We start from the raw sequence: 72,089 nt of genomic DNA on the forward strand, positions 1-72,089 counted from the left end.
TTCCTATAATGCTTGTCTTTTATAAACTTCGTTTTTGCTTATAAAAGGTACATCCCAGTTATGAAACTTTTCTTCTAATTTTATTACTTGTAATTCTGAAGATGAACTTGAGACTTCAGTATCATTATTCCTTATTATTATTGAATTATTCTTTTCTTTGTTCAATTCAGCTAAAGATCTTAGAATTCCAACCATTATCTGTTTAAAGACTTGTGCTTAGCTTACAAATGGTTTTATTGCCTTCAAAGAGGACTTATCACCAGGTATACTCACTGGGCTGACCAACGTATAGACGGCTCTCACCGCTACACTTATCTTTAATAAATTATGGAATGGAGTTCTATAAGGTCTTTAGTTGTTTAACAAAGTTCAGAATAATAATAATAATAAACGTATAAGGATACGAATATATTAAATAATTAAACTATAACAATGTTTAGAGATTGTAATAAAGTCTAATATAATAACGTAAAAATTCAATCATCCGTAATTGATTATAAAGGATCTCCTCGTCTCTGATAATATAGTTCGTTTAATATGGATAACAGTAAGGACAGAGTTTAGTAGATCTTCTCATGATATTATGTTTATATGATGGTCTCATGAGAACATACCAAAACCAGGCTTTCACCTGATTCTGATACCAACTATTATGAGTACCATAAAAAATATTAAAATTAAAAATAAATAGAGTACTAAAAAGTACTGTCAATATAATAATAAAATCTAATATATCAATAATGAACTAAATATTAATACTCACTTGATGATGGAGTAATATGAACTTATATTATAATTCAAAGGCTTGAACCAAAATACAAAGGATGAAACTTTTAAATACAAGGATTACGATGAAAGCTTAAAAGTGTTTGTGTTTCAGAGTATGAAAGGATGTGTGTAGAATTGCGAATGATCAACAACCCGTTCCCCCCTCCTCTTTTATAGTAGGCTAAGCCCTTTATTATTTTACATTTTAACCTATATATATATATATATAGTCACTAAATAATAATAATAATATTCAATAAAATTATTAGAGATTGTTCTACAAAAAATTTAAAGTTAAAACTATTTGATATTTTTGTATTTAATATAATAAAAAAAGTCCTATTTTAAAATCATGTTTGTATTAAAACAAAAGGGTTAACTACCAAAAATTACCCCAAATTATTCAAACGCTGACAAAAATGCACTTGAATTTACTATCGATAAAAATACTTTTAAATAATTAAAAAACACAACAACAATAGCCAACAGTAAATATATATTTTCAAAAATTCCCTTGAAGATTGGCTTTAATGTGATTTTTTACAAGCATAATTCAAAAAATGAGATATTATTATTCTTAAAATTTAATAATTTTTTTCCAAGTATATATTTTTTGTGATTTTTTAAAAGTATTATTAGTTGTTAATAAAAAATTACAAAAAAAATATATACTCAACGAAAAATTACCAAATTTTAAGGATAATAATATCTCTTTTTTTAATCATTCTTGCAAAAAATTGTATCAAAATTCAATCTCTAATGTATTTTTTGAGAAATATATATTTAATGTTAGATAATCTTGCAAAAAAAAACTAATATTAAAAATGTATTTCTCAAAAAATACATTAGAAATTGAATTTTGATGCAATTTTTTGCAAACATAATTAAAAACATGAGATATTATTATTCTTAAAATTTAGTGATTTTTTATTAAGAATATATTATTTTGTGTATTGTTAAAAGTACTATTGGTTGTTAACAAAAAATATTATTATTATTATTATTATTATTATTATTATTATTATTATTATTATTATTATTATTATTATTATTATTATTATTATTATTATTATTATTATTATTATTATTATTATTATTATTATTATTATTATTATTATTTAGTGACTATATATATTATAAATACATATATAAAAATATAATAAATAAATTTATTATTAATTTATTCAAAAAATACACAAAATTATGGTACAATATTATTACTCAATTAATAATAATAATAATTATTTTATTTTATTTATTTTTTAGACGGAGGACTGTTATGTATAACAGAGAAAAATATTGGGAATTGATCTATGTATTAATTTTTTTTTGGAACTAAAATGTCTGTTTTTAAAATCTTTGGAGACTGATTTGGGTAATTACTCTGCCGAAAAATGAACTGTGGACTGATTTGTCTGCAGGAGTAAAATCTTGGGGATTGATTTGTGTATTAATTTTTCTTAGAGACTAAAATGTCCGCTTTTAAAATATTTGGGAACTGATTTGAGTAATTACTCTTCTTCTTCCATATCTCATACCCGGAGCAAGTGGACATCGCCACTGCCTACTATCCGGGACCACAATCACATTTATTTACAGACCAGTATTCCCGTTAAACTTTTCAACTTACATCACCCCTTTATAATCTTTCTTCACTCGCAAGTTATTATCCTCTCAATGTTCAAATCCCTATCTATAATTGAATTTAAGTTTAGGACACTGGGGAGTAAAAATAGAGGTTTAGAAGTTCAAAATTAGGTTTTAAAATATAAAATTCACTTTACTGAAAACAGGAGTCCCGCGCACGCGTGAGTGCGTTTTTTCCCTTGCTTGCGTACACACGCAACCTCACGCATACGCAAGGTAGCCAACCCGAACCGAACGCCTGTGTCACGTGGGAGGCTTGCGTACGCAAGTTATGCAGAGTTGGTAAAATCCTTCAATGATGCAAAATTTTAGCTTTACACACTAAACTTCTAACGCGCATAACGTTTTTGTTAGAAATCGTTTTTCATCCGTTCTTTAAACGGCATAAACTTCACGGACCCAATTTTTATATAAAATAAGTTTGAGGAAAATTGAGGGTTCGGATGCCAAGTTATGGCTCACCAAAATTCTACCAAAAATCAACTTTTCACAAAATTGTCAAAGATTTCTAAACCTCAATTTTCACAACAATTTCATTTCAACCTTTTTTAAAACTTACAAAACCATATCAAACCAAGTCCAAACACTCCTTAACACACCAATTTTACTCTATATGGACCCAATTTCACAAATATCACCACTTCCACACAATAATTCATTTTCAACAACAACATAATCCAACCATTCAAGTTCAATATACATCATCATCATTATCATGATCATATACATAATCAATTATCTCTATCAAACACAACACCAACACCACAACCAATATAGCACAACAATAACCTCAAACTCATTAATCCTTATGCATATCAATCCATCACAATCATCAATAACACAATAATTCAATGCTTATCCTACGGTCAACTAACCTAAGTTTTCACGATACATTATATTTTAGTTACGAGAAACCAAAATCATACCTTGACCGATTCACCATTAATCCTGGGACGTCACAATTGACCACCGTTTCACAAAACCCAAGGATCCAAATATCTCCAATGAAAATTTAGCTTCCAAGGTTCACTTCTAAGCATCCAATTTCACCAATTAAATCTTCAATTTAACATAATTTCAATCTAATACATACAATTCCATTTATAACCACAAATCAATACCTAAATTTCACAAAATCAAAGTATTCACAAGGGATATGAGTTTCTCACCTTACCTACAGATGCCATGGGCAAAACCCAGTGATTATCTATCGTTAGAGCACCCCTAAGTGATATATGTTTTGACAATTGACACATATACATTTTGATCAAACAATTACGGTGATAAGCCTCAAACAAAATATATAGGAGCAGAATAACTTTTACTATTAGATGACCATATATTTCTAATATAATTTCATCATATTAAGAAGATTTCATGGCATGACATTAATTATAACTAAATGATAATGAATTAATCTTACAAGCATAGAATATGGCTCTATTGGATCAAATTGCTCTGATACCAAAACGTAATACCCTAATATTTCTAAACTAGATTTAAGCCTCATTTAAATTATATTGGTCGTTAATATTGAAACTTTACAATATTTTTGAAAAAATAAAATCTTTATATAAAATAATTATATATATAAAAAAAATAGTGGATAGCAAATTTTTATTAGAACCATTACTAGTTAAAAAATATAAGTGGATCTAGAGATACTAATATGAAAAATAGGCGTGCTAAACTATAAAAGTAAAAACAATGACAAACTTTATTCACATCAAATCATAAAAAACATCAAAGTTACAATTGTAGTCACTTAATAAAGATAAAATAAGACACACAGAAAATTCTAATTCTCTTAATTTGCATCACTATTACTAAAACAACTGCCTATTCTCCCTGCTTAATATGAATTTGTGTAAGTGCTTAACGTTCTGTATCTACGCCCCTAATATCTCGCTCCTAATCATGCACTGGTCTTTTCATCTCAATTGAGCAGTGTATCATTTCGTGCCATATTGTTCCTGAAGATGGTGGAGAAAAGGGTGAAAAACAAAAATTTTTCAGTAGTTTATCTATATGGTGTCATTGTTTCCATCCCTAGCCACTCTGAGTTTATAAAATAAAAATAATGATGATGCAAGATTATTCAATTATTATTATTTTTAAAAGTCTTTGTTAGTTGGAGTGGTGTGACTTTTAGATGCTTCTCATTTGCTTATGTTATGATACATGTGACTCATGACTGAATGCCTATAACGTTAAATTATAGATAATACAAACACATGGACCTTGACTTGGTTTCTCTTGACATTTTCCTAACTTCTCTTACATGAAAAGAAAATAATCCCTTGCTGACCAAAAAACTCTTATGCAATGCATGAAATAGACTTTAACTTTTCTTAAGCATTCTTTTAACATTACTTTGACTTTGGAAGGTACTGAGCTCAAACTGGTATAAAAAGGTGGGAGTCCCTTTCACTTATCAAAGGTTCTTATCCCAAAAGTTTGGTGACCATCTTCCCTTACCGAAAGATCATCTCGATCGATCACCTTCTCTTACCAAAGAATCATTTCAATCCTTGGGGGTCACCTTCCCTTACCAAAGGATCATTTCCTCAGTTCTTTAATGTACATAAGATGGTTATTATAATGCTTAATGTGTATGAAATAAAGAAACACTATATCATGATATATAATGCTAACATTTATATTAAAAAATATTTAAAATATGACATATAAAAAAGTAGTATAAAACCTTACCTCCAGTAAAGTTTGTAAAAATCCTATATATGTTCCAATTCAAATAGGCACGATTCCATGGCTAGACTTTGTGTATGTTTTAATGTAGGTATGAATCTTTGACTAAGGGATAGAAAGAAAATCTCCATATTCTGTAGTTTGCATAGTTCAGAGAGGATATCTTCTTGAACAATATATGAGTGAAATTTGTGAATAGTTTAGCAAAGGATTTAGTGTGAAAGTAAGAAAGTGAGAAGAGATAATAATTTTTCTAATAATGAAGCGGAGAAAGTGTACGAATGACATTTATAGAAATAATAGAAGATAGAGAAAATAGGTTACCTAGAAAGTTTTATATAAAATAAAAGGGAATAGAATGAGAAATGAATGACTCAAATAGCTCTTAGGTATGTACAGATTGTGTTAGGAGAATGTAACTCGCATTTAGGTAAAATCTTTAATCTGAATTGTCACTTTGCAAGCCTTATAAAGTTTTCTACATTTGGAATTTTGAAATAGCTATTAGATTTAAATTTATATAGAATTGAGTTAGTTTTAAAACAAACTTTGAACAAAGTCAATCGAATAATCACTGCTTGAGATATTCATGAAATAATGTTAATATATCAGGATGGATGGTTAGAGCGCAATTATCTACTATGAACTTGTAACGGATTTATCTACCTAATTTAATTTGAATTTGATTTTGCACTAAACTTAAAGAATAAAACTAGTTTTCTTATCTTTTCATGTAACTAAAGATCATTTAGATCCAATAAATATAGAATTACTTATGACTATATCTTATGTAAAACCTGGTTAATTAATGGCTAATTAACCCATAAATGAGAATTTATTCTAGAGAGCTAAAAATGTGATTTTTATGTCTTAATATGATAGAGGAGATTGAGACGAGAATTTTGATAACAATTTTGTAGAAATCGGACCAAGATTGGACTGAACGGGCCAAACCGGGCCAACCAGACCCATATTGGGCCCTTGGCCCAACCTAACTAAACCAAAACCCTAATTTTCAGCACTCTCTCTCCTCACAATACACAAACACACGCTGAAAATGATTATGGGGAGGGGAAGAACACTCTCTCAAGTTCTTTCTCTCATTTGATCTTCAAACCACCATAATTTTTTATTTAGAGCTCCGATTGCCACACCGTTTGCAGCCATACGTTAACTATAAAGAGCTCTACGAAACCCACTACCCTATTCTTGAGGTAAGCCACGAAATCATTTCAGTTCTTTATTCCTAAATTTCGAGTTTCATGGAGAAATGTGTTGAGATTTTGGGCTCTTTGATGTTATAGGACCCAACTCTCTTGAAGGAGAAGATTAATCTTGTGTCCTTGAACCTTGGGTGTGGTAAAATTCTCAATCCTAGTGTAATTTATTATTTTATGATGCTTGGGAATTGAGATGTTGTGTTTTGGTATGATAATTGTGGCTTAGGTAGTGTGTATGTAAATATTGAAGCTTGATTGAGATTTTAGAAAGCTTGAGAAAGGGCTTGGTGTGCAAAAATCTATTCTTAGAGGTGTTGAAACCTTGAGAGCTTGTGGACAAATGGTTTAGAAGTGCTCCGGTTGAGCGTGGGAAATCGGCTAAGGTATGTTCTCGATTTCTGATGAGCGGATAATTTGTACGCTTTTTGGCATTGTTTTTAGTATGTTTTTAGTAGTTTTAGTTGAGTTTTTAGTATATTTTTATTAGTTTTTAGTTAAAATTCACTTTTTTGGACTTTACTATGAGTTTGTGTGTTTTTCTGTGATTTCAGGTATTTTCTGGCTGAAATTGAGGGACCTGAGCAAAAATCTGATTCAGAGACTGAAAAGGACTGCAGATGCTGTTGGATTCTGACCTCCCTGCACTCGAAGTGGATTTTCTGGAGCTACAGAAGTCCAATTGGCGCGCTCTCAATGGCGTTGGAAAGTAGACATCCTGGGCTTTCCAGCAATATATGATAGTCCATACTTTGCCCAAGATTTGATGGCCCAAACCGGCATTCAAAGTCACCTTCAGAATTCCCAGCGTTAAACGCCGGAACTGGCACCAAAATGGGAGTTAAACGCCCAAACTGGCACAAAAGCTGGCGTTTAACTCCAAGAAGAGTCTCTACACGAAAAGGCTTCAATGCTCAGCCCAAGCACACACCAAGTGGGCCCGGAAGTGGATTTTTATGTCATTTACTCATCTCTGTACACCCTAGGCTACTAGTTCTCTATATATAGGACCTTTTACTATTGTATTTTAATCTTCTGATCTTTGGAACCTTTTTCTTTAGATCTTTTGATCACTGGGAGGCTGGCCATTCGGCCATGCCTAGACCTTGTTCTTATGTATTTTCAACGGTGGAGTTTCTACACACCATAGATTAAGGTGTGGAGCTCTGCTGTACCTCGAGTATTAATGCAATTACTATTGTTCTTCTATTCAATTCCGCTTGTTCTTTGTCCAAGATATCACTTGTTCTTCAACTTGATGAATGTGATGATCCGTGACACTCATCATCATTCTCACCTATGAACGTGTGACTGACAACCACCTCCGTTCTACCTTAGATTGGGTGAATATCTCTTGGATTCCTGATACACGATGCATGGTTGATCGCCTGACAACCGAGTGCTCGCCTGACAAACGAGCCAGCCATTCCGTGAGATCAGAGTCTTCGTGGTATAGGCAAGAACTGATGGCGGCATTCAAGAGAATCCGGAAGGTCTAACCTTGTCTGTGGTATTCTGAGTAGGATTCAATGATTGAATGACTGTGACGTGCTTCAAACTCCTAGCAGGCGGGGCGTTAGTGACAGACGCAAAAGAATCAATGGATTCTATTCCGACCTGACCGAGAACCGACAGATGGATAGCCGTGCCGTGACAGGGTGCGTTGAACATTTCCACTGAGAGGATGGGAGGTAGCCACTGACAACGGTGAAACCCTTGCATAAGCTTGCCATGGAAAGGAGTAAGAAGGATTGGATGAAGACAGTAGGAAAGCAGAGAGACGGAAGGGAAAGCATCTTCATACGCTTATCTGAAGCTCTCACCAATGATATACATAAGTATCTCTATCTTTATCTTCATGTTTTATTCATCATCTATACCCATTTGAGTCTGCCTGACTAAGATTTACAAGGTGACCATAGCTTGCTTCATACCAACAATCTCCGTGGGATCGACCCTTACTCGCATAAGGTTTATTACTTGGACGACCCAGTGCACTTGCTGGTTAGTTGTGCAAAGTTGTGTTTATGCCATGGTAGTGAGCACCAAGTTCTTGGGGCCATTACTAGGGATTAATTGAGTTGTGGAAAGTAATGATCACAATTTCGCACACCAAGTTTTTGGCGCCGTTGCCGGGGATTGTTTTGTGTATGGACAACTGACGGTTCATCTTGTTGCTTAGATTAGGTATTTTTCTTCAGAGTTCTTAAGAATGAATTCTAGTGTTTCAAGGTGATGTTCTTATCATCACCAAAGCTGATTGATCCTCATCAATTTAGCTCTTGAATGCAATGTCCTGCTGAAGCTTGGCTAGCCATGTCTAATTCCTTTAGACTAAAGCTTTAGACTAACATTGCATGATTCCTGGAATTCTCATTAAGAATTTTGATACCTTTATTTTCCTTTTCACTTAATTTTCGAAAAATCCAAAAAAAATTACAAAATCATAAAATCCAAAAATATTTCTTGTTTGAGTCTAGAGTCTCATCTTAAGTTTAGTGTCAATTGCATGTTTCTGTTCTTATTGCATTCATGCATGTGTCTTCATTGATCTTCAAGTTGTTCTTGATGATTTCATTGCTCTGATCTTTAAATTCTATTGACTTGAGTGTTTTGTGTTTCTCATATGCATTCTCATGTTGTTAGTGTCAGTAGTATACAAACTGCTAAGTTTGGTGTCTTGCATGCATTGTTATTTGATTTTAAGTGCATTCCTTATTATTAAAAATCCAAAAATATTTTTTAATTTGTGTCTTTTCAAGTCAATAATACAGAGAATTGAAGATTCAGAACACACTGCAGAGGAATTATACAGAAAAAGCTGGGCGTTCAAAATGCCCAGTGAAGAAGGACAGACTGGCGTTTAAACGCCAGCCAGGGTGCCTGATTGGGCGTTTAACGCCCAAAAAGGTAGTGCATTGGGTGTTAAACGCCAGAATGGATACCATTCTGGGCGTTTAACGCCAGGATGGCACAAGGGGGAGGATTTTGTTTTCAAATCAAATTTTTTTTTTCAAGTTTTCAAAGTTTTTCAAAATCAAATCTTTTTCAAATCATATCTTTTCAATCAAATCTTTTTCAAAATCAATTTCTTTCCTTTTTCAAAGATACTTACTAACAATTAATGATTTGATTGAACATCTCAAGTTTGTTGCCTTTTCTGTTGAGAAAGGTTTAATGTTTGAATCATATCTTTTCTTGTTAGGCAAGTCATTAATTTTTAAAATCAAATCTTTTTAAATTGTTTTCAAATCATATCTTTTCAATCATATCCTTTTAAAACCATAACTTTTCAATCAAATCTTTTTAATCACATCTTTTTCAAAACAGTTTTTAATCATATCTTTTTTATTTCTAAATTCAAAATCTTTTTCAAAAATCATTTGATCTCTTTCTCACTCTTGATTTTTGAAAATCAAATTAAAGTTTTTCAAAATGTTTTTAAAATCTTTTTAATTAATTTTCGAAAATTTCTTCCCCTCTTCTCACATCCTTCTATTTATGGAGTACCACTCTTCTTCAATGCACAATTCGAACTCTATCTTATTAAGTTCGAATTCTCTACTTCTTCCTTCTAATTTTCTGTTCTTCTGACACCTCAAGGAATCTCTATACTGTGACATAGAGGATTTCATATTTTCTTGTTCTCTTCTCCTTCATATGAGCAGGAACAAAGACAAAGGCATTCTTGTTGAAGCTGACCCTGAACCTGAAAGGACCTTGAAGCGAAAGCTAAGAGAAGCTAAGGCACAACTCTCTGTAGAGGACCTAACAGAAATCTTCAAAGAAGAAGAACCCATGGCAGCCGAAAACAACAACAATGCCAACAATGCAAGGAAGGTGCTGGGTGACTTTACTGCACCTACTCCCGACTTCTATGGGAGAAGCATCTCTATCCCTGCCATTGGAGCAAACAACTTTGAGCTTAAGCCTCAATTAGTTTCTCTAATGCAACAGAATTGCAAGTTCCATGGACTTCCATTGGAAGATCCTCATCAGTTCTTAGCTGAATTCTTGTAAATCTGTGACACTGTCAAGACTAATGGGGTTGACCCTGAGGTCTACAGACTTATGCTGTTCCCTTTTGCTGTAAGAGACAGAGCTAGGACATGGTTGGACTCACAACCTAAAGAAAGCCTGGACTCATGGGAAAAGCTAGTCAATGCCTTCTTGGCAAAGTTCTTTCCACCTCAAAAATTGAGTAAGCTTAGAGTGGAAGTCCAAACCTTCAGACAGAAGGATGGAGAATCCCTCTATAAAGCTTGGGAAAGATACAAACAATTGATCAGAAAGTGTCCATCTGATATGCTTTCTGAATGGAGCATCATAGGTATTTTCTATGATGGTCTCTCTGAACTATCCAAGATGTCTTTGGATAGCTCTGCTGGAGGATCTCTTCATCTGAAGAAGACGCCTACAGAAGCTCAAGAGCTAATTGAAATGGTTGCAAATAACCAATTCATGTACACTTCTGAAAGGAATCCTGTGAACAATGGGACAAGTCAGAAGAAAGGAGTTCTTGAGATTGATACTCTGAATGCCATTTTGGCTCAGAACAAGATATTGACTCAACAAGTCAATTTGATTTCTCAAAGTCTGTCTGGAATACAAAATGCACCAAGCAGTACTAAGGATGCTTCATCTGAAGAAGAAGCTTATGATCTTGAGAACCCTTCAATGGAAGAGGTGAATTACCTAGGAGAACCCTATGGAAACACCTATAATTCTTCATGGAGAAATCACCCAAATTTCTCATGGAAGAATCAAGAGAGACCTCAACAAGGTTTCAACAATAATGATGGAAGAAACAGGTTTAACAATGGCAAACCTTTTCCATCATCTTCTCAGCAACAGACAGAGAATTCTAAGCAAAACCCCTCTGACTTAGCAACCATGGTCTCTGATCTAATCAAAACCACTCAAAGTTTCATGACTGAAACAAGATCCTCCATTAGGAATTTGGAGGCACAAGTGGGACAGCTGAGCAAGAAAGTTACTGAACTCCCTCCAAGTACTCTTCCAAGCAATACAGAAGAAAACCCAAAAGGAGAGTGCAAAGCCATCAATATGGCCGAATTTGGAGAGAAAGGAGAGGAAGTGAACGCCACTGAGGAAGACCTCAATGGGCGTGCATTGACCTCCACTGAGTTCCCCAATGAGGAACCATGGGAATCTGAGGCTCAAAATGAGACCATAGAGATTCCATTGGACTTACTTCTGCCTTTCATGAGCTCTGATGAGTATTCTTCCCCTGAAGAGGATGAGTATGTCACTGAAGAGCAAGTTGCTAAATACCTTGGAGCAATCATGAAGCTAAATGACAAGTTATTTGGAAATGAGACTTGGGAGGATGAACCCCCTTTGCTCACCAAAGAACTGGATGACTTGTCTAGGCAGAAATTACCTCAAAAGAGACAAGATCCTGGGAAGTTTTCCATACCTTGTACCATAGGCACCATGACCTTCAAGAAGGCTCTGTGTGACTTAGGGTCAAGTGTAAGCCTCATGCCTCTCTCTGTAATGGAGAAGCTAGGGATCTTTGAGGTGCAAGCTGCAAAAATCTCATTAGAGATGGCAGACAACTCAAGAAAACAAGCTCATGGACTTGTAGAGGATGTTTTGGTAAAGATTGAAGACCATTACATCCCTACTGATTTCATAGTCCTAGAGACTGGAAAGTGCATGGATGAATCTATCATTCTTGGCAGACCCTTCCTAGCCACAGCAAAGGCTGTGATTGATGTTGATGGAGGTGAACTGATCATTCAAGTGAATGAAGAATCCTTTGTGTTTAAGGCTCAAGGATATCCCTCTGTCACCATGGAGAGGAAGCATGAAGAGCTTCTCTCAAAACAGAGTCAAGCAGAGCCCCCACAGTCAAACTCTAAGTTTGGTGTTGGGAGGCCACAACCAAACTCTAAGTTTGGTGTTGAACCCCCACATTCAAACTCTAAGTTTGGTGTTGGGAGGTTCCAACATTGCTCTGAGTATCTGTGAGGCTCCATGAGAGCCCTCTGTCAAGCTATTGACATTAAAGAAGCGCTTGTTGGGATGCAACCCAATGTTATATTTTATCTATTTTCTTTTGTTATTTTATGTTTTTTTTTGTAGGTTGATGATCATAAGAAGTCACAAAATCAATTGAAAAAGCAAAAACAGAATGAAAAATAGGAAGAAAAATAGCACACCCTGGAGGAAGAACCTACTGGCGTTTAAACGCCAGTAAGGCTAGCAGGTGGGCGTTTAACGCCCAGTCTGGCACCATTCTGGGCGTTTAACGCCAGAAAGGGGCACCAGACTGGCGTTAAACGCTAGGAAAGGGCAAGAACCTGGCGTTAAACGCCAGAAATGGGTACCAGCCCGGCGTTTAACGCCAGAATTGGCTCAAAACGTGATTTTGCATGCCATTTGGTGCAGGGATGACTTTTCCTTGACACCTCAGGATCTGTGGACCCCACAGGATCCCCACCAACCCCACCACTCTCTCTCTTCTTCACCCATTCACCAATCACCTCAACACCTCTTCCCCAAAAACCCTTCACCTATCAAATCCCATCTTTCTCTTCACCACTCACATCCATCCTTCATAAAACCTCACCTACCTCACCATTCAAATTCAAACCACTTTCCCTCCCAAACCCACCCATACATGACCGAACCATGAACCCCCCCTCTCCTATATAAACCCTTCTTCACCCCTTCATTTTCACACAACCTAAACACCACTTCTCCCCCTCTTTGGCCGAACACAAAGCCACTCTCTTCTTCCTCATTTCTTCTTCTTCTACTCTCTTCTTTCTTCTTTTGCTTGAGGACGAGCAAACCTTTTAAGTTTGGTGTGGTAAAAGCATTGCTTTTTGTTTTTCCATAACCATTTATGGCATCTAAGGCCGGAGAAACCTCTAGAAAGAGGAAAGGGAAGGCAAAAGCTTCCACCTCCGAGTCATGGGAGATGGAGAGATTCATCTCAAGGGTGCATCAAGACCACTTCTATGAAGTTGTGGCCTTGAAGAAGGTGATCCCTGAGGTCCCTTTTTCACTCAAAAAGAGTGAATATCCAGAGATCCAACATGAGATCCGAAGAAGAGGTTGGGAAGTTCTTACCAACCCCATTCAACAAGTCGGAATCTTAATGGTTCAAGAGTTCTATGCCAATGCATGGATCACCAAGAGCCATGATCAAAGTGTGAACCCGGATCCAAAGAATTGGCTTACTATGGTTCGGGGGAAATACTTGGATTTTAGTCCGGAAAATGTGAGGTTGGCATTCAACTTGCCCATGATGCAAGGAGATGAACATCCTTACACAAGAAGGGTCAACTTTGATCAAAGGTTGGACCAAGCCCTCATTGACATTTGTGAAGAGGGCGCCCAATGGAAGAGAGATTCAAGAGGGAAGCCGGTTTAATTGAGAAGGCATGACCTCAAGCCCGTGGCTAGAGGATGGTTGGAGTTTATCCAACGCTCAATCATTCCCACTAGCAACCGGTCTGAAGTTACTCTAGACCGGGCCATCATGATTCATAGCATCATGATTGGAGAAGAAGTGGAAGTTCATGAGGTTATAGCCCAAGAACTCTATAAGGTGGCGGACAAGTCCTCCACCTTGGCAAGGTTAGCCTTTCCTCATCTCATTTGTCACCTCTGTTATTCAGTAGGAGTTGACATAGAAGGAGACATCCTCATTGATGAGGACAAGCCCATCACTAAGAAAATGATGGAGCAAACAAGAGACCCCTCTCATCATGAGATCCCTGAGATGCCTCAAGGGATGCACTTTCCTCCACAAGACTATTGGGAGCAAATTAACACCTCCCTAGGAGAATTGAGTTCCAACATGGGACAACTAAGGGTGGAGCACCAAGAACATTCCATCCTCCTCCATGAAATTAGAGAAGATCAAAAATCATGAGAGAGGAGCAACAAAGACAAGGAAGAGACATTGAGGAGCTCAAGCACTCCATAAGACCTTCAAGAGGAAGAACAAACCGCCATCACTGAGGTGGACCCGTTCTTTGATCTCCTTGTTCTTTATTTTCCTGTTTTTCGAAAAATTATGCTTGATGTTTGTCCATGTTTGTGTCTTATGATCATTAGTGTCTTAGTGTCTATGCCTTAAAGTTATGAATGTCCTATGAATCCATCACCTTTCTTAAATTAACAATGTTCTTAATTGAAAAGGAGAAGAATTGCATGAATTTTGAATTTTATAACAGATTAATTATTTTGATGTGGTGGCAACACTTTTGTCTTCTGAATGTATGCTTAAACAGTGCATATGTCTTTTGAATTTGTGGTTCATGAATGTTGGCTCTTGAAAGAATAATGAAAAAGGAGACATGTTATTGAGGATCTGAAAAATCATAAAAATGATTCTTGAAGCAAGAAAAAGCAGTGAATACAAAAAAAAAGAGAAGGAGAAAAACGAAAAAAAAACGAAAACGAAAAAAAAAAGGGAGAAAGAGAAAAAGAAAGAAAAAGAAAGAAATAAAGTTGTGATCCAAGGTAAAAAGAGTGTGCTTAAGAACCCTGGACACCTCTAATTGGGGACTCTAGCAAAGCTGAGTCACAATCTGAAAAGGTTCACCCAACTATGTGTCTGTGGCATGTATGTATCCGGTGGTAATACTGGAAGACAGAGTGCTTTGGGCCACGGCCAAGACTCATAAAGTAGCTGTGTTCAAGAATAATCATACTTAACTAGGAGAATCAATAACACTATCTGGATTCTGAGTTCCTAAAGAAGCCAATCATTCTGAATTTCAAAGGATAAAGTGAGATGCCAAAACTATTCAGAGGCAAAAAGCTAAAAGCCCCGCTCATCTAATTAATACTGATCTTCATAGATGTTTTTGGAGTTCATTGCATATTCTCTTCTTTTTATCTTATTTGATTTTCAGTTGCTTGAGGACAAGCAACAATTTAAGTTTGGTGTTGTGATGAGCGGATAATTTGTACGCTTTTTGGCATTGTTTTTAGTATGTTTTTAGTAGTTTTAGTTGAGTTTTTAGTATATTTTTATTAGTTTTTAGTTAAAATTCACTTTTCTGGACTTTACTATGAGTTTGTGTGTTTTTCTGTGATTTCAGGTATTTTCTGGCTAAAATTGAGGGACCTGAGCAAAAATCTGATTCAGAGACTGAAAAGGACTGCAGATGCTGTTGGATTCTGACCTCCCTGCACTCGAAGTGGATTTTCTGGAGCTACAGAAGTCCAATTGGCGCGCTCTCAATGGCGTTGGAAATTAGACATCCTGGGCTTTCCAGAAATATATGATAGTTCATACTTTGCCCAAGATTTGATGGCCCAAACCGGCGTTCAAAGTCACCTTCAGAATTCCCAGCGTTAAACGCCGGAACTGGCACCAAAATGGGAGTTAAACGCCCAAACTGGCACAAAAGCTGGCGTTTAACTCCAAGAAGAGTCTCTACACGAAAAGGCTTCAATGCTCAGCCCAAGCACACACCAAGTGGGCCCGGAAGTGGATTTTTATGTCATTTACTCATCTCTGTACACCCTAGGCTACTAGTTCTCTATATATAGGACCTTTTACTATTGTATTTTAATCTTCTGATCTTTGGAACCTTTTTCTTTAGATCTTTTGATCACTGGGAGGCTGGCCATTCGGCCATGCCTAGACCTTGTTCTTATGTATTTTCAACGGTGGAGTTTCTACACACCATAGATTAAGGTGTGGAGCTCTGCTGTACCTCGAGTATTAATGCAATTACTATTGTTCTTCTATTCAATTCCGCTTGTTCTTTGTCCAAGATATCACTTGTTCTTCAACTTGATGAATGTGATGATCCGTGACACTCATCATCATTCTCACCTATGAACGTGTGACTGACAACCACCTCTGTTCTACCTTAGATTGGGTGAATATCTCTTGGATTCCTGATACACGATGCATGGTTGATCGCCTGACAACCGAGTGCTCGCCTGACAAACGAGCCAGCCATTCCGTGAGATCAGAGTCTTCGTGGTATAGGCAAGAACTGATGGCGGCATTCAAGAGAATCCGGAAGGTCTAACCTTGTCTGTGGTATTCTGAGTAGGATTCAATGATTGAATGACTGTGACGTGCTTCAAACTCCTAGCAGGCGGGGCGTTAGTGACAGACGCAAAAGAATCAATGGATTCTATTTCGGCCTGACCGAGAACCGACAGATGGATAGCTGTGCCGTGACAGGGTGCGTTGAACATTTCCACTAAGAGGATGGGAGGTAGCCACTGACAACGGTGAAACCCTTGCATAAGCTTGCCATGGAAAGGAGTAAGAAGGATTGGATGAAGACAGTAGGAAAGCAGAGAGACGGAAGGGAAAGCATCTTCATACGCTTATCTGAAGCTCTCACCAATGATATACATAAGTATCTCTATCTTTATCTTCATGTTTTATTCATCATCTATACCCATTTGAGTCTGCCTGACTAAGATTTACAAGGTGACCATAGCTTGCTTCATACCAACAATCTCCGTGGGATCGACCCTTACTCGCGTAAGGTTTATTACTTGGACGACCCAGTGCACTTGCTGGTTAGTTGTGCAAAGTTGTGTTTATACCATGGTAGTGAGCACCAAGTTCTTGGGGCCATTACTAGGGATTAATTGAGTTGTGGAAAGTAATGATCACAATTTCACACACCAATTTCCTATATCTAAAATGTAATATGGTGTGAAAACTTAGACTAGAGGCCCTAAGATAGGCATTGAATTGTTGATGTTATTGAATGGTTGAGATGTATAATGTGGTCATATATGTGGTTATGAATATTGATGCCTTGATGGTGTGATATATGAGAAAAATGCATATTGTGATATATGCTTGATGAATGATTAAGGTTGATTTGTGGGTGAAATCATGTTGATGGTGAGTATGATATTGATTATGTATAATGATGGTTGATTGGAAATGGTGTTGTTAGAAATTGGGATGAAAAATGATGTATCACATGTTAATGTGTTTGTAATTTAGCCATTTGATTGAGATGGGTAAAATGGTTGGATGGTGGTTTTGTGAATTGTGGTAAAGTGTTAATGTGTGAGTTGAGGAGGCTTGACGTTGATTTTGGTATATTTTGATTGATTTCAAAAAGGGTTGAAATTGGTATGTTTTGGTTGATTTTGAAAAGGGTTGAAAATGACTTGTTTTGAAAATGGCACCTTGTGATTTTGTATGAAAATATGGTTTTTGGGCATATTTTGACAGGACATAACTTGGACTCCGGATCCCCGTTTTGTGCCAAACTTGTTTAGAAATGAAATTGGATCCGGAATGTTCATGCCGTTCAAAGAACAGGCGAAAAATAATTTAAAATGAAGAAGTTATATCTGTTGGAAGATTGGGGGTTTAATATGTGAATTTTGCAGCTTTTAACTTAGAAAAATTTTTAGCAGAATACTCCCCACGCGTAGGCGTGCTTGACGCGTATGCGTCGTTTTTCAAAAACGCGCTATCCACGCATGCGCGTTGTCCATGCGTGTGCGTCGATGTGCTGCACCAAATGCCCAGCCATTTTTCCGAGAGTTGTGCCAGCTTTGTGCATGGGGCACAAACGCACCCACGCGTATGTGTCATTTGGCTGTTTTTCCATCCACGCGTGCGCGTGGAGGACGCGTACGCGTGGCCCTGTTTTCATCCCAAAGTTGATTTTGAGTTTTAAAAGCCAAATTTCATACTTCTAAGCCTCCGATCTCACCCCTTATGTCTTAAATCATTATGATATGCCTAGCAATGAAAAAGGAGCTAGGAGATATGGTAACTTGTGAATGAAGAAAGGGAATATGTATGATCAATGATGATCAAGGATGATTATTTGAGATACGGAGGATGGCGGTGAAAGTGTTTGATGTGCCATGAGCCTAAGGGCTGTAATTGTTAATGAATTGGCTGGTTATGGATTTAACCATGAGCCAGATGACTGAGTTATTGACGTGTTACGGCGAAGCCATTATTGAATTATGGCTGAGTAAGAAATGAATATATGCTTATTGATTGAAATATGATTTGTTGTACTTCCACTATCTGAGACACGAGTTTTCTTGAAAGAAAGCAGTGGCTAGCCACCACGTGCTCCAGGTGGAGACTCGAGACTCTGTTGACCCTTGATGATTAGATTTTTGACGGTTTAGAATTCACAAATGAATTCTCGTTGCAAGTATAGTTTCTAAACCAATCACTAATCCTTTCATACAAAAAGTTGTTTGTCACTAAAACAAACCCCTAAATTTATAAACCGAAGTATTGGACCTCGGGTCGTTCTCCCTAGGAATTGTAATGAAGTGTCTTGTTATTGGTTGTGAATTATATTTGGGGTTTTTAAGCTTTTGGACAAGAAATATAAATGGCAAAGAAAATAAACTAACAACTAACAAAGCTCTTGGCAAGATATGAGAACTAGAAGTCCTATCCTAGTTATCCTTCTCAATTGTGATGAGAATTGTTCATTGCTACCACTTAGTTAACCCTTACTAAAGAAAGGAAAGTCAAGTGGATGAATTGATTTGAGCCACAAGTCCTAGCCAACTCCCAAGGAAAGACTAGCTTTAGTGCACTCCAAACCAATTAGCAATCTCTCCAATTATCAATCAACAAAGGAATTAGATAACTCAAGTGTCACTAATTACTCTACCTAGGCCAAGAGGAACAAAATCTACACTAAAACTAAAAGAGACATTTCAACAAACACATAAAGTGCAATAGAAGTAATCATTATTAAATGCAAGAATTAAAGGAATCTACAACTACAAAAACAAGAGGTCAACAATAGAAAAGCAAAGAAGACACATTTAGTATGAATTACCTCTTATTGAATTGGAAGAATGTAGAAGGAACAATACTAGATCTACAACAAAATATAAGAACAACATAAAGAGAGATTATAACAAAAGAATGGAAAAAGAATGAATGTAACTACAAGGAATTGAGGTGTAGAAGGAGAAGAAAGCAAAGATTAAAACCTAGATCTAAGAACTAAACCTAATCCTAATTCTAGAGAGAAGTGGGAGCTTCTCTCTCTAAAACTCTAAACTAATCCTAAGTATCTTCTCTATATGCTTCCTTAATTGATTATTGATGATGATGATGATGATGCCTTCCCCTTAATCCTTCATCCTTTTATTCCTTTCCCTTAGCAATTGGCGCCAAAAATGGGTTCAGAAACCCTCTCAAATCGCCAGGCACGTGTTGCATTAGTGAGGTCATGTGCCGTCATCGACGCATGCGCGCACGGTACGCGTGCGCGTCCCTGGCTTGTTTCGAAATGTGCGTGCGAGCGCCTTGTGCGCGTGCGCGTGCATGGCCTAGATCAATTCTTTGGCTTTTTGTGCTTCTCTCCACTTGCATGCTTCCTTCCTTGCTCCTTTGATCCGTGCCTAGCCTATTTCAATCCTGGAATTACTAGCAAACACATCAAGGCATCTTATGGAATCAAGGAGAAATTAGAATTCATCAAAATAAGGCTTAAAAAGTATGTTTTTACACTTAGGCACAAATACGGGAGAGATCACAAAACCATGCCAATTCATAGGTTAAATGCAAGAAAAGGTTGTCAAAATACCCTAAATTCAATACAAGTTAAACCCTAAAAATGGGGTTTATCAACCTCCCCACACTTAAACCTTAGCATGTCCTCATGCTAAAATAAGAAGGAACTAAGGGTTATGACATTTATTGAATGCAACTAGACTACATGAATCCTATCTAAATGCAATTATCTAAGCAAATGGAAATGCTTAGTTCAAACAAGTCAATTCCCAAGAGAGCATGTGTAAGCACAAGAGCTAGGCAATAGGAATTAAGTCCAAACCACAATTAGATTGAATTATCAAAAGGAGTTCAAACTTGCAAGAATATAGATAATATGGGTGAATACATGTGATTGAACTTTTGAACCCTCACCGGATGTGTATCCGCTCTATTCACTCAAGTGTTTAAGGGTTAATTCACTAAGTTCTCTTCTAGTCATATTTTCCAAAATTTGATTTTCTTCTAACAATCAACACTTATTCAATGCATGCACACATTCATCATGAGGTCTTTCATTTAGGTTGTAATGGGGTTAGGGTCAAGGTAGGATCATTTATGGTTAAGTGGGCTAGGCTTTGAATCTTTGATTAGCATAGACTTCCCCACCTAACTATATAACGACCTATACAATTAAGTACTAATCTAACTACCCATTCTTCACTTTTTCACATACTCATGCATTTTCTTTTTATTTCACTACACTTATGCATTGATTCTTATTGAGCTTCATTTTGGGGCATTTTGTCCCCTTTATTGCTCTTCTTTTTTTTTCTTTCTTTTTCTATATACATTCTTTTCTTTTCTTCTTTTTTTTTTTCACTTTTATATTTTTTTCTTTTCATTTTTCTTTTTCTTTCAAACTATACGCAAGAACATCAATGCATAAGGTCTATACATTTAATCAATACATGAGTATGTTCCCAATTCCTAAACATGAAAGTGTACTACCCTTTTTATCCCATCCAATGTTCTCAAGCCTCACCAACTTGAATAATAAACACTCTCACTAGCCTAGGCTAATCAAAGATCCAAACAAGGACTTTCATTGGTTTTCCGCCTTGGGCTTGTAATGTGCTACAATGAGAATAAGTTGGTTAATCATAGGCTCAAATTGGCTAACAAAAGAATATAAAAGGGTTGGCCATTTGGATAAGTGAGCTAATGAAGTGATGGCCTCAATCATATAAATGCATAAATACAAGAAATAAATGGACATATAGAATCAAGAAAATCAAGGATCATAATCATATAAAGAGAACAATTTCACACGAGAATGGAAAATAAGTGGTTATAAAATGTAACCACGTCTATAGGCTCAAGTCTCACAAGCTTGTGTTCTCAATTCAATACATGCTTCACAAAGTATGAAATTCAAGCAAGTTGCATAAAGATATAGCTTGTTCAATCAATTGGGTTGGTGCCCTATGCCCTATAGTTAAAATTCTTGGGAAATCTCAATATTTGACTAAGCATTGTTGTGATTGAAAAATCCAACAATTTCCTTAGTTTACCCTTTCCTTTTACTTAAAACCAATTTCTTATGCAAAAAGGGTGACTAAGTTTTTTTCAATTCAAAGTATGATTTCTAATCACAACCACAAACTAAAAGGAAGATAAGCAAGAATGCATAAAGAAAAATCCAACTAAAAGTATGAAATCTAAAAATATCCAAAAGCATCAAGATGTCTAAAATCCAAAATAAGCAATAAAAGTATCCAAAGTAAACTAAAAATGCATCAAAATATATACAAAAGATGTGCAGAATAAGATAACTAGGAGAGTAGCTGAAAAGTTCACTGGTCCCCAAATAATGCTACCGGTGCCCTCCCCACACTTAAGATCAAGCATCGTCCTCGATGCTAAATCGGAGGATCAGTGGGAGGTACAACGATAGGCTCTGGCTCTGGCTGTGGCTGTGGGACTGGCTCCGCATGAGGCTGAGCTGTCTCTGTGGTGTCCGGAGCAACTGGAGGGGCATCCTGCTGAATCGGTGCCTCCGCATCCTCCTCCTGATGATCCTGCTCATCGGAGGCCGGAAAATCGGGAAACGGAGGTAACTCAGCGCCAAGAGAGATGAGCGCCTGATCCATCCGATCCAGTCTGCGTCTGACATGGAGCCTCTCGCGCTCTAAAAACCGAAACAAACGCTAAACCAGTAGGTAAGTAGGCTCAGGTACTGAAGGTGTAGCTGTCGATGAAGATGGAGCTGCTGGTGTAGAAGCGGATGGGGCTGCTGAAGGTCCGGCTGTCCCGACCACCGCTCTAGCTCTAGATCGGCGTCTAGCCGGGGGTCTCTCAGTCACCCAAGTGCCCCAAGGAATAGTGATCTCCTTAGCACCGTCCTCTGGCGGCGGCGGTATCACATCATCATCGTGGCTAGGAACATCCGCCAGTGATGCCATGCTGGTAATCAGGACAGGAAAAGGCAGGAGGCCACGAATGTGGGCTCGCCACATGCTCTGTCGGATCAATCGGGGAAAATAAACTTCCTTTCCCTCCATAACACAGCCAATCAAGAGTAGCATCTCCATAAGGATCTCAGAAAAGTGAGTGGTGGGCAAGACGTAGTGAGCGAAGATCATCTGCCAAGTCTTGGCCTCCTTGTTCAAGTGTGCAAAGAGCATCCCTTTGGGCTTTGTGTTGTCTGAGTCCATGACCCAAGTGGCATCTAGTAACCCAATCACGCGCCTTAGCGCCTCATAGTCAAAGGTCATGGTATGGATAGCTATCTCTGCCTGCTGATGGGCACACATGTCATCAGTAATGTGCTGACACTGTAATGCCCCTTCTATCGCAGTCTCAGTGATCATAACCTCTCTACCCCTCACATGAACTGAATCCAAAGTAGGACGGAAGAAGTTGCAATAGAATTCCTTCACCCAAGAGATGTTAATATCCCCCAAATCTCTGTCAACAAAATCGAGACCCAACTCAAGGATCCGGCTAGTAATGGACCGTCGGACATAATTGGGTAGGAGCAATTTCTTCTCGATATTCAGCTTTGTCGTTCGATACTTGGAAAATCGAAGCTCACAGTAGAGATTAGGGAACTTAGTCGGATCGGTAGAAGGTAACTGCTGATTTTCTTTTTCTTCGTCGTTTAACGGATTCTTAGCATAATGCTTGTAGATGGAGGGAATGGAGGGGGTAGAGTGTTTTCTCTTCTTGGAAGAAGTGGCAGTGGCTATAGCCTTTCCTTTATCCGACATCCTGAAAAATATGATAGAATATAAGCAATAAAACACTTAGCATGTAACAGAGAAGGCATGTTCAAGATATCAATTGGCTAATAAACAATCATGATGTGAACTGAACTTGAAAAGAATTGGTGAACAAGTAAGCATAAGTGAACAATTAAACCAAGAATGCAATCTTCATTAAAGTTAACAACTCCTATTCATTAAGCATAAAATCATCATACTTTAGAAAGAATGGTTAAAGATGGTTAAAAGTGAGTAGAAGTTAAATGGTTAAAGAAATTAGTGAGTTAGAAAAGCGGATTAGAGGTATGATGATATTTAGGCTCAATTAAAAGAGAAGTTGTGGTCCATGTTCACAATGAATGATGCCAATCCGGAAAGTTGAAAGGAAACAGAAATTAGCCCAAATTGCAATAGAGATAAAGATGAAAACAACTTTCTTGAAAATTGGGTAGCATTCCGGCTTAAAATTGGACGTCCTCGGATAGCAAAATAGCACGGATAGCATAGAAAACAACACCAATTAAACACAACGGCAATCAGATAGCATTTAGCAACACAATTTGCACAAAATAGTACCCCAAAAAGCAGCATACATACCCAAGAAAACAGACAGCAAATAGGCACATACGGAGCACTTATCAGGCCTAGAATCTTCTATCCAGTCCTAGCTACTTAACCGCAATTATTTCTATCTAACCTAACATGCAACATTTGAATTCAAACTAACTATCAGACAATTACAGTACTAACAGAAATGAACAATTTAAAAAGGAAAAACAAAAAAACAGAAATTGAGCAGGAACCTGGGAGCTGGGAGGTGGAAAGGGAAACTAGGATAGGGGTAGCGGCAGCAGGAGCAGGGATTTACGCCGCCGTGGATGGTGGCGGTGAAGACAGCCGGCGGCGGTGGTTTGGCCATTCGGTGGTGTTGCGGAGGGATGAGAGACGAAGTAGAAGAAGCTGGCAGTGGTAATAGAAGGAGAGTGATAAGCGAATGTGAGGTGGGAGAAAAGAGAGAGGGTCGCCGGTAGTGATGATAGGGTGGCGGCGGAGAGGGTGGTTACAGTGAGAGGGGTGAGAGAAGTGAGAGGGAGAGAAAGAGGTCGGGTGGTGATGAGAGGAGAAGAGAATTGATGGTCAAAGCCGGTTCAACAGATTATCATTTAAATATACATCCAAAAATTAAATTCAGTAAAATTAAAGATTTTAATTTTAAAATCCAAAAAGTAAATCTTAAGGGTTTTAATTATTAACCCACACATCTGAAATCCCTATAAGAGATCATATTTTGAACTAATATGGTCAAAGCCGGAGGTTGGTCTTGATGGAAGTTTGAGGTCGCAGTTGAACCGACAAGATTAGTAGTTCGATCAGCCATGTAAAACCGTCGTCTAGAAAACCGATGAAAAACTGTTGAACCGGACAAGAATCGGCCGGTTGGACCGAACCGAAACCCGCCCGGTTTTCACATAAACGGAAGCTCATTCGTTTCTTTCTCCCTTTCTTTCAGAAAGAAATCAAATCACACAACCCCAGCCAAAAAACCCTAGCACTGTAAGCCTACGCCACCGCCGCAAGGAGTGGCATACTGCCGTGTCCGTCGCATTCAAAGTTCGCCATCCGTCCGTCTATCTAGCTTCCCTCGTGATCCAAGTCTTCAACCCCTGTTCGCAGTCACCGATCGCGGCTGCTTCCTCGAGCTCGGCATCCGTCGTCTTTGTCTGCTCAGCCGCGCTTCCGTCACCGTTTGTTTGCCGTTCACGTTCGCGGCTTCGTTCGCGTTCTTCGCCGTTCACGTTCGCTCGGCGTTCACTGTTCGCGTTCACTCGCCGTTCACCGTTTGAGTTCGCATTCGTGTTCGTCTGGAAGCCACGTTGCTCTGCTTCAAACACTGCGACCAACCCGCGCGCTCCACCTAGCCGTCGAACTGCTCTCTTTTGTCGCCGCCGTGAGTTCCCTAAACCCGCCACCAGACAATACACTCACACAACACCAATACTCTGCTTCAAACTCTGCGACTTCTGATTTCTATTACAATAAGTAACTATTTGATTTGGTAGTGGTTTGGACTATTTCATAGACTGAATTAAAGTTACAATAGTTATGTTCTCTTCTCTATCACATTGATATTAAGCTTTGAATTCTCTTATTTTGTTTTAATTTTACCGCACTCATCATGTTTGATGAAATGTTTTAACCATATTTCTGGTTGGTTTTATAATTTCTAGCTTTTAGAAACTTGGTAAGTTGATTGCATGTGAAATTAGAATACTTGGATCTTAGTAATTAGGAAATCTTAACTGCACAAATAGTATCTTTGCAGAAAACATATTAGCATGATGATTCCACTTGCATTAGTGTTCTTCTGGTTAATTTACCTGTTATTGTGAATTTGTTAATTTGCTAATTGTTCTTGTGTTGTTCTGTTGTTCTTCTGTTACTTTTAATTTTTTTTTGTTTTTGTTGTGATTTTCTGTTCTTGATTTAAGCTGTGATTGAAGGTTCTTTGGTTTTGGTATTCTTCACTTTCCTGTAAGCTTAGCTTTTAATTCTTTGAGCATACACGGATCAAATCATTGCTTTCAGCAATGGTGATTTTTAGATTTTTTTTTTTGGGTTGCTTTGTTTTAAATGTTCCTATTGTTGTTGTGTTTTTGTTGTGATTTAAATTTTCTTTTGATTCTTTTTTTTTTTCGAATGCCCAGTCAGTACATGGTTGATTGGTTTTGCTCATTGAATGTATTTGATGATAAATTTTAAATTGATAACTCTATTACTGCTTTACTGTCTGTTTCTGTAGTTAAATTTTATTAAAGTTTCTTGAATTTGCACTGCCTATGTTATTGATTCACTGTTCCTTCATTGCTTTTTTTGTTGTTAATCATTGTGATGAGCTTTGTTAAAATTGGGTTGAAAACTACTAATCTTTCTTCATTTTTCACTGTTCTAACTTCTGTTCTTATTAAAAGATTTGCAATTGGTGATCTCTTGATTTATTATATGCTTCATGTTTTCATTGTTCTGTTCTTATGAAGAAAAAATTTGCAATTAGTGATTGTATGATTCATGTTTTGATTGTTTTGTTATATAAACAAAATTCTGTTTTCATTGTTTGGGTGCACTGTCCCTGTTCTGGATCTCGGCAGACTTGCTACCCCTCCTCCGTGTTGGATTCTTTTTGTTTCAGGCTTTGTTGTGTTTTTGTTTCAGCCTCTGTTGTGTTGTGTGTTTGTTTCGGGCTCTGTTGTGTGTTTATTGTGCAACACTATCATTTTTGGTTTTACTTTTTGACTTAGCTACATTAAGACAATATTCTCTATCTTTAACTTGTGCATTGTAATTCAATCCAGCTATTTTTAATGGAAGTATAATTATGTTAATTGTCAACAAATTTGCAGCAAGTTATTGCATATTTTGATGATTAATTACATTTAGTTGGTGATATTTTACATAGGTTTTTTTTTGTGACTATTTTACGTAGGGTTTTAAATCTGAAAGATATATAGGATGTTTATTTATAATTTATTTATTATTTTATTATGAAACGGTTTTTCCGGTTGAGTCACGGTTAGACCAGTTAGACCAATAAACCAATAAATCAGTGACTAAAACGGTTTGATGACCAGTCTGGTTTTCAGAACCTTGCCCAAAATTGATTGAATTCCAAAATCCAAATCTAGAAAGATTCTTTTGTCTCTGTATATAAAACCAAAATGTACATAGAAACCCTGCCTCTTCGCTCTTCTTGTTCTGCTCACAACAACCTCCCTTCCCACGTTCCCCGAGTCCCTCTCTTTCTCGGCGTCTGCGTCCCCGCTGGAAAAACTGCAGCGGAAAGCCACTCTTCGTGCTGTCTCTATCCTGTCAGCGTTGTTGTGTTTCTCTGTTATCCTTTTCTCCATATCCATCGCCGTTATTCAGCCGTAGTCGTCCGTCAACAGCGTCAGAGGTTTTTGGTTTGTTTTCGTCTTGTTTTTGAATTCTTATTTGAATAAAATTATGAAAATTGCAAAGGGAAATGGCAAATGATGGTTTTACACTTGATCTCTGAACTTCAGGTAAGTTCTTCTGTTGACAAGTTCATTAGCTGATGCCTTTATTCCTTTGCACTTCACATACCGGTTTATGGTATGCTTCAAGTTTCTTTATGTTCGAATGAAAAGATAATGCACAGTTGTTTGATACCATCTAGAATTTGTATACCATCTGTTTTATAAAAGTTCTGCCCGACCATTACCTTTATATTGTAATCAATATGGTTTCTGAACTCGGTTCATGTGATTTAATTGATAAAGTTATGTTCGATCATTAGTGTTTGAAAATGAATGTTGGTATGAATGTGCTTTTGTAAAATTAATTTTTAATAGAATTGGATAAATTTCAATGTGGTTTGTGTTTAGATTTTTTTTGTCGGACATTATTTTGAAAAATGAATATTGTTTGCACAATGTTATCTAAAATTACATTGAAATGCAAAATTACTAGAAGGAAAGTCAAAGATCAAAATTAACATACTACTCAATATAAAAGGTCAAAATAGGTAATTAACATCTTATCACTATTTAGAACAAAACTCAATCTACATTGAGCTTACCCAATATTATCCAAGTACAATTGTATTTATTTGAGGCAAACTTAACATGCGTTGGGAGATGACTAACGCCAAACCAAACATCCACTAATATATATGTTGTGTATTATCATTCTTTTTTGCAGGTTCTCAATGACAATTGATAGTTCAACCATAATATTTCTGATTCATTCTTCTAAATAATGGTCTACGCGGTGTCATTTCCTGGTGTTCATTTTGTTCCATTGGGAAGAATTCTGTGCAGACATAACAGATTCATTTTAGCTGCACATTCAAATAGGAGAAGATCAACAAAGAATGTCCAGCTTCCACGACGTGCCAAGCAACCTCCAGAGTTTGGCGTTAATCTGTTCTTGAAGAAGCCTAGCGCCACCCCTGAAACAACTGAGGAAGATACTGATTTCCGTGAAGGAGGATCTATTGTTGCCAACGAAGAGGAAGAAGAGGAAAAAGAAAATACTATTGTTCTTTGGGAATCTGATGAGATTGAAGCCATCTCTTCCTTGTTTCAAGGGAGAATCCCACAGAAGCCTGGAAAATTAGAACGGAAAAGACCTCTTCCACTTCCAGTTCCCTACAAGCTTCGACCCTTGGGACTACCTACACCAAAACGACTAGTGAAATTAGCAGCACCAGCAGTAGCTTCATCCCGTGCTTCTATGGCTAAGAAAGTGTATAAGAGCCCAAGTTTCCTAGTTGGGTTAGCAAGAGAGATCAATAAGCTTAAACCAGACAAAGATGTATCTATAGTTCTTGGAAAATGGGTGCAGTTCCTAAGGAAGGGATCCTTATCAATGACAATACGGGAATTAGGTCATATGGGGCTCCCTGAGAGAGCTTTGCAGACATTCAATTGGGCACAAAAGCAACATCATCTCTACCCAGATGATTGGATTCTGGCCTCAACGGTTGAAGTTTTGGCCAGGAACCATGAGTTGAAGATTCCATTCAACATCGAAAAGTTCACTGCTTTGGCAAGTCGTGGTGTTTTGGAGGCAATGATAAAGGGTTTCATTAAAGGCGGAAACCTTAAGCTTGCATTGGAGGTTCTTTTAGTTGCAAGAAGGGACAAAAGAATGTTGGATCCAAGCATTTATGCGAAACTGATATTAGAACTTGGAAAGAACCCTGATAGACACAAGTATGTAGAGTCATTATTAGATGAACTTGGAGAAAGAGACGAATTGAATCTAAGCCAGCAAGATTGTACAGCTATAATGAAAGTGTGCAATAAGTTAGGGAAATTTGAATTAGTCGAGAGCCTGTTTAGCTGGTTCATACAGTCCAGTTCCGAACCAAATGTTGTCATGTTCAGTTGTTTGATTCACAGCCGCTACACGCAGAAGAAATACAGGGAGGCATTGGCTGTAGTTTGGGAAATGGAGGCTTCAAACTGCCTCTTTGATCTTCCGGCTTATCGTGTGGTGATAAAGCTGTTTGTTGCTTTGAATGATCTACCTAGAGCTGTGAGATATTTTTCAAAGCTTAAAGAAGCAGGATTTTCTCCCACTTATGGCATATACAAGGACTTGCTTGGAATCTACATGGCCTCCGGAAGAATGGCAAAGTGCAAGGATATCTGCAAGGAGGCAGAGGAAGCAGGATTCAAGCTGGATAAATATTTGGCCTCACCCGATTTGTTGAATCAAAAGCAATAGGTTTTCATATTCTTGCAGCTTCTAGTTGTTTATATCAATTCTTAATCCTTCTTCATACTGTGATGGCTACTATGCCATTATAAGCTTCCATGTACATTCTGTTATCAAGGATGAGGGGTAGAAAAATTTGTAGTATACAAGTGAATTGTAAAAACCACTTGTATCTATTATGTATCTCCATATGTATGAAAGTATGACCATAATAATGTTGATATTATTAACTTTCACTGTGTTTCAATTGAGAACCAACAGGAATGTGAAAAGCCTGGGATTAGAGACATTCGATTCAGAACTGCCAGTTTCTTATAATAGGTAACAATATACGGTTTAGAAGAAATATCAATTGAAGGGTAATGTATTTGAAAACAAAAAGTTCAATCAAGTTCATTTATTTTATGATAAACAAATACTTTAAGGTTCTAAGGTCTAACAGGAACAACAGTAAAAAGTATGCAAATTAGTATTTTCTAAAGCTCACTTTTACATGCTATTGCTGCCTATATAACAGTGTAACTACCACTAAAATTAGTAACCCTCATTAAATTACCTCAGCTATACCATCAATTAAATATCCTGAACACTAATATGCTGTTGCTATTTCAATCTGCATTCTGCATAATACTGTCTAAACATGCTGCTGCTACTTCAATCAGCATTCTGCAATATGCTTTAATCAAATGGCTCAAGATTTAAGATGAAGGGGCAATCTTCTTCAGGAAGCAACACGTACAGTGAGATTACCACCTCTAGAAGAACTGTTTCTCATGATCTCAAATCTGTGTTTTGATGTTTTTTGAGTTTGATCACTGTCTTTTCCTTCATTGTCTTGTCTTTTTGCTCCTTTACTACTCTCCGATACTCTATGTTTTTGCAGTGTAACCTTTGCTTGTTCTTTCTCTCCAGAAAGGCGATTATTTGTTGCAGGATTGGGGCCGCAGCTCTGGCTGGTTGATGGAGCAGGAGAAATTGTTCGACTGGCTTTAGACACATTTGTCTGACTGCACTCTTCGACCAAAATACTATATTGTTCGTTTGATGTTACATATTCACAAGAAGATTGATCACTTCTGGTCTTCGATTTTGAAGGTAATGATACAGCTGCTTCACTCCCTGAACATTTTGGTTGATTCTGTGCTTTGCTACTTCTGGTGTTACTTGACACAGCCTGAGGAATCCACTAACATTGATTAGGTGCAGTTAAAATAAAAGTTTGACGAATTTCTTGACTAAATTATTAAACTAAACCAGGTAAAGAAAGGCTGAACCGAGCCCAAGTCAAAGAAAGTCTCATAATTTTGAAGATGAGTATGAACAAGACGTAACAGTTCATGTATAGATCATGAGTTCTAATTTATAAGCAAAAGCAAACTAGGAAAAGTTAGGGGCTGATTGGTTTAGGCGTTTTCATTTTCATTTTCAATGAAAATGAAAATAAGACATGAAAGTATGATTGATTAAACATTTTACAAATATTTTCAACGAAAACATTTTAAAAAACAGAACAAAGTTAAATACGCTATTTTCATGTTTTCAGCCTTTCCAGTTTTAACTTTTGAAAACGTTTTCACACCAAAACACGGTGTTTTCCGTATTCTCTTCCTTTCTCTATTTTGCTAGGATATCTATTATTTACCAATTTATACATACATCTTTTTAAAAAGTGAATTTTTTTTTTAATTTTTTTTTTTTATTTCAATTGACTCTCAATTTTTTATTTTGTGCTTGATTTTTGTATCTTTGAGTATATAGACAAGGTAATTAAAGAAAAAAATAGAGCTCTAATTAGAATTAAAATATGTATTTATTGATTTTTTTTATTTTATTTAGTATTGAGTACGTACTCTCCGAATTAACATGTATTTGTTAAATTTCTTTATTTTTGACCTTTATTTTTTCATTTAAAAAAATAATTGTTATGAAAATAATTTTTTAAATCGATAATTAATTATGAAAGTATCGATAATAAAAATTAAAAGAATATATAAAAACTTAAAAATATTGACAAGAAAGTTGGTTTAAATTTTTTTAACTTTAATATTTACTTATTCATTATTTTATTAATAAATTATTTGTTAAAAAATTGTTTACATCATTAAATTTTGATATTAATTAATTGATTCGTTCCATGAAAAACTAATTTTAGTTTTGATTTTTTGTTTCAATTGATGTTTTATATATATATATATATATATAAGAGATACCAAATTTTTCTAAAATAGTATAATAAGATAATAATTTATTTTATATTCATACCGTATAAAAATTAATTGTTAATTTAATAAAAAATTAAATAACTAAAATCGTACATTTAATAAAAATATAGTTTTGTGATTTTAAACTATTGAAAATGCATTTTGAAAACAAACCAACAAAACATATTTTTATTATTTTCAATACTTAAAAATGAATCTTCCTCTCACAAACCAATCGCGTTTTCTAAAATGCAAAAAGTTGAAAATGAAAATCATTTTTAGAAAATCAAAATAGAAAAGGAAAACAGAAAATATTTTGACAAACTAATCAGCTCCTTAAAAAGCCTGTACCTTATTACCCTGTGATTGTGAAGGTGAATTCGTGCGATAAAATGAAGGCATTGGCGTTGCTTTAAAGGTAAGACTCTTCCGGAGTTTCTTAATGTCAGCTTCTTTCTTCTCCTGCATAAATAGACCTTGAATATAAGAAAATTCTTCAAGCTTCATAAATATGAAACTAAGTGGAGTCAGCTACATTTAGTTAGAGTTACACAATCCTTTGGAAACCAGATCTTTCATATTACTGAGACAAATTACATATTAACATTAGCATTAAAAAAAAGGAAACTCATTTGGAACTTGGTAACTTCATTTCTTTCTTCAAGTTTAACCGGTTTGAAAACTTTACCCTGATATTCTATCATGCATACCAACTTAGAAGAACCATAAGATATTATTGGTAACTTATATTACCTGTGATATTGCTTGTATTTGATTCATCTCAGCTTCCTTGGCATGCAATTTTTCTTCCAACTTCAAGTAGAACTGAGTAAAACAATCATGGAAACAAATCAACGTTCTTAAAAACCCATTTTTTTTCTTTTAATGATAAAAACATAAAAGCACAGGGAAAGTGAGACTATAAAATGATAACACTTGCCTCTTTTCTCCGTTCCGCTCGTTCACTACATTTAAAGTTGAAAGCTGCAGCCTTAGGCTTACCATCAGACTTTGTTGTATTGAAAGTTCGATTTGACCTATATGACATTAATCACAGATAAAAAAAAAAGGAAATCAAAACATTAATCCGTACATATAGCACTACAGGTTACAAACCTCTCTGCTTCTTGAATTCCTTTGGAATTGGTTTTTAGCACAGTAGCTTGGGATTCTGCATCCTTTTTAACCCTTGATACTTTATCACTATCACAATTTAAAAGCATTTCAGGTATGAAAATGTGAAGTGAATAATAACATATCCAGAAGAGAAACAACTACCTTTTTCTTTCATGAATTAGGCTTTCCGGAACTTTAGAAACCTGCATACGGAGGCACAAAAGTTAAGGGGAATCCAAAGAGTAGAGAATACCCCAAATCAGTCCGTAACAAACTTTTAGCCGGACAAACAGATTTTCTCCACCAAATGAATATTCAAACTTTTATTTATTTAGACAAATCATCAATCCTCACATCAGATTGTTCGTCTATATGGAGGGACTGATATGAGAATTTTAAAATTTCTTAGAAACTGTTATGTCATTATTAAACAACGATAAGGACAGATTTGTCTATTTTTATTGACGTAATAATTGATTTGTCTAACAAAATAAATGGTTAGAGACTAATTTGGTGATTAAAATTTGTTGAAAATTAAAGCGTCCAACTAAAAATTTTTATGGGAACTGATTTGGGGTACTACTCCAACAACTATAAGCCAAATATATAGAAGGGAAACCATGTTCATACCGTATAGCAACACAATGGAATTAACAACCAAAATTTTTAATACTCATAAATTCTTACCTCTTTGGTGGTTCTGCTCAATGATCGAGTAGTTGGAGTTGCAGGTTTAGAGGAATTCTTTCCCATAGTTGTTCTCCTTGGACTCTCTCTACCATGATATTTTGCAGGGTCCTTTGATGATCTTGAAGAACTGCTTTTGCGCACTTGAATATTTTTCACTTCAAAATTCAGACTAGGCTTGGTCTTTGTTTCCTATGTATATAAGAAGCAAGGTTGTATAAGAAAGGGAAACAAGGCTTCAGTTGAAGAAATATGAAATATAAGCATAAGCACATGCTGTTATGGTTAAGATGAGTAATCTTGATGTACTATCTTCATAGTATTTATTCTGCATCCAATTAACACTATTCACACCAAACACTCGAAATGTGTACCTTCGGAGAAGGATTCACAGGATCATGCAAAATTGCTCTATCAACACCATGAGCTGGTTCATTCACAGTCATACTGGTGCTTCTTGAAAATTCATCATCATTTGCAGTTTCATCGTCTTTCTTCGCTTCAGTAACCCCCTCATAACTGACTAAGAGTATATTTCTTGTTTCATTTTCAAATCGACAAGCTTCATCCAAGGTAATATCTTTATGAGTGAAATCTTCCAAATAATTTGAACTGTTCATAGGAGATTCTGTCTGCAAACTTGAAACTGAAACAATTGGACATTCTCTGATGACATATTCTCTTTCACATGTAATCATTTCATAATCTCCATGGTAATCTGAACCATTGTGTTTATGCACAAACTCCTCTTGGGATCTTTCTTCTATTTCAACATAGTTGCTTGCTACATCTGCTCCGAAATCTTCTTGGAATCTTTGATCAAATTGAATATAGAAGTCATCTTCATTTGGCTCTTGGAAATTCTTTTCTAACTGAACAGAATGTGTATTTTCATTCGAATCGAAATCCTCTCGTGACATTTCATCATATTGAACATAATGGACATCATCATTTGAATCAAAACCTTCATGGTTGCTCATTCCCTCTGAGCCTTTGTTTTCGCAGTTTGCTCTATCCGATTTATCATGACCACCGGACGGAATAAATCCAAAAAGGCCCTTCTCCTTGCAATGAGCTTCGAAATATGCTTTTTTCTGAGTGACTAAACCTGGTTTTGAACATTTCTCAACCTCTTCTAAGTACCTATTGTGAGAGAAAGAAGACCTTCTTTCCCAAGATAAAGGTTCTGTTTCAAATCTGCCGAATGAGATCGAGCCCGAATGTATAGAATTGGCCTGCAAATTTGGCAAGGAAGAATCCAAAGCAACAACAGTCATGAACAAAAGTAAAGTTTTTCGTATTAACATTAATACCATATCCATTCAATTCTCATAATGTTGATACTATTGGAAGATATTACAGTGAGTTGCAAGTGACCGGGGAGAAAATTGCATGAAAAGAAGAGATAAAACATGTATATGCAATATTATAAATCATAGATATGAATGTTTCCTTAAGATGCAACCCATAGAAATTAGAACACAAACAAAATCTACTCAAAATAGTATACCTTCAACCTTACTAAGAATGAACTGGCATAATAACAACATTACACTATTCAATTCCAGTCAATTTCTTTACCTAAATCTAAATTTAGATTAAGTTCAAGAAGCAATAATATATGAGATCGAAACTACAATGTATCAGAGACTACGACACAATAACTGAATATACTAACTAAGAATTACCAAAACATAAAAGCATGTGTGCTAATGGATTATGAATGGAACATGATAACTGAAGCAGAAAGTGAAAATCATAGATCCATGCTGAAATCAACAAAAGTGGATGAAAAGACAACACAAAAACCTGAAAGTTAATGCTAAATGATTCTTCAACCTCCCCAGCCATATCATCAATCATTACCCTGAAAAGAAATCAACCAAACACACCCTTATATTACTGAAACACACACAAACACAGAAGCACAGAAACCATAGTTGTAAACAACAAAGAAAGCATATAAGATGCAAGAAGAAGTAACCGCAGTTTCCAATGGTCCTTGTGTTAACAAAACCCAGGAAGCATGTTAGATATCAAGAAGACACATGAGACTACGGAAGCCAATAATGTTTCGAAAGATTCCCCCTTTAAATCCCAAGTTTGGTTCCCAAGTTTGGTTTCTTTGGTTGGTTCTAAAGAAAGAAAGAATAAATAAATAAATAAATAAATAAATAAATAAAATAGGAGTTGAGTTAATAATGTAAGGTAGAATCATGTGCAGGGTGTATTGTTTTGTCTTGTTTTGAAGCGACACGTTCAGAGTAAGAGGTATGTGCCAGTTTCACTTTCATGACTAATGGCTTTAACGGATAGTTAAGTCACCGTTTGGCTCCTAAGCATGTGGTAAAGACTGAAGACAGAGGCACGAGAACTCAGTCACGGCAAGCGGTGACTCTGTGCACCCACGTGTTCCCATTTCTCTCTTTTCATTAAAAGTGATAAATTTCAACACCACCACCGGAACCTAGGCTAATTAATTTTGATACGGGAAAGTAAGGTGTGTTATTCAACGTTATGATGGTTTGAAGAGTTAATACAGTAATGTGACGGCGTCAGTTAGCTGAGTAGGGGCTAGTAATCGGACCGTCCGATTTCTTTGTTAGAGTAGGGGGTGCACAAATCGGACGGTCCGATTTGTGGGTGAGGGAAAATTTCGTGAATAGTAATCGGACCGTCCGATTACATGGTGTTGAGAAAATTTTGTTTAGGTTAAGGCAAATCGGATGGTCCGATTTGCTGTGTGCTAGAGATTCTGAATTTGAAAGTGATGAAATCGGACGGTCCGATTTCAGGGCGTAGCGAAAGTTTACTGTTGGCATGCGGTCGGACCGTCCGATTTATGGTTTTATATATACCTCTCAATTACCCGAAGTCTCCATTTTAACGTCTTTGAAATTTCTCTTCTGAAACCCTTTAGTTCTTTCTTCTTCTTGTTCATTGTTTGGGCAGCAGCTTTCATGTTTATTATTTGAAGATCCTATTTGTTGTTTGAGAGTATTTTCTGTGAGTACATCATAATGGATGATAGAGTATTGTTAAAGATTTATTATCATGGGCAGATTTTATTACAAACAGCTGAAGGTGTAAAATTTGTGTGTGAGAATCCATTGGATATTATTATTCCATTTACATTGTCATTTGAAGAATTTAAAGGTGTAATTTGTGAGAAGATGGATTCTCAAATATGTAGGAGAATATCGTGTATTTTGTACAGGTACCCAGTATCTGTATTTGGTGGGTTCGTTCAGTTTCAAATCAAATATGTAACCGATGAAGCGAGCATGCAAGATATGTTTTCAGTGTACATGGAAACTCGCTCACAGATATCAATCATCGAGCTGTATATTGAGTTTGAGCAGTCGGAAACTGACCGGAATATTGAGATGGAAAATTATAATAGTGATAGTGAGGAGGAGTTCGAAAGTAATTATGAATGCGTTGATCCGGGTGGAGATGGAGATCTGGCCGAGGACACTATGCAGGCAGATGTGGCCGATGTGGCAAATGCACTAGTAAACCAGCATCCGTTTGTGGAGCCTACTTTCATGCGCTCACTGGACTTGGAGGCCATGCATACACCGGAATTTCCTGAGTATATGAATACAGGTACACAGTTTTGATACAATGTATGATAGAATAATATGACAGATTTATCAGTTAGCATGACGAACAGGAAGGCTCGGGTCAAATCGGGCCGGTTCAAAGAAAGCCGGACCGGTTCGAACCATGCCGGACCGGTTAGGTAAAAACCAGACCGGTTTGAACCAAACCGGTCCGGTTCGAACAAAACCGATTCCGACACTGGTATATTGATGTTGATTGTGTTATTATTTATTTTTTTTTGTTCAGCTTAATTTTATTGTTATAATTTAATAATTTGATTTAGTTATGACCGGTTCGGTTATGATAACTACGGTCATTAGCGTTTAGTTTTTTGGTTGATTTTTTATTTCTTATGTATTTAATTACTTATTTATATTTATTTGACCAATTTATAGTTATTAATTAGAGTACATAATTTTTGGTGTGAATGTAGCAGAGCTTCCTGTTGTAGCGGATGGTGAATTTATGGTGGGGATGGAATTCAGTTATAGGGAGGCAGTGATTAAGGCGATGAAAGATTATACAATCCGTCGAGGCGTGGATTATCGGGTGTACGAGTCGGAGCCAACAACATTCTATGCTAAATGTACACAGTACGGTTCCGGTTGTGACTGGCTGATCAGGGTGACTAAAATGTCCCGAAAGTACTGCTGGGAGGTAAGGAGGTACAACGGTAGTCACACGTGTACTCGAGCATGCATTTCTCAAGATCATTCCAAATTGGGTTCCGACACAATTGCAGAAGCCATTAAGCCGTTGGTAGAAGTTGACCCATCTATAAAAGTAAAATCAGTCATTGCGGAGGTCCAGTCGAAGTTTAATTACACTGTAAGTTATCGGAAAGCCTGGTTAGCGAAGCAGAAGGCAGTGGAGTCAATTTTCGGCGGGTGGGAAGCTTCGTATGAAGCTTTGCCCATATGGTTTGAGGCCATGTGTCACAAAGAGCCATCAGCGGTCGTTCACTTTGAAACAATGCCTGCGTACCAGGGTGATGACTTGGTTCCTGACATCCGTGTCTTACATCGAGTCTTCTGGAGTTATTACCCTTGTATCAGAGCATTCCGACATTGCAAGCCAATAGTGCAGGTAGACGGAACTCATTTGTATGGAAAATATAAAGGTTGTCTGTTAGTGGCAGTTTCTCAGGACGGCAACAACAATATTGTGCCCATTGCATTCGCGATAGTGGAGGGGGAGACTTCAGACGCCTGGCACTTTTTTCTCAGTAACTTGCGACAGCATGTGGTGACGCGTGACGGTGTGGGCCTTATATCCGACAGACATGAATCCATCAACTCAGCTATTGTTCGGAGTAACGGAGCCTGGTCTCCTCCTAGGGCTTTCCACATGTTTTGTATCAGGCATATAGAGTCGAACTTCCTGAGAAAGTTCAAGGCTCCATACCTGCAGAAGCTTATCGTCAACATAGGTAAATATGAATAAAACAGATCAATTATTGTCTAATATTATGTTATAATGCATGATTTTACGATGATGCCTTTTGTGAAACACAGGATATTCGAGGACGGTCCGCGAGTACGAGATACGTTATCAGCGACTGCGCGAACGCGGTGAGGCCTACAGTAGCTGGCTAGACAGGATACCGCGCGAGCAGTATGCCTTGGCATTTGATGGTGGATACCGATGGGGTCATATGACAACCAATCTGGTAGAGTGCATCAACTCGGTTTTGAAAGGAGCGCGCAATCTCCCAGTCACTGCACTTGTTAAGGCAACGTTTTACAGGCTTAATGAGTTATTCACACGAAAAAGGGCCGAGGCTGAGGCACGTATTAATGCTGGACATGTGTTCTCTGAGGTTGTGACGACTAAATTGCATGCAAATCAGCGGGCATCGGGAAACATCCAGGTTAGTTGCTTTGATAGACAGAATGAGGTATTTGAGGTACGTGAGATGCCTAGTGGAGTGGAGTACGCAGTCGACCTACGTCGAAGAGTTTGTGACTGTGGCGAATTCCAAGTGGATCGCATTCCGTGTCGACATGTATTTGCTTGTTGTGCAAATCAGCGACTTGATTGGCAGGTGTATGTTCATGAAGTATACAAGATGGACCAAATTCGAAGAGTTTACAGAGCTAGGTTCAGGCCACCAGGAAATCCGACAACGTGGCCCGTTTATAATGGACCTCGTTTTGTAGGCAATCCGTTTCTTAGACGTGTTGCCAAAGGTCGGCCAAAGATGACCCGCTTCTTAAACGAGATGGACACTCGGATGCTGCGTGCGCCGAGGCGCTGCAAGCAATGTGGGGCCGAGGGCCACAGCCGTAGCAGATGTCGTCAACGTGGTGGTGCAAGTGCAGATCCAGCCACATGAACTTGCTATATTAATTTATGATTTTGTTGCATGACTGTTTGCACCTATTATATGATCTTGTGTTATGTATGTATGATCTTGTTGCATGAGTATTTGAACCTATTATATGAGCTTGTGTTATTTGAACCTAGCTCATGAACTTGTTATATGAATTTCTGAACCTGTTTTATGACTATCTGAACCCATAGTATGAATATGTCGAATACAATAATACATGTCGAATACAATAGTAGATCACATAAACTCAGCTTAACATAGTACATGTCAAATACAATAGTACATCACATAAAATAATAAATCACATAAAATGGTACATCACATAAACTCAGCGTAACATAGTACATGTCAAATACAATAGTCCATCACCTAAAATAGTACATCACATAAAGTAGTACATTACATAAACTCCGAATAAAATAGTACGTGCGAATTAAAATAATACATGACGTAAAATGAAAATAGTACATCACATAAAATCCAACTAACATAAAATCCAACTAACATAGTACATCACATAAAATCCAACTAACATAGTACATCACATAAACTCCAATGAAAATAGTACATCACATTTAAAGGGCTACTTCCTCCTTCCTCCAAATAACCGAGTGGTGGAGTATGTCAGCCGGAATCAGACCCGCCACAGTGCGGTCAACTGCATAAGCCTCCCAAACAAACTGAACACGTTGAAGATAACAGAGTATTACACACCAGATAATAATACTTCTAATGAAAAATATAAAGACAACTGAATATCACATACTTGTCCTTCCTGCAGATCGTCCAATACCCTCCTATAGTGCGCCAGAGAATGATATCTATAAGCCCGTTCATCTCGGTCCCAATTACGCCATCTGACATCAAACAACCCATCATAAACAACTTATGATAAAACTCTCAATTAAAAGGTGATGCACTTATTCAAAGCAGATGATGTTTGAACTTACCTATTAGCAAGCGGAAAGACTCGAGGATTGCCTGGTATAGGCGAGAGAAATGGTAAACGAATCCAAGCCCAGGTAAGCAGAAGGGTCAGCGGTCCATCAATCTCCTTGCAGTTGACACGAGTAGCCCTACACAATGCTCTATACAAGTGCGCCAAACATGCCGAACCCCAACTAAACTCTCTAATCCCGCCAAAGTTACGGAGCAATGGCAGAAATTTCCAGTGCACTCCTGCCGCAGACTTGTCCCCAAACATAATGGTCCCAAATAATAACATTATGTGACACTTTACATACCTCTGAATCTGAATATCATTATCTAAGACTATATGTTGTCTTAGTCTCCGAAACCAAGTCAACTTTACAAAACTTCCTCTACATTCTGTCTTTCTGGGTGCAACACCAAAATGATGGAGGCATTCAACCTCTAACGCCTCATAACTACTCATAGTCGGTCCTGTAACTGGAAGACCATTTGTCGGAAGCCCAAAAATTACCGCCACATCCTCCAACGTCACGGAACACTCGCCAATTGAAAAATGGAAAGTATGCGTCTCGGGCCGCCATCTCTCGATCAAAGCACTAACCAATGCCGATTGACATTGGACAACTCCAATCTGCGAAATGTAATAAAATCCAGTCTCCCGCAAATGCCCCTCCACAATTGGATCATATGGATCCGGTGGCATATAATGATCACATATTAACATTCGCGAAGCCTACAAAACATAACCATATATCACATTAATCAAATATAACCATGCTTAATTAACATACCATGTTTAGCATTCTTGCATTCTCATTATCATATAATCAACATAAACATAATCAATAAACCTTAAATGAAACTAAAACTAACATCTATTTATTACTATTATTTCCTTGAAAGCTATATTTTCTAATATCTACATCCTAACCTTTTCTTAATAACGATTTCCATTCGTTTAATGTAAATAGATACAATGAATTCTAAACTCAAATAAATTTAAAATTAAATCTCATTATTATTATTATTACTCGACAGCAATGTCAAATTATATTTGTTAATTCTAACTCCAATATCTAAACTAAACTAAATCCTATTTGGTTTATATAGTAATAACTATTAATAATATCTAATTTATATTTATATAACTGATTCCCCATTTCTTGTATATTATTATTATTATTATTATTATTATTATTATTATTATTATTATTATTATTGTACGGCCACATATAGAAATTAAATTAACAACCATACATTATTCTACTAACTCACCACATTACTATTATTATTCTTCTAATTACAGTAATTAACTAACTATCTAAACTAGTTTAACTTACTAAACCAAACCAAACCTAAACTACCGGTCAGAATAATAATAATAATAATAATAATAATAATAATAATAATAATAATAATAATACCTTTAGTTCACTAATTATACTTACACAACTCTAACACTTGAACTAACTAACTAACAGCATACATTCACTAATTATAAAAATTGCATGTAATCTAATTATTATTATTTAAATTAAAAAAAATTAATTTAATAAAATAAACTTACATAATTAGGTTCACCAAGATAATTAACAATGTGCGGCTCTGGACGATTCACATCTTTTGTTCTTCGTCTCCTTGGCATTGTTCAACTTGGTCCCCCTCCTTGAATTTTTTTGCTGCTGAAGCTTCAATGGAAGAAAGGAAATGGATATTGAAAGAGATAGAAGGGTTTGAGGGTGAGAGAGGAACGAAGTTGGGGACCGGATGGAAGAGTGGGGTTTTTGTCCAATGTGAGAAGGAGTCCACTACAAGGGTTCCTGCATGCTCGACGTGTGGCCTTGGTGCGCAAATCGGACGGTCCGATTTGTTCACCATCCACGCCAGTAATCGGACCGTCCGATTACATACCCCCCCAAATCGGACCGTCCGATTTCACTTCGCAGCCCCCACCCTCCCGTAATACACGCCACACCTCCATATCGCTGGAATACACCAACGCAACCCTCATATTAAAATTAAAAAAGTGCCGGAACCTACAACGTTAGAGATCTCAGATCTTTTAATAAAAATAAAAAATTTAATTTTAAAATATACTTTAAAATAATTTTATACATATACTTTAATATGACCACAAACTATTAGTAAGTGTACCGAATTGTATCAAGTAATATCACGGCGAATAAGTTATTATTTTCACTAGGATTAACGGACTAAACAACAAGGATCAAATAATTATTCTAATCAGACAAACAAAATTTTGATTTGAGGTAACTTAAGGACTAAACAACAAGCAATTAAAAGCAATAGTGAATAGATGAAAAAAGTAATATGAATTAAAACGTTAAGGTTTCAGAGATATTGAAGAATAATGCTTCTCACTTTCTACTTTGATCATGCAAGAATATTTCTTATGGTGAATCCCAATTAATAAAACTTTAATTCCTTGATAATTTAATTTCTCTTTAACCTAATTAATCACTAATTCCTTAATCAATTATTTAAGATAAGAGATTAAACACATTCACCAATTTAAAACTACATAAGTCTCAAGTCCTAATCCTAGATGATTTACTTCCATTTATCAAACTAGTTTTAAAACTTAAAAAATCATGGCAATAAGTTTCAAGCTAAATTCTAATACACAATCTTTCCAAAATGATTTTAGAATTCAATTTAGATCCAAATTATTTTTTAATATATTCAAATCTTTGTGATGAAAAATAAAACTTAATTCTTTGAAAACATCAATACATAAATTAAGAATAGAAAAATAATAACATCAATCTATAAGAATCAATAGAGTTTTTAACCTTAATAGAAAAAATTAATTGCTTATGATGAAAAAAACAAAATCAAAGTTTCAAAAGTGTGTGGGAATAACTGGATGTCCTTCAGGTTTTTTCAAAATCCCTTAAATACCTCTAGAACTAATTAATTCAAAACCTAATTCAAACTTAAATAAAACTAAATCAACTAATATGTTTTCCTTAATTAACTTCCATGAAACAAAGATCTTCCAATTGAGGCCCACTTTAGCAAATCTTCATTAATTTATAATTTCATACTCCCAAGAGACTTTGAAAAGTCCATGCTTAACTTGGAATATCCCTTGTTTAACTTGGATAAAGAAGAGGCTTGAACATGGGAGAAGCTTGCTTGGACGTTTAACATTGCATGAAGGAACGTTTAAGATGGACTATCCATGTTAAACATGGCGACACAAGGAGGGAGGAAGGAAGCCCAACGTTGAACTTGGATGATGCAAGTTAAACGTGTGCGACATAGTGAGAAAGGGGAGCCATGGGCACAAACCCAACATTTAACATGGCTGTCCCATGTTAAACTTGTGCGATACATAGAGAAGAGGAACTTGCTGATTTTTGGCCCAACGTTTAACTTGGACCTCCCATGTTTAACTTGTGCGATTGATAAACTCTCTTTGTAGGGTTTATCTTGTATTGATTTTTGGGAAATTTATCACATTTTATCCACATTTATTCAATGAAATACCATGGTTTTATAACTTCTCCTTTAATTGTGTTTAAAAGTGAAAACATGCTTTTTAGGACTTAAAATAGCTAAATTTAATTCACCTTGATTCCATTAGATGCCTTGATATATTTGTTAAGTGATTTCAGATTTAAGAGGCAAGGATTGGATCAAGGGAATGAAGGAAAAGCATGTGGAAATGCAGAACTCATGAAGAAATGAAGGAATCGCAAAAGCTGTCAAGCCAACCTCTTCGTGTTTAATCGACCATAACTTGAGCTACAGAGGTCCAAATTATGCGGTTTCAGTTGTGTTGGAAAGCTAACATCCGGGGCTTCGAAATGATATAAGATTTGCCATAGTTGCATCGCGTATAGAAGTGCGCACGCGCATGGTACACGGACACGCCGATGGTGGCACATGATCCACTTAATACAACTCGTGGCCAGTGATTTTAGAAGCCTTGTGGGCCCAATCCAACTCATTTCTTATGCTATTTAAGTCAAGGATTGAAGAGGGATGGGACACACTAGTTACCATTAGTTTAGTTTAGTTTAGTTTTGGAGGAAAAAGTTAGTTTTAGAGAGAGAAGCTCTCACTTCTCTCTAGGATTAGGATTAGGTTTTAGATCTAGATCTACTTCTTCTTCTTCTCTCTTAATTTTCCTTTTCCTTCCTTAATTGTTCTCTTGTAGTTGTATCATTCTATTTCTCTTGTAATTCCTTTGTATTGTTAGTTGTAGTTTATGAACTTTCTTTTGTAGATCTACATTTCTTCTTCAATGCAATTGGTAAGTTCTTTGTTGTTTCACAATTGTTTTGCTTTTCTATTATTGATCTCTTGCCATTGTAGTTAGATCTCTCTTTAATTCTTGCAATTCATGTTGTTTACTTTTATTGCCTTTTATGTGTTTGATGAAATGTCTCTTCTAGCTATTAGTTAGATTTTGTTCCTCTTGACTTTGGTTGAGTAATTAGTGACTCTTGAGTTATCTAATTCCTTTGTTGATTGATAATTAGAAGTTGTTAATTGATTTGAATGCATCTAAAGCTAGTCTTTCCTTTAGGAGTTGATTAGGACTTGAGGAATCAAATTGATTCATCCACTTGACTTCCCTCCATGGTTGGAGGTTAACTAAGTGGGAGCAATGGACAATTTGTTGTCACAATTGAGGAGGATAACTAGGATAGGACTTCTAGTTCTCATATCTCGCCAAGAGCTTTGTTAGTTGTTAGTTTATTTTCTTTGCCATTTATAATTCTTGTCTAAAATCTCAAAAACCCCAAAATATCTCATAACCAATAACAAGAACACTTTATTGCAATTCCTAGGGAGAATGACCCGAGGTTTAAATACTTTGGTTTATAGATTTTAGGGGTTTGTTACTTGTGACAAACAAATTTTTGTATGAAAGGATTATTGATTGGTTTAGAAACTATACTTACAACGAGACTTCATTACTGAAATTCTAAACCGTCAAAAATCCAATCATCAGCGATCTTAAAGAAGGCGAAGCCACTGGCCTTTGGCCCAACGTTTAACTTGGCTGATGCAAGTTAAACGTAGATGCATGCGTGGGTGAGAATGAGCTTGGACGTTTTAATATGGCTTCTCCATGTTACACGTTCTTGAAGAAAAGTGACTTGAAGTTATTCCTAGAGTTAGGCCCAACGTGTAACATGGCTTCTCCACGTTTAACTTGCTTGTTTGTGTCTTCCTCCTCCGTTTCCTCTTTTCTAATTCTCTGTTTTTTCTGTTTGCTTTTTCACTTGATTTTGGCTTGTGATTTGAGCTTTTCTATGGGTTTTCCTTTGTTTATTGGATAAATCTTCACTAATCTTATGCAAAACATATAAAATAATATATTCAAAGTATCTTGATAAAAATATAAGAGAATTAATGAGAAATCACCATCTTTAGTAACACAATTCACTAGAAAACTATCAAATGATGCTCATGCATCAATAACCAAGTGATTTACTTAAATAAGTCCAATCAAATCATTTATATATACGCACCCCTAACATGTAACAGGCTTTTGATGCGTGAGCATCTTTCCTATCTTTTCCTAGTGAATTTGCATTTAATTTGTTGAGTTTAATCAAGAATTAATTATCTTTTAGCCACTATAGATGTTACTTTGAGTCGTGTGCAATTTTGTTCATTTTAGATAGCATTTAGCTAGATTTGATGGAGTTTCTGCAGAAAAAGAGAAGAAGGCGAATGATGCTGTCAACCCTGACCTCTCTGCTCTCAAACCTGAATAAGTCGAGTTACAGATGTCCAATTGACGTGCTTTCACTGGCGTTGGAAAGCTAACTTCTAGAGCTTTCCAACGATGTATAATAAAACATACTTCTCTTCCATCAACTCTGCCAAGGCTGCACCTAACTTGAGAAATACCAAGTTAGGCACAATGCACAACAACAACACGCAAGATTGGTTCTGCCCACTTCAAGTTAGGCACACTAAAGCCCAAGTTAGGTGCAACATCACTCAACTAAACTCCAATTCATGCTGCCAAGCCCAAGTTAGGCATACTCCACTCCAAGTTAGGCGCCAGTTTGTCAATTTAGCAAGTGGTCCCCATCCATCAATTGAAGACGTGCTGATTGCTATAATTAATTCTGATTTAAACTTTAATTTTTATTTTTAAAATAGGAAAAGATATTATTTAGTTTTAAAAATTATAATTTAAATTAATTAGGATTAGATATAAAAGAGAAAAGAAACTTCTCTTTTGGGAGATTATTATTCCATTCCATTTTCATAATGTAAATTACAGTTTATCTAAATCCTAGTTTTCCTCTCTGAACCATGAGCAATTAAACCTCCACTGTTAAGGTTAAGAGCTCTGTCTATTTGTATGGATTGATTCTATTGTTTTTGTATTTTAATTCATGTACTGATTTATAATTCAAGAATTGTTTTCGTTCTTTATCTTATGAATTTGGGTAGAACGGAAGTATGACCCTCTTTCTAATTGAGTTCTTGTAGAACTTGGAAAAGCTCTTTACTTGAACAACGGCTTGAAAATAATTTCTCCTAAATTCTAATTATCTGGATTTAATGGGATACGTGACATATAATCCTCTTATATTTGGATAATTAGGATTTCTGTGGCATATAAACTAGAATTGAATTTCACCCTCTAATTGGAATTAATTGACCAAGGAATTGGCGGTTGATGAGAATTAGAGGAGACTAGAAAGGTCTAAGGAATTAGGGCTAGTCACATATAGTTTGCCATGAATTAAATATTGCATGATTAAAATAGTTAGCAAGAAAAGTCAATCCGGAAAATAGAGAACTCTGAAGCCTTAACTGCCTTCTCCATATTGTTTTCCCAACTTATTTACTGCTTGCTTTCTGATATTTTGAATTTACTGTTAATGCTTTTGAACTCTTAAAACACCATTTTTTGCTTGTCTAACTAAGTAAATTAATCAACCATTGTTGGTTAGTCCATCAATCCTCGTGGGATCGACCCTCATTCACTTAAGGTACTACTTGGTACGACCTGGTTCACTTGCTGGTTAGTTTGTGGTTTTAAATTCCGCACCAAGTTTTTGGCACTGTTGTCGGGGATTGACTGTGATTGATAACTACTGGTTGTTTGATTTCTTAGATTAGGCGCTGTTGCTTTAATTTCGTTTAACTTATTTCTTTAAAATAAAAAATATATATTTTGATTTATTTTATTAAATTTTTTTCCGCTTAATTTCTGAAATTAAGTTTGGTGTCCCCTTTGTTGTTTTATTCTCCTTAGTTATTTTACTTATTGAGTCAAAATTTTATACTCCTTTTTGATTATTAGTTATTTTATTTTCTTAATTATTTAGTTTATTTTCTTTATTTTATTTTTCTTTTATTTTCGTTTTCTTTTATATTTTATTTTTTTTATGTTCTTTCTTCTTTGCTTGACTGTTTACCACATGGTGCGTTTAATTCTTTTTGGTGTTTTGTTCTAAGGAAAAATAATAGAGAGAGATCATATGGGTTACTACTCACACCCAAGTAGTGATTCATATTATTGTGGATGGAGGAACTATCCGAATTTTGGTTGGCAAAATCAAAACCAAAGAAACTTCAATGCTCCATGTTCCAACTATCAAAAACCACCATCTCCATATTCATATCAAGAACCCCCACCTCTCTATCTATATCAAGAACAATCATCTTTCTACCCATATCAAGAGCCACCATCTCCCTATTCATACCAAGAACCATCTTTTTTTTATTCTTATCAAGAACCATCATCTCCTTCTTATTCATATCAAGAGCCAACATCTCCTTATTCATATCAAGAACCATCATCTCTTGAGCTTCTCATGAAAGAATTCATACATGATATAAGGACGAGTGTCAAAAATGTAGAGAAATATGTGTAGTTGATTATCAAGTCCAAAGAAAAGGAACAAGAGAATTCCTTCCCCAAGAGATATAATGCAAGATCCTATGGAAAAAGTGAGGAAATCAAGCAAAGGAGTTCATACTCCAGTGAATTAGAGAACTTTCCACCCTCACACATTGAAAAAGAGGAAGATGCAAAAACAAAGAAGGAAGATGCACAAACAAAGGTAGTTGTAAGGGATGAAAATAATTATGGAAATCTACACTCCAATGAAGCAGAGAGTGGCATAGAGGGTGAGTTTATTGAACCACCAATTCAAGAAGTTCTTGATGAAGAGTACACTCTAACCATCACACAACACCCAAATTTTGAAATCAAAGAAGTGAAGGCTACCAAGGAAAATATTGAAAAGGGGATTGTGACCAAGAAGCAGAAGAAAATATCCATGAAAAAGAGAAGGCCAGAAAAAAACAATCCAATCTCTACAACAACAAGCAAGGTGAATCAAGCTAATCACAATAAAAGAAAGCTTGTTAGGAGGAATTTATCTCAGGGGGCACTAATCTTCACCTCTCCCTCCTTGGAGTAATTTCTTTTAACCAACTGGAAGAAGAGGAAGAAAATTCAACAATCAAGTGTGAAGCTAGTGATATTAAAGAAGCGCTTATTGGGAGACAACCCAAGTACTAGTATCTTTGGTTTTGCAGTTGCTTTGGTTTTAATTTTATAGTTGTTTTAATTTTAGCATTATAGTTATTTTAGTTTTGGTTTTAAATTACTTTATCTAATTTTTTTTAGAATTTTTTTGTTTTACATGTGTTTTAGTCATGCAGAATAATTAGAACAGGAACAGGAGCAATTAAGAAGAATTTTTGACACCCTGTTTTCAGATTTTCTTTTCTTGAGGACAAGCAAACTTTTAAGTTTGGTGTTGTCACTTCGCTTTTGGCCTTTTCTGTTTATTTTAATAGCACCAAAGGGAGATGAATGTTCCTCATAGAGGAATGAGATGGCCACTAGCATAACTAAGGTGGTTGAGTTCCTTTCATTCTATTTCTCTTCCGTTCTTATTTTGTTGTCTTCTGTTTTTTGTTGCTTTGATTGCCTGCATGATCTTTAGTACTTTCAGTTCTTAGATTTAGTTTCATTTTGTCATTTGCTTTTAGTTTAAAAAAAATTGTCTCATGTATAGCTCACTGAGCTTGAATTCAAAAGAAAAAGAAGTGATGTATTGCATGAGAAATTGAGTTTATATTTAAGAGTAATATTATTTACTTCAATGTGGTGGTATTTTCTGTGACTCTGAATGAATGACATAAACATTGCATATTTAAATTTGAATAAAAGAATGTTGATGTACAAGGAATAGGAATTTAGAGAACTATTATGAATTCTTTGCAATAAGTGAAAGTTTAATCCTTGAAACAAAAGAAATAGCAAAAGAAAAATAAAAGCAAAGTCCAAGGCTCTGAGCATCAATGACTAGGGAGGTCAGACATGATTAAAAGCTCAAAGAGTTATTTCCCTGGTCATATGCTTGTGGTGTGATTGTGTCAAGTAATCCTTGAGACAGAACACTAAGAGTCGAGATCAAATGCATTTAACAAAGTATGCCAAAGGCTTTGAGCACCACTGTCTGGGAGTAATTGAAAGGAAAATCAAAACTTAAAGAGAGTTTCCCAGTTAAGTGCTTGTGGTGTTTTTGTGTCAAGTCAAGTTTGAGACAAAACATTTAAAGTCATGGCTAGGCTCAAGGTGCAAAGCACCAAAGAAAAGAGAATAAAAGGGAATTTTCTGTGTTCAAGGATTAAACTGAAGTATAAAAGACTAGAGAATTCATAATATTATCCGGATTTTAATTCCGAATGATAGTAACATTCTTCTGATTCAAAGGATAGTGAGATGCCAAACCTATTCAGGATTGCAGTTGTAAACCCCACTATAAGAAGAGACATGAGCTTAATCAAACTCTTATTCTCATGAAAATTCACATCCTAAGCCTATATTAATTTGGTTGCTTGAGGACAAGCAACAATTCAAGTTTGGTGTTCTGATGCATAAGCATCTTTCCTATCTTTTCCTAGTGAATTTACATTTAATTTGTTGAGTTTAATCAAGAATTAATTATCTTTTAGCCACTATGGATGTTACTTTGAGTCGTGTGCAATTCTGTTTATTTTAGGTAGCATTTGGCTAGATTTGATGGAGTTTTCACAGAAAAAGAGAAGAAGGCGAATGATGCTGTCAACCCTAACCTCTCTGCACTCAAACCTGAATAACTCGAATTACAGATGTCCAATTGGCGTGCTCTTAGAGGCTTTGGTAAGCTAACTTCCAGAGCTTTCCAACGATGTATAATAATTTATACTTCGTTTCTATCAACTCTGCCAAGGCTGCGCCTAACTTGAGAAATACCAAGTTAGGCGCAATGCATAACAACAACACGCAAGATTGGTTCTGCCCACTTCAAGTTAGGCGCACTAAAGCCCACGTTAGGCGCAACATCACTCAATTAAACTCCAATTCATGCTGCCAAGCCCAAGTTAGGCGTACTCCACTCCAAGTTAGGCGCCAGTTCGTCAATTTAGCAAGTGGTCCCCATTCATCAATTGAAGACCTGCTGATTGCTATAATTAATTTTGATTTAAACTTTAATTTTTATTTTAAAAATAGGAAAAGATATTATTTAGTTTTAAAAATTATAATTTAAATTAATTAGGATAAAATATAAAAGAGAAAAGAAACTTCTCTTCTGGGAGATTATTATTCCATTCCATTTTCATAATGAAAATTACAGTTTACTTGAATCCTAGTTTTTCTCTCTGAACAATGAGCAACTAAACCTCCATTGTTAAGGTTAGGAGCTCTGTCTATTTGTATGGATTGATTCTATTATTTTTGTATTTTAATTCATGTACTGATTTATAATTCAAGAATTGTTTTCTTTCTTTATCTTATGAATTTGGGTGGAATGGAAGTATGACCCTCTTTCTAATTGAGTTCTTGTATAACTTGGAAAAGCTCTTTACTTGAACAACAATTTGAAAACAATTTCTCCAAAATTCTAATTATCTGGATTTAACGGGATATGTGACATATAATCCTCTTATATTTGGATAATTAGGATTTCTGTGGCATATAAACTAGAATTGAATTTCACCCCTCTAATTGGGCTGGCGGTTGATGAGAATTAGAGGAGACTAGAAAGGTCTAAGGAATTAGGGTCTAGTCACATATGATTTGCCATGAATTAAGTATTGCATGATTAAAATAGTTAGCAAGAAAAGTCAATCCGGAAAATAGATAACTCTGAAGCCTTAACTGCCTTCTCCATATTGTTTTCCCAACTTGTTTACTGCTTGCTTTCTGATATTCTGAATTTACTGTTAATGCTTTTGAACTCTCAAAACACCATTTTTTGCTTGTCTAACTAAGTAAATTAATCAACCATTGTTGGTTAGTCCATCAATCCTCGTGGGATCGACCCTCATTCACTTAAGGTACTACTTGGTACGACCTGGTGCACTTGCTGGTTAGTTTGTGGTTTTAAATTCCGCACCAAGTTTTTGGCACCGTTATCGGGGATTGAGTGTGATTGATAACTACTAGTTGTTTGATTTCTTAGATTAGGCGTTTTTGCTTTTATTTCGTTTAACTTATTTCTTTAAAATAAAAAATATATATTTTGATTTATTTTATTAAATTTTTTTCCGCTTAATTTCTGAAATTAAGTTTGGTGTCCCCTTTGTTGTTTTATTCTCCTTAGTTATTTTACTTATTGAGTCTAAATTTTATACTCCTTTTTTCTTATTAGTTATTTTATTTTCTTAATTATACAGTTTATTTTATTTTTCTTTTATTTTTCGTTTTTTTATATTTTATTTTATTTTTCTTTATGTTCTTTCTTCTTTGCTTGCCTATTTACCACATGGTGCGTTTAATTATTTTTGGTGTTTCGTGCTAAGAAAAAATAATGGAGAGAGATCACATGGGTTACTACTCACACCCAAGTAGTGATTCATATTATTGTGGATGGACGAACTATCTGAATTTTGGTTGGCAAAATCAAAACCAAAGAAACTTCAATGCTCCATGTTCCAACTATCAAAAACCACCATCTCCATACTCATATCAAGAACCTCCACCTCTCGATCCATATCAAGAACAATCATCTTTCTACCCATATCAAGAGCCACCATCTCCCGATTCATACCAAGAACCATCTTCTTTTTATTCTTATCAAGAACCATCATTTCCTTTTTATTCATATCGAGAGCCAACATCTCCTTATTCATATCAAGAACCATCATCTCTTGAGCTTTTCATGAATGAATTCATACATGATATAAGGACGAGTGTCAAAAATGTAGAGAAATATGTGCAGTTGATTATCAAGTCCAAAGAAGAGGAATAAGCAAATTCCTTCTCCAAGAGATATAATGCAAGATCCTATGGAAAAAGTGAGGAAATCAAGCAAAGGAGTTTATACTCCAGTGAATTAGAGAACTTTCCACCCTCACACATGGAAAAAGAGGAAGATGCAAAAACAAAGAAGGAAGATGCACAAACAAAGGACGTTGTAAGGGATGAAAACAATTATGGAAATCTACACTCCAATGAAGCAGAGAGTGACATAGAGGGTGAGTTTTTTGAACCACCAATTCAAGAAGTTCTTGATGAAGGGTACACTCTAACCATCACGCAACACCAAAATTTTGAAATCAAAGAAGTGAAGGCTACCAAGGAAAACATTGAAAAGGGGATTGTGACCAAGAAGCAGAAGAAAATATCCATGAAAAAGAGAAGGCCAGAAAAAAATAATCCAACCTCTACAACAACAAGCAAGGTGAATTAAGCTAATCACAATAAAAGAAAGCTTGTTAGGAGGAATTTATCTCAGGGGGCACTAATCTTCACCTCTCCCTCCTTGGAGTCATTTCTTTTAACCAACTGGAAGAAGAGAAAGAAAATTCAACAATCAAGTGTGAAGCTAGTGACATTAAAGAAGTGCTTATTGGGAGACAACCCAAGTACTAGTATCTTTGGTTTTGCAGTTGCTTTGGTTTTAATTTTATAGTTATTTTGATTTTAGCATTATAGTTATTTTAGTTTTGGTTTTAAATTACTTTATCTAATTTTTTTGAATTTTTCTTGTTTTACATGTGTTTTAGTCATGCAGAATGATTAGAACAGGAACAGGAGCAATTAAGAAGAATTTTCGACACCCTGTTTTCAGATTTTTTTTCCTTGAGGACAAGCAAACTTTTAAGTTTGGTGTTGTCGCTTCGTGTTCATACCCTGGGTCGAGCTGTCCGACCCAGGATGTTCTACAGACAAAGCAACCGATCTCTTCAGGACAGGAAAACCCGATCTCTTCTCAAAAAGCTCGGCCAAGTCACAGACAGCCCAAACAAAGGGCCCAAAATAGAGGAACACGTCCCAAATCCAAGGGCGGCCCAAGCCCGTAGAGATAAAGGCGGTTCCCTTGAAGATAAGAGGACCCCAGTCAAAGATAAGATAAAGATAAGATAATATAACTAACTTATCTTATCTAAGAAGGTCACTCTACGCCATTATAAATACACTGGAGCACCCAGGTATAACTCATACTCTGATTCTACATAAAAACCTGCTTAATACCCATGCTAACTTAAGCATCGGAGTCCCTTGCAGGTACCACCACCCTCCGGTGACAAAGGATCAGCAGCATTATCAGTCCATCAAACCGGACACATTATCTCCGATCAGCACAGAAGATCTCATCTGAGATCGACCTACAGTTTCAGGTAACCCTCGGAACATTGGCGCCGTTGCCGGGGACCTGGAAGTCATCCCATCACCATGGCGGACAACCATGACAACGATTACACCTCAGATCTAGAAGAAAGAACGCCGCACAAAATCGTGGGCACAACACCAAAAGATACTCCTCAAGTCAATGATAAAAACTCCCCAAACAAGGGAAACCTGGAGGCATTCCAAAGTCGGTTAAAGTAACTCGAGGAAGACGCTCTACGTCAATGAGAGGCCGAAAAGGATCTACAAAGAGAAATAAGACGACGCCGGGAATTGGAGAACGAACTCTCAAAACTTGAGGCCGATGTCAAAACTAAAGCCAGCCATCCCACCCCCGAAGATAGCACCCGCAAGGAACAAGATCCATTCACCAGGGAGATCATGAGAACAAGAATCCCAAAGGACTTCAAACTCCCAGACATGACCTTGTACGACGGCACGACGGATCCCACCCATCATCTCAGTAACTTCAGAAGCAAAATGTACCTCACCGATGCCTCAGATGCAGTTCGTTGCAAAGCCTTTCCAACCACTTTAACAAAAACAGCAATTAGATGGTTCGACAACCTCCCTCCTATGTCCATCTCAAGTTTCGACGACTTGGCTAAAAAATTCCTAGCCAGATTCTCCATCCAAAAGGACAAAGCAAAACATGCTCCGAGCTTAGTAGGAATCAGACAAGGAGAGCGGGAAACCCTGCGAAACTACATGGAGAGATTCAACAACACATGCATGGATATACAAAACCTTCCAACAGAAGCTGCCATCATGGGTCTCATTAACAGTCTGCGAGAAAGGCCTTTCAGTCAATCCATATCAAAAAAGTATCCCACACCTTTGAATAAAGTGCAGGAGCGAGCAGAAAAGTACATCAACATGGAGGAAAACTCCTGATTAGGAGAGACTTCAAAACCAGGGTTCACCCCTCGGGATAAAGACAAAGATCCCAGAAAAAAGGAAGATCGACACGGAGAAAAAATCAAAAAGTACCACAATTACACCCCTCTTCGGGTGTCTCTTGTGGATGTCTACAGAGAAGTTTGCAACACAGAAAAAATACCACCAGCTCGACCACTCAAAGGCAAAAAAGAAGGAGGAAACCGGGCTGAATACTGTGAATATCATCGGATCCGCGAACACTCCACCAATGAGTGTTTCGATTTAAAAAATGTCATAGAAAAGCTCGTACGAGAAGGAAGGTTAGATCAATATCTGGCCACCCATGAAGATGAACAAAGGAAAAGAAGAAAAGCAGAGGATGTTGGACCTACTATGCGATCATCCCGGACACCAGAAAGACACGTCCACATGATACACGGCGGATTCGCCGGAGGAGGAATCTCCAAGTCATCCCGCAAAAGACATCTCAAAGACATATATCACGTCGCGGAAAGGAAGGAAGCACCCGACGTCCCGGCGATCACTTTTACCAAAGAAGACGCATCCGGCATCACATCAGGACATGACGATCCCATGGTCATCACAATCATACTGGCAAACGCAAATCTTCATCGCACACTGATAGACTAGGGGAGCTCTGCCGATATCCTATTCAAAACCGCCTTCGACAAACTCGGCTTAGAAGAAAAGGAACTCAGAGCATATCCAGACAGCCTGTTCAGATCAGGAGATACCCCGGTTCAACCAATGGGATACATTCCGCTCCACACAACTTTTGGAAAGGGAAGTCAGTCAAGAACACTCAAAATAGACTACATCGTCGTTGACGTAAGCTCAGCCTACAATGCTCTAATAGGTCGGACAACGTTAAACTAACTCGGCACAATAGTCTCGACTCTGCATCTATGCATGAAATTTCCAACCACAGAAGGAATAGCTACAGGAAAAGCAGACCAGAAAATGGTGCATCGCTGTGCGAAAGTCTAAACCTCAGGGGCAGAGGTGAAGAATTCCACACAATCGAGCTTGGTGGAGCTCGGAGGCGAGAGGAGCTTCGCCCACAACCCGAAGGAGAATTAAAGAAAATCCAGATCGGAAACACCCTGGACCAAATAACCAACATCGACACACTCCTAAAAGGGGACACAAGAGAATCACTCATACAGTTCCTATGTGATAATGCCGACCTCTTTGCATGGAAGGCCGCAGACATGCCAGGTATAGATCCCAAACTAATGTGCCATAAGCTAGCAGTCTACCCAGGATCTCGGCCGGTACAACAAAGACGCAGAAAGCTAGGACCAGAACGCTCTCAAGCGATGGAAGAACAGGTGCGAGCCCTACTGGAGGCAGGCTTCATAAGAGAAGTCAAATACCCGCTCTGGCTTGCTAATGTCATTTTGGTAAAAAAGTCAAATGGAAAGTGGAGAATGTGCACCGACTATACCGATCTCAACAAAGCTTGCCCAAAAGATCCTAATCCACTCCCAAACATCGACGCACTGGTAGATGCCTCCTCCGGATACAAATACCTCTCCTTTATGGACGCATACTCGGGATATAACCAAATCCCAATGTACCCACCCAACCAAGAAAAAACCTCTTTCTTAACCCCAAAGGCAAATTACTGTTAAATTGTTATGCCTTTCGGTCTAAAAAATGCGGGAGCCACTTACCAAAGATTAATGAATAAAGTTTTTTCGGATCACATCGGAAAAATCATGGAGGTCTATGTAGACGACATGCTAGTGACGACGCAAAATGAAGAGATGTTACTATCCGACCTGACACAAGTATTCGACACCATAAGACAACACGGCATGCGACTCAATCCCACAAAATGTACCTTCGCGGTAGAAGCCGGTAAATTCTTGGGTTTTATGATCACACAGAGAGGAATCGAAGCAAACCCGGACAAGTGCAGGGCCGTACTCGACATGAAAAGCCCGACTTGTATCAAAGAGGTGCAACAACTTAACGGACGGCTGGCAGCCTTGTCCAGATTCCTGGCGGGATCCGCAATAAGATCTCTCCCCTTCTATGCCACTCTAAGGAAGGGAAAGGAATTTGGATGGACAGCCGAGTGCGAGCAAGCCTTCCAAAACTTTAAAAAGTTTCTGGGACAACCACCTATATTAAGTCGGCCTCAGAAGGGGGAACCGCTCATCTTGTACCTCGCAGTGGGAAATCGGGCAATAGCTTCAGCACTAGTCCGAGAGGACAACAGCGGACAGCAACCCGTATACTTTATCAGCAAAGCATTGCAGGGATCCGAGCTGAACTACCAGAGAATAGAAAAATTTGCTTACGCTCTCATAATAACATCTCGCCGACTTCGCCCATATTTCCAGTCTCACACCATTAAAGTTCGAACTAACCAGCCCATAAAAGGGATCTTATAGAAAACAGACTTGGCAGGAAGAATCTTGCAATGGGCAGTCGAGCTGTCCGAATTTGACCTTCAATACGAAGCTTGGACGGCAATCAAATCTCAATACCTGGCCGACTTCATTGCGGAATTTACGGACACACCGGAAGTCCCCACAGAATGGAATCTATACGTGGACGAATCCTCAAATAAAGCGGGAAGTGGTGCATGTGTAATAATCAAAAGCAACTAGGGGACCCAGATCGAACTCTCCCTCAAATTTGGATTCCCCGCCTCGAATAATCAAGCGAAATATGAGGCACTACTAGCAGGCTTGAAGATGGCTAGGGAGGTCGGAGCTCAAAAACTTATCATCTTCAGCGATTCACAGGTAGTCACTTCACAAATAACAGGCAGCTACCAAGCCAAGGACCCCAATATGAAAAAGCACCTGGACAAAACCAGGGAACAGCTCGGACAACTCGAAGAATATGAGATTCGACACATACCCCGAGAACAGAATGCCCGGGCCGATGCACTCTCAAAACTAGCCAACACCAAACCGGGAGGTAACAATAGAAGCCTTATCCAAGAAATTCTACAGAAGCCATCAATCTCGGAAGAAGAAAAGGTCCTAGCAATAACAGGTCGCGGTCAGGGATGGATGACCCCCATAATTAATTACCTCACAACAGAGGCCCTCCCTACAGATGAGAAAGAGGCAAAGAAGTTAAAACGGAAAGCACAATACTATACCATCATAAATAACAATTTATACAAAAGAGGGATTTCAACACCATTGCTAAAATGCGTGCCGACTTACAATACTAAGGACATCTTAGAAGAAGTACACAGTGGCATTTGTGGCAATCACCTCGGAGCACAAGCACTCGCCAAAAAAGTACTACGGGCCAGATTCTATTGGCCAACCCTACAAAAAGAAGCCACAGACTTCGTAAAGACATGTTCGCCATGTCAGAAGCATTCCAACTTCCACACCACTCCGTGATAAACCACTATTTTATGGTTTATCTTATGCTCAATTGAGTGGTTTTTATCAACTCTTTACTCACTTATTCATACAAATCGCATGTTTTACATTTTCCTTCCTGATTTTGTGCTATGATTGAAAACATGCTTCTTTGATCTTATATTTACTTATTATTAATCCTCTCTTATTACCATTAGATGCCTTGATATGTGTGTTAAGTGTTTTCAGATATTATAAGGCAGGAATGGCTTGGAGGATGGAAAGAAAGCATGCAAAAGTGGAAGGAATGCAAGAAGTTGGAGAAATTGCTAAGCTGTCCAGCCTGACCTCTTCGCACTCAAACGGCTATAACTTTAGCTATAGAGGTCCAAACGACGCGGTTCCAGTTGCGTTGGAAAGCTAACGTCCGGGGCTTCGATTTTGATATATAATTTACCAAAGCTGCCCCGACGCCAGGCGACGCGACCGCGTGGGTCACGCGGACGCGTGACCTGGCAGGAACGCAACCCGCGCGGCCGCGTGGATGACGCGGCCGAGTCACTCTTCTGCGACCTGTACAGACCAGAAAGCGCTGGGAGTGACTTCTGAGCTGCTTTTGACCCAGTTTTCAGCCCAGAACACATAGATTAGAGGCTATAAAGTGGGGAAATGCATGCATTCATAATGATTCACTCATAATTCACTTTCCATGATTTAGATTTAGTTTTGAGAGAGGTTCTCTCCTCTCTCTCTTTAGGATTAGGATTTAGGATTTAGGACTTCTCTTAGTTTTAAGAGTGACTCTCAATCCCAGGTTCAATGTTCTTTTACTTTATGTTTATTTCTTATTTTTAGACATTTGAATGCTTGCTTGTATTAATTATGTTGCCTATTTGGCCTATGCCACTTTCATGATGATTTTCTTATTTAATGATATTTGAGATATTTTAGTTTATGATTATTCCTTTTTATTATTCCTAATCTGAGGATATTGTTACTCTAGTAGATTTAGTTTTTCCCCTTTTGGCCTTGGTTAAATAATTGGTAACTCTTGAGTTATCAAACTCATTGTTAGTTGAGAATCGGAATTAATTCATCCACTTAACTTACCTTCATAGTTAGAGGTTAACAAAGTGGGAGAAAAATCCAATTCTCATCACAATTGATAAGGATAACTAGGAAAGGACCTCCAGTTCTTAGACCTTGCCAAGGGTTTATTTTACAGCTATTATTATTTTATTTTATTTGTCATATAATATATTCCCACCTTACTTCCAAAACCCCAATTTTACCTTTTTCATAGCCAATAATAAGAACATACCTCCCTGCAATTCCTTGAGAAGACGACCCGAGGTTTAAATACTTCGGTTATCAATTTATTTAGGGGTTTGTTACTTGTGACAACCAAAACGTTTGTACGAAGGGATTTCTGTCGGTTTAGAGTCTACATCTACAACGCGACTGTTTTTATGAAATTCTTTACTGGCAAAAATCCTAACGTCAAAATGGCGCCGTTGCCGGGGAATTACAAACGTGTGCCTTATTATTGGTTATTGTAAATTTTTTCAAAAAAAATATTTATCTTTTTTCAAAATCTTATCTTTTTCAAAATGTTTTCTTTTTGTTGATTTTTATTTTTATTTTGTCTCACTATTATGAACTCTCACCCCTTTGGCTATGAGTCTGGTTACAATTATGTTGCAGGAAGAGGAAACTATAATGAGAACAGGCATCAAGGTTGGAACAATCAAAGATGGGAGGAGCCACAAGGATTTGATCAACCCTCATGGCAACAACCACCTCCAATGGACTATCAACAACCACCACCATATGCCTATGAACCCTTTCCTCAACATAACTTTGGACTACCACACTCACAAGCCCCTTTCCGCCATTCACCTCCATATGACCCTAACCCTCAACCACCATACCAACCACCTTATGAGCCATATGAACCATATATAGAACCACCCCAATTCCAACCCAATTACTCACAAGAACCACCACTTCAATATTCACCATCTCCATATCCATCAATCCAAGAGCATTATGATCCTACTTATGAAAACCGAGTGCAACAAGAGGCAAAGGATCGTCTCAAGGAAACAATAGATCGATTTCAAGCAACCACTCAACAACTGGGGCAAGTATTAATTCAATGGGCTTCTAGACGCTTAAATACACAAGGATCAGCCACAGCTCCATGTGGACAGTCTAGTGAAGAGCATAGCATAAAGGAGATACCAGAAACTCCAGTGGACAAGACAGAGCATGAATTCATACTAGAACAAGTAGAAGAAGCTATCATTGTTCAAGAAGAAGAGTTGGTTGAAGACTTAGGAGACGCAGAACCTCCATGGGAAAGACAAGACATAGAGCCTCCTTCCAAGATGGTTGAAATTGATGCTAAAGAGGGTGTACAACCTCCAAAGCATATCATAGTTGAAGACTTGGAAGAGGTTGATCAAGAGATTAAGATTCAAGAAGAAGAAGCACAACCTCCCATGCCCTTGGAAAGCAATGAAAAGGAGATTGAATTGAAAGAGAGCTACCAAGAGGAAGAGGTTGAAATTGAAGAAGTTTGTAAAGAGGTGGTAATTATCAGAGAAGAGCACAAGGGAGTGGAGCTTGCAATTTCATTAAAGATACCTCCCCCTAAGTCGCCATCATCCTTCACAACATTCAAGTGGGTAAAATTCATATCCCATAGCTTTCTGATCCCACTTGAATATGGGCTACTGGAGACGGATGGTCAACTTAGAGCTCTTTGTGGCATTAAGAGTAAAAGGAAGATGGTCAGTGGTAAGAATTGCCCTGCAAGGTTCATCATGGTTGGAAGCTTTAAGCTTAAACGTAAAGGTTGGTATAGAGCTCAACTGAATAGGTCTAGGAAGTTGTTTGGCCGCTTTAGTGAGAATTCAGATTGCTTGCTACCTGGATGGAATCATGATAATCAACACGAAGACGGGTGTAAAAGCAAGATTTGGGATCCTGGAATCTGTTCTGACATCCAACACCCCGGGAGCCTAAGAATCTTTTTGAAGCTGCTCAAGGGTTTTACATGCCTAGTTTGGGACCCCGGAGGTTACTGGAATCACAAACACTGGTGGAGATTCCTGGATGAGTTCAAGCATAAGCCACCATAACAGGAAGCTTATCAAATGTCCAACTTAAGGACTTTAACTAAAAGTGCTAGGTGGGAGACAACTGATGAGCGGATAATTTGTACGCTTTTTGGCATTGTTTTTAGTATGTTTTTAGTAGTTTTAGTTGAGTTCTTAATATATTTTTATTAGTTTTTAGTTAAAATTCACTTTTCTGGACTTTACTATGAGTTTGTGTGTTTTTCTGTGATTTCAGGTATTTTCTGGCTGAAATTGAGGGACCTGAGCAAAAATCTGATTCAGAGACTGAAAAGGACTGCAGATGCTGTTGGATTCTGACCTCCCTGCACCCGAAGTGAAATTTCTGGAGCTACAGAAGCCCAATTGGCGCGCTCTCAACGGCGTTGGAAAGTAGACATCCTGGGCTTTCCAGCAATATATGATAGTCCATACTTTGCCCAAGATTTGATGGCCCAAACCGGCGTTCAAAGTCACCTACAGAAATTCCAGCGTTAAACGCCGGAACTGGCACCTAATTGGGAGTTAAACGCCCAAACTGGCATAAAAGCTGGCGTTTAACTCCAAGAGAAGTCTCTACACGAAAATGCTTCATTGCTCAGCCCAAGCACACACCAAGTGGGCCCGGAAGTGGATTTTTATGTCATTTACTCATCTCTGTACACCCTAGGCTACTAGTTTTCTATAAGTAGGACCTTTTACTATTGTAATAGAGATATAGAGAGTCTTTTGATCATGTTTTGATGATTGAACTCACTTTGGGAGGCTGGCCATTCGGCCATGCCTAGACCTTGTTCTTATGTATTTTCAACGGTGGAGTTTCTACACACCATAGATTAAGGTGTGGAGCTCTGCTGTACCTCAAGTATTAATGCGATTACTATTGTTCTTCTATTCAATTCCGCTTGTTCTTTGTCCAAGATATCACTTGTTCTTCAATCTGATGAAGGTGATGATTGACACTCATCATCATTCTCACCTATGAACAAGGTGACTGACAACCATTCTTGTTCTACAAACATCTGAGGCTTAGTGAATATCTCTTGGATTTCTGATTGCATGATGCATGGTTGATCGCCTGACAACCGAGTGCTCGCCTGACAAACGAGCCAGCCATTCCGTGAGATCAGAGTCTTCGTGGTATAGGCAAGAACTGATGGCGGCATTCAAGAGAATCCGGAAGGTCTAACCTTGTCTGTGGTATTCTGAGTAGGATTCAATGATTGAATGACTGTGACGTGCTTCAAACTTCTAACCTGCTGGGCGTCAGTGACAGACGCAAAAGAGGGATTCTATTCCAGTAGGAGCGGGAACCGACCGGTGATTGGCCGTACTGTGACAGAGTGCGTGAGCATTAGCTTTCACTGCGAGGATGGGAGGTAGCCATTGACAACGGTGAAACCCTACACGAGCTTGCCATGGAAAGGAGTAAGAAGGATTGGATGAAGGCAGTAGGAAAGCAGAGAGACGGAAGGGAAGGCATCTTCATACGCTTGTCTGAAGCTCTTACACCAATGATATACATAAGTATCTCTATCTTTATCTTTTATGTTATTTTCGTTCATCACTATATCCATTTGAGTCTGCCTGACTGAGATTTACAAGATGACCATAGCTTGCTTCATACCACCAATCTCCGTGGGATCGACCCTTACTCACGTAAGGTTTATTACTTGGACGACCCAGTGCACTTGCTGGTTAGTTGTGCGAAGTTGTGTTTATGCCATGGTATTGAGCACCAAGTCTTTGGAGCCATTACTAGGGATTGTTTATGTTTTGAAAAGTATTGATCACAATTTCGTGCACCAAGTTTTTGGCGCCGTTGCCGGGGAATTAAATGTCCTAACTATGGTTTCGCATTTGTTCCCTGCAATAACAGTGCCAAGTTTTGATCCGGCAACTGCACCAAGTTTTTGGCGCCGTTGCCGGGGATTGTTCTTGTGTATGGACAACTGACGGTTCATCTTGTTGCTTAGATTAGGCATTTATTTTTTTTCGAAATTCTTGAAGATGAATTCTAGATTTTCATGATGATTTGCTGAAATCTGGCTGGCTGTAAAGCCATGTCTAATTTCATTGGACCGAGGTTTCAACTTATCATCACAAGAGCTTGTTGATCTTGCTTTTGGAGCAGTGATCTGCTAAGGCTTGGCTGGCCTTTGGCCATGTCTAGTGTTTTGGACCGAAGCTTTCTTTGAAAGCTTGGCTGGCTGTGAAGCCATGTCTAATTCCTGGACCGGAGTCTTAGACTAGCATTGCACTGATTCCTGGAATTCTCATTAAGAATTTTGATATCTTTTTCCACTTAATTTTCGAAAAAAAAAAATTACAAAATCATAAAAACCAAAAATATTTGATGTTTCTTGCTTAAAGTCTAGTGTCTCATCTTAAGTTTGGTGTCAATTGCATGCATTCATTCATGTGTCTTATGGATCTTCAAGTAATTCTTGATGATTTCTTACTCTGATCTTTGAATTCTTTTGACTTGAGTGTTTATGTGTCTCATATAGTGTCAGTAGTATACAAACTGCTAAGTTTGGTGTCTTGCATGCATTGTTATTTGATTCTTGTTGCATTTTGATTATTAAAAATCCAAAAATATTTTTAATATGTGTCTTTTCAAGTCAATAATACAGAGAATTGAAGATTCAGAACATACTGCAGAGGAATTATACAGAAAAAGCTGAGCATTCGAAAATGCCCAGTGAAGAAGGCAGACTGGCGTTTAAACGCCAGCCAGGGTACCTGGTTGGGCGTTTAACGCCCAAAAAGGGTGCATTTTGGGCGTTAAACGCCAGAATGTATACCATTCTGGGCGTTTAATGCCAGGATGGTGCTAGGGGGAAGATTTGGTTTTTCAAATCAAATTTTTTTTTCAAGTTTTCAAAGTTTTTCAAAATCAAATCTTTTTCAAATCATATCTTTTCAATCAAATGCTTTCAAAATTAATTTCTTTCCTTTTTCAAAGATACTTACTAACAATTAATGATTTGATTGAACATTTTTTGCCTTTTCTGTTAAGGAAGGTTTTATGTTTGAATCATATCTTTTCTTGTTAGGCAAGTCATTAATTTTTAAAATCAAATCTTTTTAAATTGTTTTCAAAATCAAATCTTTTTAAAATTGTTTTCAAATCATATCTTCTCAATCACATCTTTTTCAAAATAAGTTTTCAATCAAATCTTTTTAACTTCTAATTTCAAAATCTTTTTCAAAAATCACTTGATTTCTTTTTCACTCTGAATTTTCGAAAATTATCAATCAATTTTTCAAAATGTTTTCAAAATCTTTTTAATTAAATTTTCGAAAATTCTCTCCCCTCCTTCTCACATCCTTCTATTTATGGAGTACTACTCCTTCTCAATGCACAATTCGAACCTTATCTAAGTAAAGTTTGAATTCTTCTTCTCCTTCTTCTTTCTATTTCTCTTTTCCTCTGACACCTCAAGGGATCTCTATACTGTGACATAGAGGATCCCACATTTTCTTGTTCTCTTCTCTTTCATATAAGCAGGAGCAGAGACAAAGGCATTCTTGTTGAAGCTGACCCTGAACCCGAATGGACCTTGAAGAGAAAGTTAAGAGAAGCCAAAGCACAACTCTCTTTAGAGGACCTGACCGAATTCTTCAAAGAAGAAGAAGACATGGCAGCCGAAAACAACAATAATGCAAACAATGCAAGGAAGGTGCTGGGTGACTTTACTGCACCTACTCCTGATTTTTATGGGAGAAGCATCTCTATCCCTGCCATTGGAGCAAACAACTTTGAGCTTAAGCCTCAATTAGTTTCTCTAATGCAACAGAACTGCAAGTTCCATGGACTTCCAATGCAAGATCCTCATCAGTTCTTAGCTGAATTCTTGCAAATCTGTGACACAGTCAAGACTAATGGGGTTGACCCTGAGGTCTATAGACTGATGCTATTCCCTTTTGCTGTAAGAGACAGAGCTAGAATATGGTTGGACTCTCAACCTAAAGAAAGCCTGGACTCTTGGGAAAAGCTAGTCAATGCCTTCTTGGCAAAGTTCTTTCCACCACAAAGATGGAGTAATCTTAGAGTGGAAGTCCAAACCTTCAGACAGAAGGATGGTGAATCCCTCTATGAAGCTTGGGAAAGATACAAACAATTGATCAGAAAATGTCCTTCAGACATGCTTTCTGAATGGAGCATCATAGGTATTTTCTATGATGGTCTCTCTGAACTATCCAAGATGTCTTTGGATAGCTCTGCTGGAGGATCTCTTCATCTGAAGAAGACGCTTACAGAGGCTCAAGAGCTCATTGAGATGGTTGCAAATAACCAATTCATGTACACTTCTGAAAGGAATCCTGTAAACAATGGGACTAGTCAGAAGAAAGGAGTTCTTGAGATTGACACTCTGAACGCCATTTTGGCTCAGAATAAAATATTGACTCAACAAGTCAATTTGATTTCTCAAAGTCTGTCTGGAATGCAAAATGCACCAAGTAGTACTAAGGAGGCTTCATCTGAGGAAGAAGCTTATGATCCTGAGAACCCTTCAATGGAAGAGGTGAATTACCTAGGAGAACCCTATGGTAACACCTATAATTCTTCATGGAGAAATCACCCAAATCTCTCATGGAAGAACCAAGAGAGACCTCAACAAGGTTTCAATAATAATGGTGGAAGAAACAGGTTTAACAATGGCAAACCTTTTCCATCATCTTCTCAGCAACAGATAGAGAATCCTAAGCAGAACCCCTCTGACTTAGCAACCATGGTCTCTGATCTAATCAAAACCACTCAAAGTTTCATGACTGAAACAAGGTCCTCCATTAGGAATTTGGAAGCACAAGTGGGACAGCTGAGCAAGAAAGTTACTGAACTCCCTCCAAGTACTCTCCCAAGCAACACAGAAGAAAATCCAAAAGGAGAGTGCAAAGCCATAACCATGGCCGAATTTGGAGAGGCAAGAGAGGAGGTGGACGCCACTGAGGAAGACCTCAATGGGCGTGCACTAGCCTCCTCTGAGTCCCCTAATGAGGAACCATGGGAATCTAAGGCTCAAAATGAGACCATAGAGATTCCATTGGACTTACTTCTGCCTTTCATGAGCTCTGATGAGTATTCTTCCTCTGAAGAGGATGAGTATGTCACTGAAGAGCAAGTTGCTAAATACCTTGGAGCAATCATGAAGCTAAATGACAAGTTATTTGGAAATGAGACTTGGGAGGATGAACCTCCTTTGCTCACCAAAGAGCTGGATGACTTGTCTAGGCAGAAATTACCTCAAAAGAGACAAGATCCTGGGAAGTTTTCCATACCTTGTACCATAGGCACCATGACCTTCAAGAAGGCTCTGTGTGACTTAGGGTCAAGTGTAAACCTCATGCATCTCTCAGTAATGGAGAAGCTAAGGATCTTTGAGGTACAAACTGCAAAAATCTCACTAGAGATGGCAGACAACTCAAGAAAATAAGCTCATGGACTTGTAGAGAATGTTCTGGTAAAGGTTGAAGACCATTACATTCCTACTGATTTCATAGTCCTAGAGACTGGGAAGTGCATGGATGAAACCATCATCCTTGGCAGATCCTTCCTAGCCACAGCAAAGGCTGTGATTGATGTTGATGGAGGTGAACTGATCATTCAAGTGAATGAAGAATCCTTTGTGTTTAAGGCTCAAGGATATCCCTCTGTCACCATAGAGATGAAGCATGAAGAGCTTCTCTCAAATCAGAGTCAAGAAGAGCCCCCATAGTCAAACTCTAAATTTGGTGTTGGGAGGCCACAACCAAACTCTAAGTTTGGTGTTGAACCCCCACATTCAAACTCTAAGTTTGGTGTTGGGAGGTTCCAACATTGCTCTGAGTATCTGTGAGGCTCCATGAGAGCCCTCTGTCAAGCTACTGACATTAAAGAAGCGCTTGTTGGGAGGCAACCCAATGATTATAATCTATATAGTTTCTTTTGTTATTTTATGTTTTTTGTAGGTTGATGATCATAAGAAGTCCCAAAATCCATTAAAAAAGCAAAAACAGAATGAAAAACAGGAAGAAAAACAGCACACCCTGGAGGAAGATGCTGCTGGCGTTCAAACGCCAGTAAGCCTAGCAGTTGGGCGTTTAACGCCCAGTCTGGCACCATTCTGGGCGTTTAACGCCAGAAAGGGGCACCAGACTGGCGTTAAACGCCAGAAAAGGGCAAGAACCTGGCGTTAAACGCTAGGAATGGGCACCAGCCCGGCGTTTAACGCCAGAAATAGCTCAAAACGTGATTTTGAGCAACATTTGGTGCAGGGATGACTTTTCCTTGACACCACAGGATCTGTGGACCCCACAGGATCCCCACCAACCCCACCACCACTCTCTCTCTTCTTCCCCCATTCACCAATCACCTCAATACCTCTTCCCCAAAACCCCTTCACCTATCAAATCCCATCTTTCTCTTCACCACTCACATCCATCCTTCATAAAACCCCACCAACCTCACTCTTCAAATTCAAACCACTTTCCCTCCCAAACCCACCCATAATGGCCGAACCTCATCTCCCCTCTCTCCTATAAATACCCTTCTTCATTCCTTCATTTTCACACAACCTAAACACCACTTCTCCCCCTCTTTGGCCGAATACATCACCATCTCCCTCTTCCTCATTTCTTCTTCTTCTACTCTCTTCTTTCTTCTTTTGCTCGAGGACGAGCAAACATTTTAAGTTTGGTGTGGTAAAAGCGTTGCTTTTTCGTTTTTCCATAACCATTATGGCATCCAAGGCCGGAGAAACCTCTAGAAAGAGGAAAGGGAAGGCAAAAGCTTCCACCTCCGAGTCATGGGAGATGGATAGGTTCATCTCAAGGGTGCATCAAGACCACTTCTATGAAGTTGTGGCCTTGAAGAAGGTGATCCCTGAGGTCCCCTTTTCACTCAAAAAGGGTGAATATCCGGAGATCCGCCATGAGATCCAAAGAAGAGGTTGGGAAGTACTTACCAACCCCATTCAACAAGTTGGAATCTTGATGGTTCAAGAGTTCTATGCCAATGCATGGATCACCAAAAGCCATGATCAAAGTATGAACCCGGATCCAAAGAATTATCTTACTATGGTTCGGGGGAAATACTTGGATTTTAGTCCGGACTGTGTGAGGGTGGCGTTCAACTTGCCTATGATGCAAGGAGATGAACATCCTTACACAAGAAGGGTCAACTTTGATCAAAGGTTGGACCAAGTCCTCACAATCATATGTGAAGAGGGCGCACAATGGAAGAGAGATTCAAGAGGCAAGCCGGTTCAATTGAGAAGGCATGACCTCAAACCCGTGGCTAGAGGATGGTTGGAGTTTATCCAACGCTCAATCATTCCCACTAGCAACCGGTCCGAAGTTACTTTAGACCGGGCCATCATGATCCATAGCATCATGATTGGAGAAGAAGTGGAAGTTCATGAGGTTATAGCCCAAGAACTCTACAAGGTGGCGGATAAGTCCTCTACCTTAGCAAGGTTAGCCTTTCCTCACCTCATTTGTCACCTTTGTTATTCAGTTGGAGTTGACATAGAGGGAGACATCACCATTGATGAGGATAAGCCCATTACCAAGAAAAGGATGGAGCACACAAGAGACCCCTCTCATCATGAGATCCCTGAGATGCCTCAAGGGATGCACTTTCCTCCACAAAACTATTGGGAGCAACTAAACACCTCCCTGGGAGAATTGAGTTCCAACATGGGACAACTAAGGGTGGAGCACCAAGAACACTCCATTCTCCTCCATGAAATAAGAGAAGATCAAAGAATCATGAGAGAGGAGCAACAAAGGCAAGGAAGAGACATTGAGGAGCTCAAGCACTCCATAGGATCTTCAAGAGGAAGGAAGAGCCGCCATCATTAAGGTGGACCCGTTCCTTGATTTCCTTGTTCTTTATTCTTCTGTTTTTCGAATTTTAGTGCTTATGTTTATCCATGTTTGTGTCTTATGATCATTAGTGTCTTAGTGTCTATGCCTTAAAGTTATGAATGTCCTATGAATCCATCACCTTTCTTAAATAAAAACGTGCTTAATTGAAAAGGAAAAGAATTGCATGAATTTTGAATTTTATAACAGTTTAATTATTGTGATGTGGTGGCAACACTTTTGTTCTCCGAATGTATGCTTGAACAGTGCATATGTCTTTTGAATTTGTGGTTCATGAATGTTGGCTCTTGAAAGAATGATGAAAAAGGAGACATGTTACTGAGGATCTGAAAAATCATAAAAATGATTCTTGAAGCAAGAAAAAGCAGTGAATACAAAAAAAAAAGCAAACGAAAAAAAAAAAAACGAAAGAAAAGAGAAAGAGAAAGAAAGAAATAAAGTTGTGATCCAAGGCAAATAAGAGTGTGCTCAAGAACCCTGGACACCTCTAATTGGGGACTTTAGCAAAGCTGAGTCACAATCTGAAAAGGTTCACCTAATTATGTGTCTGTGGCATGTATGTATCCGGTGGTAATACTGGAAGACAGAGTGCTTTGGGCCACAGCCAAGACTCAATAAAGTAGCTGTGTTCAAGAATCATCATACTTAACTAGGAGAATCAATAACACTATCTGGATTCTGAGTTCCTAAAGAAGCCAATCATTCTGAGTTCCAAAGGATAAAGTGAGATGCCAAAACTATTCAGAGGCAAAAAACTAAAAGCCCCGCTCATCTAATTAATACTGATCTTCATAGATGTTTTTGGAGTTCATTGCATATTCTCTTCTTTTTATCTTATTTGATCTTTAGTTGCTTGGGGACAAGCAACAATTTAAGTTTGGTGTTGTGATGAGCGGATAATTTGTACGCTTTTTGGCATTGTTTTTAGTATGTTTTTAGTAGTTTTAGTTGAGTTCTTAATATATTTTTATTAGTTTTTAGTTAAAATTCACTTTTCTGGACTTTACTATGAGTTTGTGTGTTTTTCTGTGATTTCAGGTATTTTCTGGCTGAAATTGAGGGACCTGAGCAAAAATCTGATTCAGAGACTGAAAAGGACTGCAGATGCTGTTGGATTCTGACCTCCCTGCACTCGAAGTGGATTTTCTGGAGCTACAGAAGCCCAATTGGCGCGCTCTCAACGGCGTTGGAAAGTAGACATCCTGGGCTTTCCAGAAATATATGATAGTCCATACTTTGCCCAAGATTTGATGGCCCAAACCGGCATTCAAAGTCACCTACAGAAATTCCAGCGTTAAACGCCGGAACTGGCACCTAATTGGGAGTTAAACGCCCAAACTGGCATAAAAGCTGGCGTTTAACTCCAAGAGAAGTCTCTACACGAAAATTCTTCATTGCTCAGCCCAAGCACACACCAAGTGGGCCCGGAAGTGGATTTTTATGTCATTTACTCATCTCTGTACACCCTAGGCTACTAGTTTTCTATAAGTAGGACCTTTTACTATTGTAATAGAGATATAGAGAGTCTTTTGATCATGTTTTGATGATTGAACTCACTTTGGGAGGCTGGCCATTCGGCCATGCCTAGACCTTGTTCTTATGTATTTTCAACGGTGGAGTTTCTACACACCATAGATTAAGGTGTGGAGCTTTGCTGTACCTCGAGTATTAATGCGATTACTATTGTTCTTCTATTCAATTCCGCTTGTTCTTTGTCCAAGATATCACTTGTTCTTCAATCTGATGAAGGTGATGATTGACACTCATCATCATTCTCACCTATGAACAAGGTGACTGACAACCATTCTTGTTCTACAAGCATCTGAGGCTTAGTGAATATCTCTTGGATTTCTGATTGCATGATGCATGGTTGATCGCCTGACAACCGAGTGCTCGCCTGACAAACGAGCCAGCCATTCCGTGAGATCAGAGTCTTTGTGGTATAGGCAAGAACTGATGGCGGCATTCAAGAGAATCCGGAAGGTCTAACCTTGTCTGCGGTATTCTGAGTAGGATTCAATGATTGAATGACTGTGACGTGCTTCAAACTTCTAACCTGCTGGGCGTCAGTGACAGACGCAAAAGAGGGATTCTATTCCAGTAGGAGCGGGAACCGACCGGTGATTGGCCGTACTGTGACAGAGTGCGTGAGCATTAGCTTTCACTGCGAGGATGGGAGGTAGCCATTGACAACGGTGAAACCCTACACGAGCTTGCCATGGAAAGGAGTAAGAAGGATTGGATGAAGGCAGTAGGAAAGCAGAGAGACGGAAGGGAAGGCATCTTCATACGCTTGTCTGAAGCTCTTACACCAATGATATACATAAGTATCTCTATCTTTATCTTTTATGTTATTTTCGTTCATCACTATATCCATTTGAGTCTGCCTGACTGAGATTTACAAGATGACCATAGCTTGCTTCATACCACCAATCTCCGTGGGATCGACCCTTACTCACGTAAGGTTTATTACTTGGATGACCCAGTGCACTTGCTGGTTAGTTGTGCGAAGTTGTGTTTATGCCATGGTATTGAGCACCAAGTCTTTGGAGCCATTACTAGGGATTGTTTATGTTTTGAAAAGTATTGATCACAATTTCGTGCACCAACAACCCACCATGGTATGATCGTTTCTTTTTCAATTTTATTTCGTTTTGTTTGTTTTTATTTTATTTTATTTTATTATATTGAACTTGGAGTTTTGCATCACATTCATATTAACACTGCATTCTGCATCTTTTCAGATTAAAAAAAAAAGCGAGCACACGACGCGACCGCATCAGCGACGCGTCCGCGTCGCAAGGAGATGAGAGAATAATAAATTGAACAGAGAGTTACGCAGGAGCAGGGCTGGAGGTGCGCTATTAGCACAAATTGACTTCACGCGAACACGTCGATGACGCGTCCGCGTCATTTGGAAAAATAGCCTCCCACGGGACCGCGTCACCCACGCGGCCGCGTGACCTGAAATCGGCGTAAAAAGGGTGTATGGCCAAAAGTTGAGCTGGAATTGGGCTGGACCCGT

The 72,089-nt window shown here is 37.7% G+C and overlaps 4 protein-coding genes and 2 non-coding genes across 8 annotated transcripts; 3 read left to right on the forward strand and 3 right to left on the reverse strand.

Annotated features, from left to right (window-relative positions):
• Positions 1-24,785: 24,785 nt before the first annotated feature.
• LOC130973132 (pentatricopeptide repeat-containing protein At2g01860) lies at positions 24,786-29,546 on the forward strand. Its single transcript, XM_057897548.1, has 2 exons — positions 24,786-25,023; positions 27,792-29,546. Exon 2 carries the CDS (start codon positions 27,849-27,851, stop codon positions 29,322-29,324), a length of 1,476 nt encoding a protein of 491 aa, XP_057753531.1. The 5' UTR covers positions 24,786-25,023; positions 27,792-27,848; the 3' UTR covers positions 29,325-29,546.
• Positions 27,107-27,170, forward strand: LOC130978475 (small nucleolar RNA snoR101). Its single transcript, XR_009086116.1, has one exon. It is a non-coding gene; the product is annotated as a small nucleolar RNA snoR101 (small nucleolar RNA).
• Positions 29,547-29,680: 134 nt separating the features above from the next.
• Positions 29,681-35,468, reverse strand: LOC130973131 (protein WVD2-like 7). Of its 3 annotated transcripts, none has more exons than XM_057897545.1 (10): positions 35,304-35,468; positions 35,129-35,186; positions 33,694-34,554; positions 33,320-33,511; positions 32,795-32,835; positions 32,633-32,719; positions 32,457-32,553; positions 32,270-32,341; positions 31,868-31,978; positions 29,681-30,489 (listed from the first exon to the last, which is right to left on the reverse strand). In XM_057897545.1, the coding sequence occupies exons 2-10, from the start codon at positions 35,180-35,182 to the stop codon at positions 30,037-30,039; spliced, it is 1,968 nt and encodes a 655-aa protein (XP_057753528.1). In that variant the 5' UTR covers positions 35,183-35,186; positions 35,304-35,468; the 3' UTR covers positions 29,681-30,036. The 3 variants fall into 3 exon arrangements, with proteins under 3 accessions (XP_057753528.1, XP_057753529.1, XP_057753530.1); XM_057897547.1 differs by having other exon boundaries at positions 30,248-30,489; positions 31,876-31,978; positions 35,304-35,462; XM_057897546.1 differs by lacking the exon at positions 32,633-32,719 and having other exon boundaries at positions 35,304-35,462.
• An 871-nt stretch (positions 35,469-36,339) lies between these two features.
• Positions 36,340-39,260, forward strand: LOC130974965 (uncharacterized). Its single transcript, XM_057899799.1, has 3 exons — positions 36,340-36,928; positions 37,359-38,354; positions 38,440-39,260. Exons 1-3 carry the CDS (start codon positions 36,340-36,342, stop codon positions 39,258-39,260), a joined length of 2,406 nt encoding a protein of 801 aa, XP_057755782.1.
• Positions 39,261-39,832: 572 nt separating this feature from the next.
• Positions 39,833-40,993, reverse strand: LOC130974966 (serine/threonine-protein phosphatase 7 long form homolog). Its single transcript, XM_057899800.1, has 4 exons — positions 40,982-40,993; positions 40,208-40,923; positions 40,024-40,114; positions 39,833-39,937 (listed from the first exon to the last, which is right to left on the reverse strand). Exons 1-4 carry the CDS (start codon positions 40,991-40,993, stop codon positions 39,833-39,835), a joined length of 924 nt encoding a protein of 307 aa, XP_057755783.1.
• A 24,248-nt stretch (positions 40,994-65,241) lies between these two features.
• LOC130978411 (small nucleolar RNA R71) lies at positions 65,242-65,350 on the reverse strand. Its single transcript, XR_009086056.1, has one exon. It is a non-coding gene; the product is annotated as a small nucleolar RNA R71 (small nucleolar RNA).
• Positions 65,351-72,089: the final 6,739 nt, after the last annotated feature.

This window comes from Arachis stenosperma, chromosome 4 (assembly GCF_014773155.1).
Source record: "Arachis stenosperma cultivar V10309 chromosome 4, arast.V10309.gnm1.PFL2, whole genome shotgun sequence".
Taxonomy (NCBI): Eukaryota; Viridiplantae; Streptophyta; class Magnoliopsida; order Fabales; family Fabaceae; genus Arachis; species Arachis stenosperma.

Bases quoted from the DNA above. Each gene is read 5' to 3' on its own strand.
- LOC130974966 (XM_057899800.1), bottom strand. The intron at 40,115-40,207 runs GTAAGTTCAAAC...GTTTGATGTCAG, and splicing joins GTCTTTCCGCTTGCTAATAG to ATGGCGTAATTGGGACCGAG. The intron at 39,938-40,023 runs GTATGTGATATT...CAACGTGTTCAG, and splicing joins ACGATCTGCAGGAAGGACAA to TTTGTTTGGGAGGCTTATGC.
- LOC130973132 (XM_057897548.1), top strand. From the start codon at position 27,849: ATGGTCTACGCGGTGTCATTTCCTGGTGTTCATTTTGTTCCATTGGGA.
- LOC130973131 (XM_057897545.1), bottom strand. From the start codon at position 35,182: ATGATTGATGATATGGCTGGGGAGGTTGAAGAATCATTTAGCATTAAC. The intron at 34,555-35,128 runs GTTTTTGTGTTG...CCAAATTTGCAG, and splicing joins CATTTAGCATTAACTTTCAG to GCCAATTCTATACATTCGGG. The intron at 32,342-32,456 runs GCAAGTGTTATC...TGTTTTACTCAG, and splicing joins GAGCGGAACGGAGAAAAGAG to TTCTACTTGAAGTTGGAAGA.
- LOC130974965 (XM_057899799.1), top strand. From the start codon at position 36,340: ATGGATGATAGAGTATTGTTAAAGATTTATTATCATGGGCAGATTTTA. The intron at 36,929-37,358 runs GTACACAGTTTT...GTGTGAATGTAG, and splicing joins TCCTGAGTATATGAATACAG to CAGAGCTTCCTGTTGTAGCG. The intron at 38,355-38,439 runs GTAAATATGAAT...TGTGAAACACAG, and splicing joins GAAGCTTATCGTCAACATAG to GATATTCGAGGACGGTCCGC.